This window comes from Sinohyriopsis cumingii, chromosome 1 (assembly GCF_028554795.1).
Source record: "Sinohyriopsis cumingii isolate HCF-2022 chromosome 1, ASM2855479v2, whole genome shotgun sequence".
NCBI classification, from domain to species: Eukaryota; Metazoa; Mollusca; class Bivalvia; order Unionida; family Unionidae; genus Sinohyriopsis; species Sinohyriopsis cumingii.
The window spans coordinates 22924225-22996313 of record NC_142961.1 but is presented as its reverse complement, the minus strand read 5'-3'; the positions used below and the strand labels follow the sequence as shown (position 1 = coordinate 22996313).

The 72089-nt window shown below is 37.5% G+C and overlaps 1 protein-coding gene across 2 annotated transcripts; it reads left to right on the top strand.

The window, feature by feature from the left end:
- Window positions 1-22818: 22818 nt before the first annotated feature.
- On the top strand, window positions 22819-58857 carry LOC149806549 (nuclear inhibitor of protein phosphatase 1-like). 2 transcript variants are annotated; one of them, XM_089954324.1, is made up of 8 exons: window positions 22825-22872; window positions 26167-26277; window positions 30266-30326; window positions 40573-40726; window positions 41297-41508; window positions 54228-54360; window positions 56483-56547; window positions 58292-58857. In XM_089954324.1, the coding sequence occupies exons 3-8, from the start codon at window positions 30318-30320 to the stop codon at window positions 58634-58636; spliced, it is 918 nt and encodes a 305-aa protein (XP_089810450.1). In that variant the 5' UTR covers window positions 22825-22872; window positions 26167-26277; window positions 30266-30317; the 3' UTR covers window positions 58637-58857. The 2 variants fall into 2 exon arrangements, with proteins under 2 accessions (XP_089810443.1, XP_089810450.1); XM_089954317.1 differs by lacking the exon at window positions 26167-26277 and having other exon boundaries at window positions 22819-22872.
- The last annotated feature ends 13232 nt before the right edge of the window (window positions 58858-72089 follow it).

Sequence of the window (72089 nt, the reverse complement as noted above, 5' to 3'; positions counted from 1 at the left end):
GCCTCCTGTGTAATCCTCGTACGTAATACCGTGACTGGTGTTGGTTCCTAACTGGCCGGTGGCTTCGTACAGGGACAAGTACGATCTCAAGTAATTCTTCTTCTCAAAGTCAGGTTCGAAAGGTCGGGTACACAAGGTCTTGCCATCGGGACTGACTTCGATCTTGGACACGCCAAAGTGTTGAAAGTAGAAAGGATTTTTACCCAAATCTCCGTTGAAGGCTGTATTTTCGACGATACCAACGATCAAACGTTTGGGTAGCTGTCCTTGAAACAGATGATCTTCGATCATGGATCGTTGTCCCTTGGGAATGGTGAACGTTTTCACTTCCACGCGTCGGATGGGATACTTAGCGGTCGTTCTGCTCAACGTCTGACTGATGTCGTTACCCACTTTAGGTAACACTTCCACACGGCGTACGTAGAGTCTGGCTTCCTCGATGACAGTTTTGCAAACAGTAGTACCTATCAAATGGAAAGCGGCACTGCTACGATTCAGTCTCAGGCGAACATTCACCCCGTTTAGCAAATATTTCTCTTGCAACCACATGTCCAGATGTAAACGATCCATCAGTTCTAAACTTTGTCCGTTTTTGATTTTGTCTCTTCGTTCTACAAATCCGTCATTGTTTGGTGTTTTGCTTGCATCAGTTTCGAATCTTTCAAACTGGCCTGCTTCGTCAGCTTCCCATATCACACAGGCATTGAGATGAGTGTTCTTGGCATCTATTCCGTACGTCAAGAGATTTTCCAGGTACGCTCGATAAGGGTAAGTATCCATGCTGCTGCTGACCAGTTTGTTGTTCAAGTACAAGTCCACTCCGCTAAACAAGGAATGCATGAAATTGTTGACGGGAGCTATTACCTCATCGCCATCTAGGGTCGAATTGTCCTCATCGACAACTTTGACTTTCAAGTACAAGTAACTGCTATTCAGATCGATGTAATCTTCGGGCTGTCCCTTGATTTCAAACTCGATGGGAGCTGAGGCTGTCAATGAGGAGACGGGGTGAAATTCCACCCACTGGGATTCTTGCATCGTCATCATGGTGGGGGGCATGGCAAACAGATCCAGTTCCGTCTTGGAACAGGCGCAAGACTCTCGGTGCATCATTTTTTCTATGTTTCAATAATCGAAAACGTCTAAGTCTCGAACGGTTCTTCTTTTCTTGGCCTTTTTCGCTTGAAGTCTGGTGAAAGGGTGTTTTCTGCGTCGTCTCTTTCTGCCTTGTCCTTGCTGAATGCCTGACTCGGTAGCGTGCAGGGCATTTATAGGTGTGTCTCGTCGGCCTAAAATGTCTTTACCCGTTTGCAGCAAGACATTTTTGCCTGCCCTCATGAAGGCTTCTTTAGGGTTTTGTTTGTCGATGATGACATTTTGGAGAAATTCTTTGCCTTGCGTCAGTGCCGCATCTTTCAAAGCGTGCAATCCGCGTGTCACCATCGGTTTCAACACTGGGGCCACCGAACGAAAGGCCGATTTTAACATGTCTCCTAAACCGTGTCCTCGCTGTCGAGCAACCCCTCGGTACACTGGATACATGACTTACTTACGAGTCGTGAGAGAACCGTTTTCGAAAATGGAGTTTCACCGTGACTTTTCCTTTGGTGAATGGAATATTTTGTCCCAAATCTCCTTTTATAGTAATGTTGACTGTGTCCAAATACGACTTGCTGACAGGCAAATAGTGAGGATGGACAAATTCGCGGTGGACGTGGTAAGTGTTTCCACCTTCCTCGTCAGCGTTTGCGGCAGAATCCACTTTGAAAGGAATGACACGCAGTAACGGTACGGAGGTGTGTCCCACCACGTTATACTCCACCACATCGGAGTACACGAACATCAAATTCAGTCCTTGGTTCAGTTCTACCGGGGTACGAAAATACTTGGCAAAAGAATCGTTGTCAGAAATGACTGGTAATTCACCTTTTTCTTTTTCTACTTTCTTCCTTAGCTCCATGTCACCGCCCATCATGTCAAACAATTCATGACAAAATAAGAAAGACATGATTTTGGGCCCCTCAGGAAATTTCATCAGGAAGCGACGAGCTGTTTTGTGGTACTCCAGGGTGACACTTTTTTTGACACTTTCCAAAGCTTTCAGAAACACACCATTAAACCTGGTGGCTATGGTGTTGACCAAATGTTGACCACTAAAATAATAGCCTGGGGGAATGAACAAGTGATAGGTGGTCCACTTTGAATTTGGTGTACGGGTTTTCTTGTCATATTTGCTATGGGTATCCATCCACTGTTGCATTTGCTCGTCATGAACTTCCACATCAAATTTATTTTCATTGGGAAGGACATTGAGGACTTGGGTCGGGTGAATCATTTCTACTAAAGCCACTTCCCAATGGGCTTCGTGATCTAAGGGGATGGCTTGAGGTAATTTGGCCGTGTAACAGCACAACGTGTTGTGGGGAAACACCTCCATGGAACTGTCACTGGGTAAGGTTAAGTAAAATTGGTTTTGGTGACTCATAATTCCAGAGTTCTGTGGCTGTCCGAGGGGATATTACTGGACGTCAGAGACGTGTCTCCGCCCAAAATGGGGTTCTGGTTGTGGTTGGACTGGTGACTGGCACTGGCACTGGACACAACGTTCCCGTTCGAGGAGAATTTCAGGGAGGGATTGGGAAGCAGGTAACCGATGCAACTGCTCAATAAAATGGTCCACAATTGTTTGTCTCCTTGTTGCAAACTCAAATTGGCAATGGCTGCCCCGATGACACAATACACCACGAAGATTTGGCAGAAAAAGACGATTTGCGTTTTAGGCACACGTTCTCCACACCACACCCACAAGGGTTGTTTTTGTAAATCTTGCACAGAAGAACTAGGGGAAGAAGGAGTGGTCGACGTAGCTGCGTCTGCTGTGTGAAAGGGCATGATGGTTACTTCTTCTTTTTATAGTCGATGACTTGCGAAGCGTCGATCCAAGAATCGAAACTGGGTGGATATCCTTTCCAACGTACTTTGACTTCTTTGACACGTCGTTTGCCCACTTTACGGGTTCTGCGTTCGAGAATGCTTTCGATGTCGTACACGTCGTCTTCTTTTTTGGTGACACGTTGTAACTCGGGCAAATAAAACGTTCCTTTGAGCACTTCTCCGTTCATGTCTTCCAATTTATAGACGGCAGGATGACGGCCATGCACTCGTCCAGTGACGCGAAACAATTCGGTCGTCCAGTTAGGTAAGTAACCTTTGTCGAAAGTGCGTTTGGTTTTGCCAATGCGCACCCAATCTCCTACGGTCAACTCTCCACTTTTCTTGGGGACAGCCCTCGTCGGGGACGTACCGAACAGACGCTCAAACACCAGCACTTCGTTGTCGGGAGTCACGTCTTGCGGGGCACGTCCGATGCTTCGATGGTAAGATTGGTTGTACGCTTGCACCAGGTGCGGTAAGATGTCGATGTACTTCAGAGTGTGGTGATGCGTAAAATATTTCCACATGCGTTCTTTCAAAGTACGTTGAAAACGTTCCACGATGCTGGCTTTGGTTTCGGGATTCTCGGTGGTAAAAAAATGAATGTCACGTTTCTTTAATTCTTTTTGGAAAGCTTGGTTCAGAAATTCGGTGCCTTTGTCCGTTTGCCATCGAAGAGGGCGACGACCGCTTTGTTTCAACACCCGTTGCAGGGCTCGCACTAACTCGCTGCTCGATTTGGAAGTCAAAGGCACGACCCAGGCAAATTTGGAAAAGACGTCGATGACACAAAACAAATATTTGTAGCCGCGATTGTAGCTGGCCAAATGAGAGACATCGGCTAAATCGGCTTGCCATTGATGATCGATGCCTTCCACTCGGGTGCGACTTCTGGCAAACTTGCGTCGAATGGGTTTGTGTAAAGTGTAGGTAGCTTGTTCTTGTAACCATCGTTGCACTTGAGGTAAACGGAGACTTTTCAGTCGAGTTTTGGCAGCACGATACAATTTTTGAACTCCTGCGTAACCTGCAGGATGCGAGGGATCGTAGTAAATGCTGGCTAAGACTTTTTCCATTTTTTTGTGTTAATAAGGCACCCACTCTTGGAAGAGGCTACTCTTTTTCTCTTGGGGTATTTTCTTGGATTGCAAGGCTTTGCGTGTGCGACCGGCAATAGGTGTCGAAGAGGAGGATGTCTGAGCAGGGGATATCGGTTCTTGTTTCACTTCTGTCTTCACTTTCTTTTTCTCTTGTGATGAAGAAGGGGTGGCCATCATCTTTTTAATCCATCCAATTCTGGAGGTAGGTGGTGTTGTTAACTTGCGTACTTTTTCGGGTGGAGTTTGAAACCCTTCTTCTTCTTCTTTTCCTTTTTCTTTCTTGACCACTGGTACCGGTACTGGTACTGGTACTGGTGCTGGACTTTTCATCAAGGTCTTAAAATCTTTCAAAGTGGGTAGAGCTGTTTCGTCTAAAGCTTTCTGGTGAAAGAGTTGCAGTCGTTGCAAGAGTTGACCGTACTTTTGCGATTTTTCTGTTTCGGACAAATCTTGGCGATCCATCAAGGACTGCAATTCGTGTTGTAACTGGGACATCTCGCTCAAATTGGGATTGGGAGGTAAATGCGGGGTGCGTTGTTCTTGCCACCGATGGTATTCCATCCATCGTTTGTAAGGCACTAAAGCTAGTTTTCGTCCTTCCATGGGGTTGTCAGGGGTCGATTCTGAGATCTTGGGACTTTCGAAGGCCTTTTTATCTTGCTCCCATCAGTCCTCCCAACATGGTTCCAAAGACTCCTTTCAGTATGGGGCCTAACAAGAGAGGCAAAATGCCTCCACGTTGAACCAACATCTTCTTTTTTTGACGAATGGGAATTTTCTTTTGAACCATTTGGCGAAGAACGTGACGATGTTTGCCTAAGCATTGTTTCTGGTGTTTGGACAAAGGGATCGTGCCTTTCAAAACGTTCAAACAACATTCGCAGACGGTATCGATGACCTCTTTGGAGGCCGTTTGAATGAGTTTTTTTCGTAGGGGTGGAGAAGCTTTGGACAGGACAGATAACAGGTCCCCATGTTTAGCTAAACGTGGTGGCAGTCCTTTCCTTTTCTTTCCTTGGGGTTTTCTGGAGGGTGACATTTTTTGCTTGTGGGTTCCGGGACATTCACCGAACAGACACTAACGTCGATGACTTAACGCACACCCTTTTATCTTTTTTTTGGGACTATCGCTTTGTCATAAAGGTGACAATGTTTTTCCCAAAATCGCCAAGGAATCCTCCCCTTTGTTGACGCCTCTTTTTCTTGGAACGACTGTGTCTTTTCTTAGGGTAATGTCGATGCTTGGCTAAGCGCTTTGTCGGATGACGCGTCTGCCTTTGTCTCTTTCTTTTGTGGCTTCTTGGAGGTGACATCTTTTACAAGTTCACTGATACCCCGACTTGGTCACAGGCTCTTTTTATACTGGAACGCGTCGCCACTGATTGTCTTTACGTTTTATCAGTTTGAGGACAGGCATGACACGTCGTGCAGGGGTACGCAACGGACTAAATCGAGCCAGTTCTTGCTTGGACAAATCCAGTAAACTTTGTAACATGCCCGATCTTTCTTGGACTTTGATTTTGGGAGAAGGTACTTTGTGAGCAGCAGCCACTGCCACTAAATTGGAGGGTCCTGCCACTGGGGAAGTTCTTTTGGGGGTCATCAACGGAGATGTTCTTGGTGTGATCAACGTCTCCAAGTACTCTTCAGTTCTGGGTGTCATCAACGGAGAAGTGGATGAACGTGAGGATGCCGGAGACGCAGTCACTGCCGTGGCAGGTCGTGGTTTGCGAGTGTAAGGTTGCGTCCTGGCCGAAGTGCCTCTCTTGCGACTAGTTTTCTTCTGTGGACTTTTCTTTTTCTGGGGACTTTTTCTCTGTTTCTTTTTCTGGGGGCTTCTTTTCTTTTTCCGGGGTGGTGTCTGGTAAGAGGAGGGTCCTGCCACTGGAGAAGTTATTCTTCTTGGGGACCTGGTCTTTTTCTTTTTCTTCTTGGGGCTTCGTTGAACTTTTGTCTTGGGGATAACTTTGGGGGCATTAGGATCCCATCCTAAGAGTGAGCGAATGATGACCCCTCCTAGAGTACCGCTCCCTCCAGGTTTCAAAATGATTTGTTTTTTGGTTTGAGTGTCGATGCGGGGATCGGCCAGTTGGACCAAAGCGACTTTGTTTCGATCGAAAAAGCGTTGGGTTTGATGAGGAATCTGAATGATTCCTTGGAGTAATTGACGTGCCGTCACCGTGAACCATCGTAAGACTTCTTTGAGACTAGCTTCTAAGACACGAGCTCGTGTTTGTGGATCTTTTTCTCGACTGATGCCATACAAGGCAAGAATCAATTTGACGGGAAGATGCGACTGAAGGGACGTCATGTTCGCACTGAGAGTGAGACAGACGAAAAAGGGTCTGAGGTTTTTATAGATTTTTTTTTCATGGGGAGTGAAATGAAGTCGAGGACGGAGACGTGTACAGGACAGGCCCTCCGTCTTGGCACCAGTGGTGAAACAAGTGGGTACGAAATCGCAAATCCTCAGGAGTCGTAGGTTTCAAATCGACGAGTAAATAGGCGTGTGGAGTTTGAGTGGCATCGTCGTACGCCTGAGTCAGCCAAGGCGTTCCTAACTGTTTGGCTAAGACTTGCACTTGCGATTTATCTCGAGGGCTTTTAAACAAGACCACGTAATGCGCATTGAGACTGATGGTGCGATGGGCTTTACTTTGTTGAAACAAATTTTGGGTGATGTAAACGACACTGGCATTACGGTGATGCCCTTTGCGCGTGAACCACAATTTAATTTCTTCTTCGTCTTCTCCTAACATGTCGTCGAAAATGACCAAATGGGTTAGACGGGAGTCAGAGACGATGACGTCGTCTTCTTTAGGAATGCCTTCCACAAACACGATGGAATCGCCTTGACTTTCTCGCAAAAGGCTGTACGCCGATTGCCACTCTTTGTAACACCACACGATCCGTTGAGGGGGTCGATCGATCAAATGATGTTTATGTTCGATCAAACGTTTGACGAATTCGGTTTTGCCAGAACCGCTAGGTCCAGCAATGAGCATGTTAAAGGGATGGCGTAGATACAAAGCCTCCCAACTGGCACGATCTAAGTGTTCGTCGATGACTTTGACAGTAGAGGAAGAGGGAGCAGAGACAGCAGAGGTAGCCATGGTGTGAGAAATGTCACTTGTGACACGAAAAACAAACAAGACAAGAGTTTATATACTTTTTTCAGAACACGTTTATTGAATGTTTCAAATATGAACACGAAAGACAAAAATACATACAACCCAAATAGTGATGTACAGGAATATGAAACACAGCAAAGTGATCAAAGTGGAATATAAACAAGTGTCTGTACAACATGTTTTGGTTAACCAAGATGTCCTAGGGACAGTGTGTAATGTTCTTACAGTCTCTACATGAGGTATTGTCACACAAGTGTCCTCCCGGAATGACCTTTCAGGAATGTCCATGACAGTCCTGTCCTGAAGCGAGTGGTTGTTCTCGGTGACGGGTTCTTCTGGCACCGTCACTAACACAGGTTGAAAAGTAACTTTTTTCCTTGAACAACTCTTGTGCATACTGGGCCACTTCTTGGGTCCAAACCTCAAAACCCCCCTTTTTCCAGTCACGAACATCTGTCCAATGAGGGTGTAAGTCACAAGCTACACACACATCGTCATACACGTCTTGGGTAGCTAAAAGTTGACGAATCTTTTTTTCCTGTTGAGGTCGAGAAGTATCCAGATGAAACCGCAAGGCTTTGAGCAAAAGGAGTTTTTCGTGACCATTTAAGGCCATGGAGGTGGTAAGTACTGATCGTAAAGAGTCCACAAAGAATCGGCTGGTAAACGAAATCCCAAAAAACAAGTCACTAAGACACACACCACTTGTCGTCCCAAATTGAATGGATACAGTTCTTGTAATAATCGATGGTAATGATCCACGGTTTGAATATGGTCATTGAGTTCCTTCCACGGAATCTGTTGGATGACATGTGACATAAGTCGTGGCATGGCAGCCTGTTTTTATAGTCTCTTTGTTTCGGAAACAATACACGTACTTTCTAGCCAGAGATCTTCGTTCTCCAGTAGGGAATCTAAATCTTGCATACTGTAACCGAAGCTTCAGAGTTCGTTTAGAAGTTTCCTCTTCCTCTAAGTAGATTCCACGTAAAATATGTTGATAATCCTTTAACTTGTCTTCCTCAATGTATTGTTGTAGGTGAATCTCGAAGTAACCAAAATAATGAACATTTCGATCATTCACTAACTCAAAGTGTTGAACAAGGTCTGACCACTGAAACAATTTCTGACGAATCAGTTCTCTTATACCATTCAGGTACCAGTGGTTAAAGATCTGGTGACGTAACGGATGCAATTGTTCTTTACGTTTGACTTGTATTTTCACCAGCTCTCGGTAAATGCGTTCTCTCAACTCCACAGGCAAAGCACGAATGTTCTCTAGCAAAGTATCCATGAATAGGTCATACTAAATCCTCTTTGGTCTGACACAAGAAATGTACTCTTTGCACAAACATGGTTTCACTTCAGTGTCAAATTTAAATCGTTGAGTCACTAATCTACACATGACAATTCGTTCAGAAGTTTCCTCTTTCACTAAGTTGACATTGTGTTCAAGATGTTGGTAATTCGTTAACTCTTCCTCTGGAATTCGATGCAGTACGTTTACAATGATGTAGGTAGAATCGTCCATACCAAACCAATCCTTTTTAAAACTAGAGGATCGTTGATCAATGTCTGTCCGATGGAACACTTTCAATTGAATCAATCCTTGTATAGCCTTCAGGTACCAGTGGTTCAAACACCGGTGACGTAACGGATGCAATTGTTCTTTACGTTTCACTTGTATTTTGACCAGCTCTCGGTAAATGCGTTCTCTCAACTCCACAGGCAAAGCACGAATGTTCTCTTGTAAAGTATCCATGAACAGATTATTATGGTAAGAAGTTACTTCAATGTCTCGGTCCCACTAAGGGTAAGTAATGACAATTCGGTGACCATCGAGCATGTTCTACGTAGGCCGAATCTTGCGGTTCCCAGTGGTGAAGTGTCACATCGCAACTGAAGCACCTGACTTTATCTCCTTCGCCCAAGTAGAAAAATCCGGCTCTGGCTAATTCTTCGGGGGTCGGTCCTCCCAGATACTTTGGCCATTTTCCTTTGAACGATTGAAGACGATTTTCAAAGTCGCAGTATTCCGACAAACGCACAGGAAACGAATATTCGTTTTTCACAGGTTCGTTTCGATGAGGGTTGAGTGACATGGGTAGGAGTTTGCTCAGGGCTGGATGACATCCGTAGGGGGGTAGACGTGAAGGTGAACATTCCCCTTTAAAACGAAACCCAGTAAAATGTCCAAGAGGACGAGCAGCATCGCTTTCGCATCCCCCAGGTTTGACACGCACAGCATCACTTTCCATGATAGGGGTAGGGGCACTAAAGTTCCCATGATGCTTTACGGCATCGCTCAGGTCACAAGGTACAGCATCGTATCCATCGCAAGGCTCACAATCGCACTCGTCTGCAAACTCCGTTACGCAATTACAATGGTAACCACATGGACAATCGCAGTTTCCTTCCGGACATTTTCCGTCGCAATGCCTGGGTCTTATCCATCCAATATTAGTCACACCAGAGGAAGATACAACTTTTTTACAATCCCCAAACTGGAACGATGCCTCTTTCAAAGTATTCATCTTGTTCGCTCGGTCTTGGTAGTCACAATGAACTATCGATCTTGCCTAGGGTTCCTTTTTTATATACAGACCAATACCGACGTGACCGTAAGGTAAGGTGAAATGATTGGGAAGTCGAACTCGCTTCTGGTACACGATTTGATAGACTTTTTCCAAAGGTCGACTGACGATGTGGTGAGTGGGTAAACGTACAATCTTGTTCGGTTGATAGGTGGTCACTTTAAAGTTTCCATCCTCTCCCGATTGCAAGGCTTCTTTCAATACCCCAAAGTTCACCACACGACTGGTACGATGATTCAGAGTCAGTCCTTTCACTTTGCACGTCGTGTGCACTTCTCCTTGTTTGTCACGGTATTCGTAGCCGTAATTTTTGGGACCGCCACTGACGAAACTTAGAATCTTGTCGTCGGGATGCTCGTCTGTCCAGGCTCCTAAACGGTCTCCTTCGATGTTAGGGTGATGTTGAATCGGGTGATGGATGTAAATGCAGCTGTCCGTGTCAAAGTACAGGACGCGTTCCCCTAACAGTTCTAAAGCTTCGTACAATTTTAAGCGAGCATGAGCTGTCACGTAAGCCGCAATGATGACATTTCCAAAAGGGTCGTCTTGTACAAAGTCCAGATCTTCTTCGTAATTGACCAAGATCAAATTCTCTCGAACGACGTCCACGTGTTTCATGTATTTGGTTTTGTCGTGAATCATCTGGAAGTAGCGGGAAGGTTCTGTCAAATATTCCGTCTTGGGTAAACACGGTCGTTGTGCCATTTTATCCCACAAGCAATTTAACATCACTTTGGCAAACGATCGCCTGCCTTCGTTTTTCTCGATGTGGTCTAAAGTGATGCCTTCTTGTTCCCGGTATTTCTCTTTGAATTTTATTTGGTCTTCGGGAGTGTGACACCAGGAAGGATAGCCGCTGGCTTCTTGCTTCAGTTTCAAAAAGGCATCCACGTAGTCGGCGAAAATGCCTTTCTGACTGGGATCACCCTTGCGGTACTGTTGTGTCTTGGGAAAGTGGCAAATTTCGTACACTTCTAACAGTTGGTATCCCATGTCCAAAGCTTTGAACAATTCTACGCTGACCCAGGTTCCCGTCAAGGCCCGTTCTTCCTGGCTGTGCTGACAAGGTTGATCTTGGTTGCACGTTTCGGCACAAGTACGACACAAGGGAAACATCAATTTGCCTTGACAATGGTGAGGTAAGACGGGATGGTATAGGTTCGTGGGAGGCAAAACTTTACACTTGATCAAGCCTTCGTATTGTCGAATGTTTTTCAGGTCGATGTGTTCCGTTAACAATTGCGGGTGCCCTACAGGAAAGCGACAATATTTGCACACGTAGGGATACAGCGAACACACGTCCAAGTATTTGATTTCTTCTCCTATCTCTTCCTCGGCTTGGTACAGCAAACAGGTGGCATTGGTCCTTCCTCCGTACAAACTATCCCTCGGGTTCAGCGGGTCCATGAACAGGTAACTTTCCACGAGGCGTTTAAACTCGGGATCGGTTTTCAAACGGTGATCGTACTCGTGTTCCCACATTTCCACCACTTGGTATCCTTGCTGTTCTAACTTTAGGCGTCGCTGACAAGTGTCCTGGTACAAGTCTTCCATGGTTCGTTGTAAAAACTGATTTTTAGTGCCACGGTCAGGGTAACAAACGGGACATCCGTGAAATAAGCAACCGTTAAACTCGTACACGATCTTGGGGTTTTCTAAGTCCCAGCCATCGACCGAATACGTTCCGATGGTCTTTTCACCCCCTCCGTTGCGAGCATGCTGAATCCACTTGTCTTCCTTGTCGCACAAGTAATGTAACCAGCGTAGGGCTTTGACCGAGTATTGACGCTTGACAAAGTGGGTCGTTTGAGGACTGATGACAGCCACGGTGTTTTCAGGCATGAATCGTTGTCGATACACTAAGGAACACGCTTTGGCAATGGTGCAAGCTTCTTTCAAAGGATCGACCCCTCCGTGTTCCATGAACAGTTCTCGAAATTTTCCACAGCAACGCCGTAAAATGTCCACGTCGGAACGACAATACTTTAACATTTCTTCCTGAAAGTCGAAAGGGTCCAAAGCGTGAGCCTGGTACCAAGCGTAGAAAGCTTCTCGTTGTTCGGTACGCATGTTGTCGGGGTCGTAATAGTGAGCCTCGGGCAAATGGGGTAGAACGGCATGTTGATTGGCTTCCGTATTGAAAAAGTGTGGAAAGTACCCTTTACCCATTTCTGTCATTCCAAACGTTTTAGGCATTCGACTCAAAGGCATGGCCAAATAGCTCATCGAATCTTTAAACTGTACTTGTCCCACTTGCATGAAAATGATTTTGGCTCCGTTCAAAGTCACTTTAGGACGCTCGGTGCCTTGTTCCGCATAGTACCTCAAAAGAAACTGTCCATCGTATCCGGAGAAATTGTGAGCCATCACTGTGGCATGTCGATGACAATCTCCGTAAAGTTCGATGTCCTCTTGGCTCCACGTCTTGTCGACGGGGTCTAAGACCCATTGGGCAAAATCGGCTAACGTGTTGGGTCCCCGAAATATTTTTTCACGCCCTCCAGGAATCTTGCTGCAGTGAGGGCAATGACTGAAGATAGGTTCTTGAATGCACTTCTCGCACGCTCGATGAGCCACGCAGAAATTAGGAATGTGAATGCCAGTCTCTTGCATGCATTCGAAATCGAAAAAGATGAAATTGCCTTTCTTCTTGTGACCGTCCTCTTTCTCTGGTGGGGGTTGGTATTTTTGGACGTAACATTCGTGTTCCAAGTCCACGATGTGGTGACAAATGTGACATTTTTTCTTTCCTGAACATACGTGTGCCTTGGTATTATTGGTACGTATGACTTGTTCACACGTAGGGCACAATCTCAGGAGTTGACAAGCACATTTCTTCTGTGAACCTTGCGTTTTCAGATGTTGTTGGTAACAGGTAGGGCTGACAAACGTACGCAGACAAGTGGAACAAGGCACTGGTTCTTCGCTCAGACAGGGTTGAGCGGCCAAACATCCTGAGCATTTCCATCCACAATGCTTGTGTTGCTCTCGATTATTATAACCATGGTCACATTTCTCACAGTAATAACCGTATCCCAGGAATCCAGTGATACTGGTAATGGTATCGAAATGGTCATCGTGATGATAAACATGAATGTATTTTCCGTCCTTAAAATCTTGCCCTCGAAACAACATAGGCCCTCGCACTTCTTGAGGGTGCACTTTCAAGGTGTATCGTGGAGCTAGGGCATCTTGCAATTTTTGCATCTCAGGAATGCCACAGGGTGTGTCTTTGGACAGGCCAGCTTGTTGCAACAGGAGTTCTGCTTCGTTTCGTTGTTTGGCTCGGTCGGATTGTTGAATAGTTTTCCAGGTTCTTTTCCATTCTACCGTGTCGTTCTTGTTGGCATAGGTTCGTCCCACCACGATGGCACGGGCTAAACACATCTGGTCATGAGGGTTGTGAATTTGGACAAGGCTACGCTTAATGCTGCGAAGGTCGTTCACCAATAACATCTTTTTGCGTCCGGTCCCTTGAGGAGGAGAGACGTGGGTCATGTCCAATGTGGCTTTTCCATCGGTGATGTCAAACTGGTCATTAGATTGTTGCACGTGTTGAATCTTGTCCATGACTTTGGAAGCGGTCAATTCTGCAGGGGTGCTAAACTCGATCCAAACAGGGGATTTCAAACCGTCGTGTTGTATGGAAAGTCTCAAGCGATCGTCTTCTTTGGGTTGACATTGTTGCTTGAGTGAAGTGAGCAAAGAATCCCACACTCCGGTGATAAACACTTCTGCTTTCTCTAACGGCACTTCAGCCTTGAAATCTTTAAACTTCACCGTGTATTTGTAAGCCGTGGTTCTAAATTTTCTAGAGGAGCGCTTTTCCGTCTCTCGAATGGAATAGTACTTTTCAGGGTTGACTAAGGGTGGTGAACTTGGTTTAGAGGGTTCGGATTCTGGTTCACTCATGTCCTCTTCAAAATCACTGGCATGAATTTGTGCCAAGATTTCAGCCCTGGTACGAGGCGATAGATCACGTTTCTGCCTCTTACTTCTTTCTTCTTCTTCTTTCTTCTCGAATGAATGGGATCGTTTCATCTTGAAAGCAAAAAGTCAAATGACTCAAGTTCAAACACCATAAACTACTTTATAGTCATGGCAGACCAGCGTATATAAAAGGGTGTGTGTCTTGTCCTTTCACTATTCATTTCACTCTCAAGCCGAGCACAACGATGGAAGAGACTAACCAGATGGAACGTTTCGTCAGAGCTTTGCGAGGGGTCATTAGAAAATTCTCTTCAGACCAGCCTACGGACTACTCTCCTTCCTTTCGAGATAAAAGTCAAGATACTTGCTATATCTGTCAGAAGAAAGGGCATTGGTCTTCAGAGTGTCCAGACCGTGAAAAAAGAACAAAAACAGGGACTAAAAAAGACAAAAGTCAAGATACCTGTTATTATTGTCAAGAAAAAGGACATTGGTCTCCAGATTGCCCAAAAAAGAAACAAGAGGAGTCAGAAGAAAAAAAGGATTCTTCAGAAGAAGAGAGGGATTCTTCAGAGGAAGAAAGAAGACAATTCTATTTACAAGAGGCAAAGAAAGAGGAGAAGAAAAGAAGAAGGGAAGAAAATGAGGAAAAGACGGTGAAGAAATTCAAAAAACAGAGAGACTAAACAAGGAGAAAGAAGAAGTCAATGAACTTTTAATTAAAGTGTTGTGTTGTGAATTGTGAATTGAATTGTAAAAAATGGAGAAAAGAATAAATGAATGATATAAGGTAAGTGTCTTTGAGTTATGATTTTAAAATAAGAAGCTACACTCACGCACTCATACACAGACACGTACTATAAGGGTAAAATGGGTGGGTTATTTTTTTTTTTGAGTTATTGGCAAATTGAAATTGTATTTCTTTTCGAGAAATGTGGGTGGCCCTGAAAAGGGCCTTTTTTTCTTCATGGTGAAGGGGTGAGTTTAAGCAATCAACTTTAACTGCCTTATGCCTTTGCCACGGCCAAGGCCTACTTCTGGACTGCGTAATGTTGATGATGATTGGGTTGAAATCACTAAGGGTGGTACGGTAGGCTTAGTCACAGGGTTGACGTGTTTAGCTCGGGAAGGTCGTATTCTCTTCGGTCGTGATAAAGAAGTCTGATACATTTGTTTCAGACTTCTTAACTCCGCTAAAATGTCCAACAGTACCGTGGCCGTTTGATTTTCACCCTCTTGTTTCTTTGCTGCTACTTCTTCTTGCTGTTGCTGCTGTTGTTTTTTTCTTACCTCTTCTTCTTGTTGCTGTTGCTGTAGGAGAAAAGCTTGTTCCGCTTCCTTTTGTCGTTGCATAAATTTCTCCAATTCTTCTTTCTGTCTCTGTCTAAAATTCTCCACTTGCGGTAATGAAGAAGCTAACGAAGGTTCCGGAACAAATTCTTGCGAGGAGAGAAAATCCACAAAATCCCAATTCACTTCTTCTGAAAGTAAGTCCGAGTTCCCTTGGGCAGTCTCCCCTGCTGGTGCAGCCCAATGGATCGTTTTCTGAGTTTCCGTCATGTTGAATCACTGTCGCATAGATTGACTGCACACAAGCGTTAGCGAATCTATATTGACTACGTGACGTCACAGACTGCTCTCTTCGGATTGGATGCGGGCTGACTGAATTCTGTAACGCGTGTTCGGATTGGTGAATGAACTCAATCCGTTTCAATCCCTCCTGTCCCTATAAATAAGCGCCGTTCACTGCATTGATTCACCTATTCTCGTCGCTTCAAGATGTGGACTACAGTTGAGTCATCCACCCTTGTGTCTTCCATGATGTTTCGGACAGACTTGCTTATGTATGTCCGATCGAAGTGGACCGTTGTCCACAGGACAAACACCAGCCTGTGGATACGTAGAATCTACGTCGAAAGACAAGGATGCCTGAAAAGAGTGCTGATGTACGGACCAACAGTAAGACGCAGCCTAAGGAGAAGAAGAAGACCAATGCGGTGCCATTTATGTTTATGAATACATTAACATAAACCCAAAGGCCCTTTTCAGGGCCAGCCATATTTCTCGAAAAGAGATAGTCTTTGAATTGCCTACCCCTTTTTTATTTTTTAAAAAAAAAATCCCATGTTCCATTTCCCTTGATGCTATACAGTCCCACCCTGTTTAAATTTCTTTGACGCTATACAGTCCCCTATTCCCATGTTCAAATCCCCTTGACGCTCAACAGTCCCACGATTTTTCTCCATGTTAATTTCCCTTGACGCTATATGTTCCCACGATTTTTCTCCATGTTAAATTTCCCTTGACGCTATATGTTCCCAAGGGGGTCTGTAATGCTAATTCCCATTGACGCTATAAGATCCCCCTTAACTACTGCCATTATTCTAGGGTCTAAAAAAGCTGTATAGAGTTTGTGTCTATGAGTAAATCTAGCCATGTTCACTAAGTTGATTAGATTGTGAAATCTCATCAACAATATTTTGTGTTTCTTGAATATATAAGAGGCTTTGCAGCTTGAAATGTATCGACATGTACGTTTTTCAGGTGTGAGTATCGGATATGTTACTAAATGATGTTTTACAGTTAACTTTGTTTTTGATTATTTTTCTGTTTCTGTCAAATCGTTGCAGATTGACCGTACAAGAGTTACGATATCTTCAAGTTGCAATGCATTTCTGTATATTTATCGACATAAAATGCGTAATGTATTCCTCTTCCACTTCACTGTTTAAATCCTATTTCTATCGGGATGATGCGCACTATGATTAACATCAATATTTTTTATCAAACATACTTATGTGAACACATTGAACAGAACAAAATTAAAATAAAAAACGCTTAACTGACAGAACGGTTAGCATAACGAGCGAGAACAAAATCCCATACAGAAGAGTCTATTTTACTCACTTGGAGGATCAATGGCAAGCATACTTTGTTTACACGCGTATTAAACATATAAAGATGGCTATGTATATAAATACATCTTGACAGTGATAGATTTTTTAAAAGTTTACTCAGAGGTAAAAACAAAAAAGGGGGATGACATATACAGCGATTGTACAGATGTCTTTAAACAACTAAAACAAGAAAAGATACAGTTTGATGACGAAAACGAGTTTTACTACAAAAGAATCAAATATTTTTTGGAGAACGAAACAAATCGAGGACTTTTCAACGCATTTGGAAAAACTATATCACTTCTCGTAATGTTCAACAGAACTCATTTGACTAGAATGTGCGAGTATTTCGCTAACAACAAAACCAGAAATTGGTTGACTTTTACCCAAATTGATTAAAGGATACATTAAGACTCGTCACACATAAAAAGAGCTGACTCATATTCAAGCAATGAGAACGGTCAAATAATGGATCAGTCTAATTGTTATTTGATGACCGATACACATTGAGCTCCTTATTTCATAACTGGTGAAGCATTACGAATTTGAGAGTACAGACGTTGCTTATCTGTTTAATTCTATTTTGAAAGTACAGAAGTTGCTTATCACTTTAATTCTCTTTCTCTTCTATTGGAGGTTACCCACTTCGATCTTATTTTCGGCCTGAAATGTTTGATTTTATCACGCATCGATTATAGTTTCTGCTTCTTATACATGCAAGTCAAATGGTTCATTAGTATATATTGTGTGCATCTATGTTTCCTCTAATGCTCTTATTGTATGTCTGATTGCAACTCATGGATCCGTCGGATAAATTGGCAGTATACAAACTCTGTCGTTTCAGTTGTGTCTCAAAGCCTATCTAATTTACTGTGAAATTCATATTATTATGGAACCAAGAGTAGTTTCTCTAACGATTTTCCAAATATCTTCTTGTCGCTGTTTGCATGTGTCTCCAAAATGTTTGTAGGCCACAATTCCGAGTAATATTATAATCAACAGGATTACAGTCTTTTGCAAGGTTTGCGACAATGGCTGGTTCTGAAACACGCGGTAATATCAATCTCTTCCTAACACGCTGAGCAAAACTTTGGAATGCACATGATTTACTTTCTCAGATAGATTTAAATAAATTTAAAATCATTTTGAAATTACCCTTTGTTTTTATCTTGAGCTAGTATTTATTTAACTTAAAAAAGTAACCGAAAAGATAACTTTACAAAAGACATACTATCTACAACGAGATGAACATGGTAAACATTTATATGCATATAACAAGACTCTGAGCTGAACATTTTAAGAATGATGAAGAAGATTTAGTACTAACTTCAATAATACGTAACGAAAGAAACGAAACAAACTCAAACAACACAACCTATTATCTGAACGGTGGTGGAGTAGCTGTTTTGGGGAATCTTGTTTATTGGGTCAAAACGTAAAATTACTTCAATTTAACAAATGAAAAACCAGCCAAAGCTGAAGGAAATTCCACCTAAAACCGTGGCATGCGAGAAATGTTTCAACAGGACTCCAAGTCTTCTAACCTTTCCAGCGACATGTATGACAAAAGGACTCTAAGTCTGTTAACCATTCCAGCGACATGGATGACAACAGGATCAGCGAAACAAAAAACACCAACAGAAAAATGTAATTAGATTCACCATGAACAATAGGCATTTAAGACATCGCTAACTTGATCATTCCATTTTCACTCTGCAAGTTCACAGTTGACTATCTGATAGGGCATGGACTTATACCTTCATCATTTTTATATCCGTAACTTTAAATGTTAATTAAACATATATTAGTAATATTTCCTATGTTATGTATATCTATGTGTTTTAATTTTGATTCATGGTTATAGATCGTAATGGTCATTTTGTAAACTTCAGGTTAGTGGATTATACATTTAATTTAGGCAAACATGTATATGTGGCATTTTCACCTTGGAAGGTGTAGAAGTAATCTTGTTGACGAATTTGATGGGGTTTGAGTTTAGGTCATTGGTTTCCCCCTAGGGAATTCTGGTCAAATTAATTTCTAATTGGTTTGCTCTTAAAGGACTTGACCTTAACGACAAGATGAGTGTTCTGGAAATAAAGTGTGACCCTCATCCTGGTTCTGAAATAGTGTCTACGTTTTTTTCTATCAGGTAGTGAGTAACAGAATTAATTTTTTTCTATGTTAAACGCCTATATTGGAGACAGTCAATTAGTTGTGTTCAACTATTTTTTGATAGGATTTATTTATTTATTTGAATTATTCATTGGAATTACAAAGTGCTGATATATTTTAAAACTATATAACTTTTGGAATTACCGTTAATCATTTAATACATTCTGGATTATATAGCCGTGATACATCAAGGTTATTAGCATATCAACACCATTCAAGGCTAATGGTACATCAGTACATACAAAATTGGATTTCATTCGGAACACCAAGGGAACTCAACTGGAACACTCTATATATATTAGCCCTAGTGATAAAACTTTTAGGACTATCTGGGATTTCATACCCAATACTGTCATGTATTTTTAATTTTTCACATTCTTTTCTTGCAAAATATATTATTTGTTGAATTTTACAAAACTTGTTGATTTTCGCTTTTTTCGGTACTTAGTTTAAGACCTTAGAGTGATAACGCCAGTCACAAAAATAACAACATGTCAAGCGACATAAACACCATCATCAACACGATGAATTACAAGGACTGTTCTTCCTGTTGCATAGATCCAGCAAAATATGGAAAAAAGGCACTTAATTTTAGACTTTGTTCTCCGTCAGCAATGGATATTGAAATCGTTTTCAAGCTGATCACTCCATTTTCTTTTGCCCAGTCCACAACAGATTACCTGATAATCCATGGACTTTTACCCGACACAGTTGTTTCATAATATAAAAATTATGCTTCAGATAAAGAGTGTATGAGATGAGTGCAACAAACACAGCGTCTTCGGCACGTTCCATCAGTTAGAAATGATTTTGTCAAGGAGATCGAACATCACAAATGCATGAAAAAAGCGATAAACATGTCTTTCAAATGATTAGAGGGAAGTATAGGCATTTTCAAATGATGAAGGTTTTTGAACAGCTGGACTGTATCTACCTGCTGCTAGTATAGTCTTTCTAATGACCTTTACAGGATTTAGTACAGTAGTAATGTGAACTGGGTAAAGTGCTTCCAATCAAACTATTCGTCAAAAGGTTTTGCCATACTATGTAGAGTCATTATAAACCACCATTGATCCTCGACTACATTTCATATTAGGCTGTAGGAATTTATAATGGTGTTCTCAGTTACTGCAGTCAATGTTTTACTGATGCATAATTCGCTGACCTTCTGCTGCTGTTGGCATAAGATGGAGCACATACAAAGTTCAGAGATGTTTGTGGATTACCTATATTTGAAAGGGGTCCAACTGCAGGGCCGAGGCTCTTTTTTTTTTTTTTTTTTTTTTTTGTTTCCCACGCTTTTACAAAAAGTAACTTCTATAATTATAGTATAATTAATATAATGTGACCCACGAACTTTACAATTTTGGTCGATATGACCCTATGTATTGAAGATGTTGGGCCACCATGATCTATTTGGCTGTATATATTAGTCTGTATGACGTCCCTGTGCTAGTCCACCATTTGTGCTAGAGTATATATAAAATGTATTAGTGTGATAATTTATTTTGTACGGATATGGAGCGTACTATATAAAATTTACAAATTTGCTCGCTGTGTTCTCAAGAGGATGTTATTGCTGTTCGTCCTAGTTCGAAGATGGCCATGCCATCAATGACCGGTCTGGTTTCTTTGAGTATGTGAGTGGCTGATCAGGCCAAGTTGTCCTGTCAACTCTCTGTGGCGCACTTGAGAGGAGATGCTGCCTGGGTTTCCTTGATCAATAGAAGACGTGTTGCATTTCTGACATTTACGTTGCTCACACTTATGCACCGCCAATACAATTCTCCTCAGTTCAAGGTCTGTAGCTCCATTATAGCTGACGCTGCGCGAGGTAGAGCAATTCTGTGCGATTCCAAGACTCAAGGTCAGTGCTGAAGTGTCTCAAGGATGACTTGAGAGAATCTTTGAAGCGTCTCCTCTGATCACAGTGAGATTGTTTTCCCTCCTCAGCTTGCAGTAAAAGATCTTCTTTGGTAATCACTTTATCTGACATCCTGGTGAGGTGGCCTGCCATCTCAACTGTTATTTCATCAGCAGAGTATGGACCCTGGGAATGCCTGCCCCATTGAGAAACTCAGCGTCTGAAACCCTGTCCTGGCATCTTATCCAATCAGTTTTCTCGTGTAGCCCACGTAAAAATGATTCAGCTTCTTGGCATGGTGCATGCACACTGTCCAGGATTCGAAAGCATACAGCAGGGTTGGTAACACAATGGCTTTGTACACGTTCAGTTTTATTTGTAGACTGGTGCCTCTGCACTCCAACACATTACGCGCAGTCTCTGGAAGAGCACGTTTTGCTTGAGCAATTCTGATGTTGGTTTCATAATCGCTGTGGACTGCACGTGACAGTGTGCTGCAGAGATAGGCTAACTTGTCAATTCTCATAAGGGTTTTGGCCATTTACTGTGAGGGTAGATTCTATGTAAGGCTTCCTGGTGTAGGTTTGTATTCAGTCTTCTTGATACTGATTGCGAGACCGAAATTGTCACAAGCTGAAGAGAAATAGTCCATAGTCCATACTGTATTCCGTGTCCGATTTAAATTTGTCATTCAGGGAACAATCACCAGCAAATAGAAGATCACGAACCGCCACTTCTTCTAACGTGGTCTTCCCTTGTGGATTCCTTGGATTGAAGAGCTCCTCAGATTGAACAGCTTGCCGTCAGTCAGGTCTCTGATGTCAATCCCATTGTCATGGTCACAGAAGGCATCTGTAAGCCTGGCAGAGAACACCATAATGAGGAAGGTTCGGACCAACACACAATCTTGCTGGATTCGATGTATAAGTTCCTTGAGCACACATTAACTGGAAGAGTTCGATTAGCTTCTGTGCCAGTTGCAAACCTCCGCGTTTGAAGATTTCTGCTGGTACAGCATCCATCCAGGTGCTTGCGATTTAATAGCAGGTAAATTGCTTCTTGTATTTCGGTCAGCTTTGGATGAACGATTGATATGTTGATTTCCACTTGAGGCAGTCGATTAATTAACTCCTCACTAATAATTGCTCTTGATTGTGGATGTTGTTGCCGTAATTATGCTCATCCTTTGGGGTACCTTTTCTTCGTCAGTAGGCAGTGTGGTGTTGTCCGCACGCATGATTGGAAATGTTATGGTGCATGTATTCAAAGCATGATATTCGTTCCTCTTGTCATTTCCGTCTGCGGGAACTGAATTTCGTCTGCCTTACTGCTCATCCATGAGTCTTACAACTCTCTGTGTTTGCATTGGACAGTCCTCTTGATGGTCTTGAAGGCTGCTTTCTTAGATGATAAAGTGCTGTCTTCTAAAAAGGCCTTACGTAGCAGACGTTTCTCATTAAGAAGTATGGCAGCTTCGCTAACGTCAAACCAGTGGCTTTGATTTATAAATGTACACACGTGTACGAATTGTGCCCTGCTGTTCCGTCCCACATACCTCTTGACACGTTTACGCTCCCCCACATCAAATGATATTTCTGAATTCGTCACGAACACGTGTCCTTGGGATTTCTCATACTCCTTAACGTGCTGGTACATATTTACAAGTGTCCCCGTGTTCTAATATGCATACTTCCATTCTGTCTTTTTTTAATTTCTTCTTCCAGAAATGATGTAATAATTCAAAATAAAGCAAGTTAATTCATGAGTTTCGAAAAAAGTACCACATACATTATAGGTACCTCGACTTCTTGGGCTTTCTCAAGGTTGTTGTGTTTGGGGGGTTTTTTTTGCATGTGTCGGATTGTCTTTAACAACTACGAACCCAAAAAATCTGCGGTTTTTTTAAATAAAAATCTAAGTCTGACACCAACCAAATTCTTCAAAGAAAGTTTATTTCTTGTTCAATCCTATGTCCACAAATGTTTTAATTAAAAGATTTTAAGAATTAAAAAACTATAATTTCGTGAACATATTTTGTACAGTTTCCTGAGTATTTGATATCTTGTATGATAGTGAAGAGCTGATGATAATCGGTCTTGAGATTCCTAGAGTAATCGTTCCTGCAAACGGGTTTCAGACTGGTTTCGTATTATTTATATATGGAATTGTGGCTTTTGATATATATTTGCAAATCAGTCTCAAAATGTCGTCGCAGCCACTAGTAAATAACTTCGAGGTTCCAACTTGGTAGGTTTTTTGGGCACGTGGATCAAATCACAAGGCGCAGAAATGAATGCATATTTGCAATAGCTAAAATATTAATTCTTACGAAGTTATTTTTTGAGTGCCAGTCTGGTTGACAACTGAGAAGATCCCGAAATCATATCCCCCACCACCACGATTCAACGAGCTTCGAATAATCATCTAGAAATATTTTTAGTACAGAACAATTTCTCTTACGTAATTTCCCGTAACTGATCGCCTCTAACCCTTCAGTTAGTTTCAATAGGGGTTATTTTGGTGGATTTGTATTCATCCCTTCGAAATCCGTTTGCAGGTTTAACGTTAGTCCTACAGTGTAAGATATAGCACGTTGTTTTTGTCTTACTATCCAAATAACGGCCTTGTATAGCGTGTTCCGATGTCGATGACATCGGAACGAGTAGTCATAATTTCAGGAATATGCACATACTTGGCAGCCTATATCGACACTCTTCCACTAATTTATGTGTATTAATATACTTACTGTGCTGTCTTTATCTTGGTGGAATCAAAATCTGACATTTGCAAATGGACGCATTTTCCTTTTCATTTGACATAACATTTGAATTTGTTGAAATGCGACGGTAGTCGAGGTATGTCGAAGTAGGTTCAAATCAGAATGTTTCTTAAACAAAACAAAATGTTACTTACTGTTCAAATAGGCACTATAGACATAACCATACTGAATCTGTATTGTGTCATTAAACATGTATTTGTTTCTTCTAATTATATATTTATAATAAATAGTTAGAGCCAGGACTAATATTGTAAATAATTAACATAAAGTGTATTTTTTCATCATGTTCTTGTTTCTAAGGAACATTTTGAGGCCATATTTACTTTTGTGGTGCCTATGTGAAGGAATATGCATGAAAACGTATAAGGAATAGAGAGAGAGAGAAGTCTAATTTAGTTGCCATTTGACTCTTTACTGCATGGCAGTACAAATAATTTATTTACCGCCAAAGCAAGTGGAGTAAAGTGTTCTGGATGTGCTATTGCAGCCTAGCTTACCCAGCTTGATTCATTTTTAGGATTCAAATCCAAACACACTCGTTGCTTATATCGAGTGGAGCATCAGCTTTTTAAAAATTGTATTCTCCACATGTGTGAAACCCTAAAGAGAGCAATACTTCCCTGAAACGCAGTATTCACAGAATGTACATTGTTAACAGTGGCATACTATTTTTTTAACTATTATTTTTATCGCTGTGCAAAATATTGTGCATGTGTTCATATTCATGAGTCACAACTCTACAAATATTCAGATTAGTTGCAGTAACCCATAAGTCATTGTGTATGTAACTGAAAGAGGCAGGGTATTAGCTATATATGCGACTCACATAATTTTTAATTTCTTTTTTTAATTTCCTAAAAATCAGATTTATTTCTATTTAAACTGTGTTTTCTTAAGATGTATTGCTTTTGAACAGGTCAGTTGATCTTTGTGTTGAGCAAAGCAAATACCAAGGAAGTTAGTTTATCTGGACTCCATTTATCTGGAGACCTTTTTATCTGGACATAATTCAATGGGAACAGAATTCCTGAACTTTAATTTGCTCAGTTAATCCAGAAATCTGCGATCCAAATTTTGAAATCAAAATTGGAAAGCAAAGCGTAAAATTAATATAAAACTTGATCTTAACAATCCTGAAAGAATCTGTTCAAAAATAATAAAATTAGAGAAATCGTACCTGAAAATAAAATAACTATAATAACACAACTTCCCTATGCAAATTTGGCAGTGTGTCAATGTACATGTATCAATCTCTGATTGTTAAAATTCTACTCAAACATTAAAGTTGTAATTTTATCACACTTATGTATGAAAAGCTTTAAAAAATTAGTGTAACCTCGTTAATCCTGACACCTTCATTACCAGTGAATATGTCTGGAATAATGAGTTTTCCATATAATTAAATTCAGCAGTTTTATTTTAAACTGTCATCATATCCTATACATGTATTTCCTACTTTATATTAAAAAATGTTTGAAGAAAATATTGGTTCACATTATTATAATGGCTGGTATTTGTTAGTACTTCACCCACCCCCCCCTCCGAATTTTAGTATTTTGGTAAAACAACAAATCTTTCTTATGATCACATGATCAAGTAATAACTTGAATGTTTGAGTCAATTTGAACTGTCATTCATTTCATTTGATTCCACACTGGTTCCAGTACTGTCTCCTGTAGTTCATTCTCTCAGCTGAAGCACAAATACACTATTTATTGTTTTAATATCACAAAGAAATGTACTTTTTATTATGGCTATGAGGAACAAAATGGCAATGTTTGATAAAACGATTAGATACTTTCATTTCGTTAAAATAAAATGGCCTTGTTGAAACCTACTTCGGTATTCCTCAGCCACCATTGCATTGCAACCAACTGAAATGTATGTCAAAGGAACTTAAAAATGCATTCATCTGCTGGTGTCAGATTTTGAGTAGATCACAATAAAGACAACAAAGTAAGTATATTAATAACTCTTAAATATGTGGATGAATGTTGATATTTATTGCCAGGTATGTGATAATCATGAAAATTTCACCTCTTATTCTCCAGTCAGTAGAGTTAATAACAAGCTACACAAGGCAGTTGTTTAGTCAGTAAGACCCATCACCCACCAGAACAAAAATATCGGGTGATGTGTCTTATGTTGTATAACTAGTTTAACATAGTCTTACAATGTAAAATGTCCATAGATGACATTTATGTTGCTTATGTGTAACGTCTTCCTTTCAACACAAACAAAACGTTGAATAGAATGTTTGCAGTCAACAGACCGGGCAACTAGTGGCCAAATGTTCAAGAATGTTTCACACACTTGATAGTCCTACAGTGTACGATACAGCACATGTTTTTGTTTTATTGCTATGTCTTACTACCCAAATAACAGCCTTGTATAGTGTGTTCTGATATCAGTTGACATTGGAATGAGTAGTCAAAGTTTCAGGAATAGCTCACACACTTGGCAGCCTATATCGACATTCTTCCACTAATTTATGTGTAATTCATATACTTACTGTGCTGTCTTTATCCTGGCGGAATGAAAATATGACACTAGCAAAATGGACACATTTTCATGTTCTTTGACATACATTTGAATTTGTTATAGTGCAGCAGTAGTCGAGGTATGCCGAAGTATATTTAAGTAGGTTTCTGTGGGGGATATGTTTCTGGAACGAAACAAAACATTACTTACAGTTCCAGTAGGCATAATATATTTTTATTCGTTAAGTTAAAGAATAATATTTCAACTTAACCCGATTTCAGCATTCGCTGCTTTCATCACTTTCCAGCCAACTGAAATGTAGGCCAATGAAACTTGAAAACAGGTCCTTTTCTTTTGTGAGAATTTCAGTTTATTAGAGAAAAGACATCAGGGTAAGTAAAATCTGACAAAAACATAACTTTCCTTTGTAGAAAAGTGACATTATTGGTTCCACTTGTGTGTGATATTTGACTTTCGTTACACTGTTAGTTGACATCAAAACATGCTACACAGCGCCATTAGGTAGGCAGTAAGACCAATCACCCAACCCAGAACAAAAATATCGGGTGATGTGTTGTAGGACTAACACACTTGACAAACCATACTGACACTTACACATAGTAATGTTGGTTTTACAATGTAAGATGTATTGCATGTTATGTTTTGGTGCTACGTCTTGCCACAAAAGTCGGATGTTTTATCAATAAAGTATGATGAAATCTATGACAACATGAAATCACCTTATCAGTACCATAAACTAACACAAGGCGTGCAAGCGTGATTCTAGTCCTACAATGTAAGACATATCACATGTTATTTATGTTTTAGTGCTGTGTCTTACAACCCAAATAACGGCCTTGTTTAGCATGTTCCAATGTCGGTTGACATCAGAACGTGTAGCCAAGTTTTGGGAATATCTCGCACACTTAGCAGCCCTTATTGACATTCTTCCACAAATTGATATATAATTAATATACTTATTGTGCTGTTTTTATCCTGGTGTAATCAGAATCTAACACTAGCAAATGAATGCATTTTCATGTTCCATTGACATACATTTGAATTTGTTGAAATGCGATGGTAGTTGAGATATGTCGAAGTATGTTCAAGTAGTTAATTTGGGGGATATGTTTCTTGAATGAAATGAAATGTTGCTTACAGTTCCATCAGGCATAATATATTTTTATTGGTTTTGTTAAAGAATAATATTTCACCTTAACCTGATTTCGGCATCCCTGGCTTTCATCACTTTCCAGCCAACAGAAATGTAGGCCAACGAAACTTGAAAACAGGCCCTTTTCTTTTGTGAGAATTTGAATTTATTAGAGAAAAGACTTAAGAGTAAGTTAAGTCTGAATAAAACATTGTGACTTTACTTTGTAGTAAAGTATTGTTATTGGTTGCCAGTTGTGTGAGATATTCTAGAAAATTTGACTTTTGTTAAGACCCACACACCCGAAACATAAATGTCAGCATCAAGGTCTTACATGTAGGACTAGCATGATCCCAACCATCCGATTTGACTTTTGTCACTGGCGTTTTATTGCTTTAGAATCGCAAGAAGACTGAAAAAGCTACATATATTCATTCAAAAGACAAAAACATACCGACACATAACTCGGACAAAAATTGCATGAACCTAATCCAGCGAATTATTTTCACCATTATGATCACAGAGTCTTTCTACTGGACTCTGTCTGGCAGAAGTAGCCATTTCTACCGCAGTTTGAATAATACCTTGAAAGTAATTTCACAAAATGTTTAACTTGGTTTTTATTTCAGATTGTATCATATGATAATATTATGTAAATTTCCAGAAGAGAAATATCTAGTTAAAGTTAGGAAATGATTATTGATGACATCATCACACTTCAAATATCAAAGCCAAGACAGATGCTGGACCCTTTGGTACTAAAAGATAGCACAGACTCTTTGCTGTGATCAGTATGAGGATTAGATCCTGTACTGTAGGGTAGAATCTGGTGGACTTCGATATATGAAAATAAATTGAACTTTTGACAGTTTATATAACACATTATGAGGCTTAAGTTATTCAGAAATTAGAGATAAATCACTTCTCCTTCCAAAGGCCAAGAACAAAATTTTTAATATGAAGGGAAACTTGGCTTGGGACAGTATTTAGAAAAATTTAATTGAAGTACATAAACAAAACTGACTAATTTTTGCTGAGAAAGGAATACAGTATAGGTATAGAGTAGATATTGCTCAACACAAGTAATAGAACATTACTGTCATTGTGTCATCAAACTGGGATTTTCAGTTGAGGAAGTAAAACTTCATGTCCACAAGGATAGTCATTGTTTTACCATCCCATTTATGTGAGAGTAGTGGCAAAATCCATTGTCATCTTTATTTTACCTATTAACATTCTTAATTTTTCAGTTGTTTAAAAAAAAAAAATCTTACTTACTTTCCAAATTTGTGGTGCTAAGTAAAAATTGTGACATTAGCATTACACAAAAAAAAAAACAAGCTTCCAAAATGGTGATCTAAGTAATGAGAATGTGACAGTATATGTACATGTCAGTAGATACACATGTCCAGTCCATTACACTTTTGGCATGCTTTTTATGAATGACAAATGTACAACAACAAAAATCAAGCTTTTTCATAACAGTAGGAAAGTTTAGACAGAATCATATTTTAGGAGATTTTAAAAAATTTAAAACCTCTTGGTTTGGTTAAGTGGTGGGGGAGATGTATTATAGCTAGTAGGAAAAGTTAAGTGGGCTACTGATCTGCTTTCCAATGTTTATTTAGCATTACCTCAAAAAATGTTTCCTTGTTATTGTTATATGTTGTAATGTTTTGCTTACAGCAACCCTTAATTTCACATACTAAGATATGTTATTTTTGGTGAAATTTGTTTCTTCATATTTGCTAGATCTAGGTAATGCTTGAAGAAACAAGCTGATTTTGTAGTATTAGGTTTTGTGTTTATTTCTATCAGATATCAAATTTTTCGGTATATTCATTTCAAGGCTAATGTGTGGTTTTTATGCAATTGCTAATTGATTAGGGTCTGTCTGTTATGTCCGTCTGAGAGAAGCTTATTAGCAAGATTGTGTAAAAAATTACAAAATGTAGACATTACAAATTTGGCAGTTGAAAATTGGCTTTCATGATTTAGCCCAAAAACATCAAGTTGACAGTGAACTTTTAGTTGCATATATATATATATATATATATATATATATATATATATATATATATATATATATATATATATATATATATTAAAATGACCTGATTATATTCTCTAGTCATTACATTAGTTTTGCACAATTTTTAAAAAACATATTGGACTTAGATGGGTCTTTATGTTTTTTTTTTTTTTTAAAAAAAATTAACATGGCTAGGGAAAAGCTCTGTGAGGTAGACGAACACAATTTGGTATACATGTGTATGTGGATAACCTAATTAGATTGTCATGCAGTTAGAGCAAGATTTCAAAATTGTCCTTTATTTTTTTAACTTTCTGGACTTATTTTGTGGTCTGTATTGGGAGAATACATGCTTTACAAAATACAAATCATGATGCAAGCAAGGCTGTCAGTTATTGGGCTTCTCAGAATGTATTGAGAATCTTAGATAATAATTTTGTCACATACCAAGAATTGCAGAAAAAAAGCAACTGCTGGTGTACTTCCAGGCTTTAAAACTTGAAACACAAATTCAAACTGTTCCATTAGCCACATTTATTTTTATAGTGAATTACACCCCACCTGTCTCCAAGTTCAGAGTTAAAGTGAAGAAATCTACCTGATGTTAAACTAATACAAGTTTGATTTGCTGATAAATTACGCATTCAGCATATTTATTTTTGTCAAGAAATTTAGTCCCTAACATCATTGATACAACCAGTACAAATATGTTACACCAACTGACATCAGTGACTTGAGACAAAAGTCTGCACATATCACTAGCCCATGAATTTCAAATTGCCAAATATGTTTCTACTTCCTTATGAATCAGATCAAATTGCAAACTGTATAGATGCATATCTACCATCACATAATGTGCCAGCAGATCTGTGTTGATGCAGTTTGTTGGGAGAAATCAGTAAAACAAACAACTTAGACCCTGATGTGATAAAGCATTATGCAATAGCTTATCAAGGTCTATGTTGTTTGCAGTTGCACTCACTTTATAAGCAAGTATATATACTAAATGAGCCACCAACTGAGAATTTTGATGACCATTAGCAGTTTTGGAGACCATAAGGGCCAACATAGAGGATTTCTAGTTACAGTACAAACATGTGTACACACTGTACTGAGACTTTGCAACTAAGTCAGTCTAAATACATCTTAAATGTTCCATTTAATTATGGATTAATGAGATCTTTTTCCATTACAGGGCTGGAAAACCACCACCAGGACTTCATCTTGATGTTTTGAAGGATGGAAAAATGGTTCAGGTGAGATCTGTGTATGGAGAAAAGCCATATTGGAGTTCATAACAAAAAAAAATCCTTACATACTTCAAATGAAGATATTTTTGTCAAGTAACATAAAGGTTACTCTCTGCTACATCTGAATTGAGCACTCCCTAAAAGATCAAAAACGTGCTGGCTATATGACATATAATAGACAAGGGAAACAACTTATACAGGTTTACTTCCCTTTGTTCTCACTGTTGCTTTTAGCCCACATATAACCAGTTCAAATTTTGCTTACAGCATTAATCAGAGATTGCTGGAATTTATTAAAATATTTAATTAAATTTTACATCCATCATTTCTTTTCATTCATATAGTCAAAATGTTACACATTGTGCTGGAAACGTTATCATCATTTCTGATGAATAGTTTTGCATTTTTCTTATCTTCCTTTCTTGCCCTTTTGATTGCAGTTGGTACGATGCAAATTTGCTGTTTAAATTTATTGCACTTTTAAAGCCTTCTTGGTAGCACAAGTTGCCCTTTAATTCAACAATTTGCATGTTTGTTGTATGTACTTGTGTCCTTTTTTCTTTGATAACAGAAATTGCAATAAAGTGCAACTTGTGCAGATATTTTAAAATTGCAGAGGACAGTCATGAGGTTTGTTTTCCAGCACAAAGTGCTTGTCTTCACACAGATATAATGTGTTTTCTTTGTGGTCAGAATATGTCTGGTCCAATATCGTACAAAATCAGTTCAAGTGTCAGCAGTTCAGTCCACTTGCTGCATAACTGGACCGACCATTTCTTCATTGTACTGCAAACTGGTATCTGTCATGCTCACTCACCCTGTTCCTAAAATTGAATCTTTCCAGGGTCTTGGCATTGCTCAACACATCTAAGTTTGAGCACCCATCTTCCAGCTCACTGAAGCAGCTATCATACAAAACTTGCTTGGTGACAGTGCTAGCTTTGGCATGTGGAGTGATTGAGGTAGCATGCATTGTTCATGGATGTGAACTACATGCTTAGATGTTCCAATGACACAGCCTGGTTTTGTTTCTAAGAACAGGTTGCTATCACTAGACAACCAACAAATAACCATTAACTGTCAGGGTTCGTACGGTCTTTGAAGGTCTTTGAGAGTTTCGGAAAAATGAGGTAGCATTTTCAAGGCCTTGAAAGTTTGGGAAAATCGAGCATATTACCATGAGGTCTTTAAAAGTCTTTGAAAATTGAAATAAACCCAAAAATTTGTAATTTCTTCCCAGAATCACAAATAAAATTATCCGAGGTTGTTAGATTCGGATGTAATCTAGTTATTCTGGTTTCGTTCTTTTGATGACCTGTTGAGTTTCATTGCCGCCACAATAACAAAAGAGGCTTTGTTTGGCCATCCAAAGTTGGCCTCGGCGGCGAGTTCAATAACCACGGTTCGTACGGTCTTTGAAGGTCTTTGAGAGTTTGGGAAAAATGAGGTAGCATTTTCAAGGCCTTGAAAGTTTGGGAAAATCGAGCATATTACCATGAGGTCTTTAAAAGTCTTTGAAAATTGAAATAAACCTAAAAATTTGCAATTTCTTTCCAGAATCACAAATAAAATTATCCGAGGTTGTTAGATTCGGATGTAATCTAGTTATCGTGGTTATGTTCTTTTGATGACCCGTTCAGTTTCATTGCCGCCACAATAACAAAAGAGGCTTTGTTTGGCCATCCAAAGTTGGCCTCAGCGGCGACTTCAATAACACATGCACTCTTCATCAAAGCAAGATATCTACACACTTCATCAAAGGAAGTCAGGAATAAAATTGCCTAAGGTCGTTAGCTTCGGATGTAGCTGGTTTTCCTGGCTTCTTTCTTTTGATGAATCGTTCAATTTGATTGGACGAGTCCATCAGCTTTGGCCAGTCAAAATGTTCATTACACTAATTCACTCTACGTAGAAAGTGCGCGGAAGTATTACGCTCGAGCATTCAAAATTTGTTCAGTCGATTTACATCTTAAGTGTTTAAAAATGCCAGGTCTTTGCTCTTTCAACGATATCTGGCTTGAACAAGAGAAATACAAGGAATGGCTGCAAAAGGATAAATTATTTAAACGAAAGGCATTTTGTACATTATGTAAAAAGACGATCAACTTGGCTTCAATGGGAGAAGGAGCCCTTACAAGTCATGCCAAAGGTAATTGCAAATTAGTAACTACATACTGTTCATTTAGTGGAACAAAGATGCAGAAGTATAAGCTATTGGTAGTTTTGGGCAAAATAATGGTAACTCATTACTTTTTGGGTATAAAATAAGATATTGTTTAGTTTGATGATTTGGGAGGTATGGCAAAAGAGGGCCCGTTTAAATTTACTTATACCGTCGGTTTATTTAACACATTTGAGGGACAAAAATCATTTTCAAAATTTTTTTCTACATAATAATGTTCCTTGGTTTAATATAGAAACATCCATTGTAATAAATTCAATTCATGGATAAACAGTTTCAAAATGCGCATGCGTACACTATAGTAGAGTTAAGCAAGAGTTGTTGTTCTTGAATTGTGAGTAAAAAAGAAAAAAAAATGGCGTTAACGTGTGTTGTGAAGCTTTAACTGTAGGAAGTCAAGTCATTTGATTAGGCAAATAAAAAAAAGAATGAAAAAATGTGTTTCGAGTTGACGGAATGTCCCCGTTTCTCATTGCCAACCGTCGACCTTTTTCCCCACTGGTATAAAAAAATTTTTAAAGACAATCACATTGCCGAAATTGATTTGTGTATCTATAGTCTGACTATACATCCCCATTTGTTTGTACCCCTATATTTTATTTCACTTTTTCAGAAGCCATTTTTTAAATGGTAATTTGTGTCTAAATAGCATTTCTTACTAGTATGTAAAACCGAATTAAAAATTACTTTCATACATCATGAAGTTATTTGTTTTCATTTAGATTCATTAAAATTCTTGCAATGATAATTAATTTTGTTTCGTTTCTAGGATATAAGCACCAACAAAATAAAAAATCTGCAGAACAAGTCACACCAGAAAAAAAGCAAATATAATAATGCATTTAAAGCAGGGCTGATGTCTGTTAAGAGAACAATTTATTTTGTACTAAATCTGACACGTATGTTACATACTTCCGAAAAAATAACAAATGTTAACCTATTTTCCAGATCATTATAATGCTCTTTTAGGAAATTAATTATAGTTTGACTTTAATCAGTAAACAATATTGTAGTATTTGGCATTTGTTGTTTTCTCATATAACCTGTATACACAATGTTAGCAAAAATAGGTCTTGGAAATCTCTGTTTGTGGTCTTTGAAAGTTTGGGAAAAGTCTTTGAATTTATCATTCATAGTTCAGTATGAACCCTGATAACACATGCACTCTTCATCAAAGGAAGTCACAAATAAAATTGCCTAAGGTCGTTAGCTTCGGATGTAGCTGGTTTTCCTGGCTTCTTTCTTTTGACGAATCGTTCAATTTGATTGGACGAGTCCATCAGCTTAGGCCAATCAAAATGTTCATTACACTAATTCACTCTACGTAGAAAGTGCACGAAAGTATTACGCTCAAGGATTCAAAATTTGTTCAGTCGATTTACATCTTCAGTGTTTAAAAATGCCAGGTCTTTGCTCTTTCAACGATATCTGGCTTGAACAAGAGAAATACAAGGAATGGCTGCAAAAGGATAAATTATGTAAACGAAAGGCACTTTGTACATTGTGTAAAAAGATGATCAACTTGGCTTCAATGGGAGAAGGAGCCCTTACAAGTCATACCAAAGGTAAGTTGCAAATTAGTAACTACATACTGTTCATTTAGTGGAACAAAGATGCAGAAGTATAAGCTATTGGTAGTTTTGGGCAAAATAATGGTAACTCATTACTTTTCGGGTATAAAATAAGATATTGTTTAGTTTGATGATTTGGGAGATATGGCAAAAGAGGGCCCGTTTAAATTTACTTATACCGTCGGTTTATTTAACACGTTTGAGGGACAAAAATCATTTTCGAATTTTTTTTCCTACATAATATTGTTCCTTGTTTTAATATAGAAACATCAATTGTAATAAATTTAATTCACGAATAAACAGTTTCAAAGTGCGCATGCGTACACTATAGTAGAGTTAAGCAAGAATTGTTGTTCTTGAATTGCGAGTATAAAAAAAAATGGCGTTAACGTGTGCTGTGAAGCTTTAACTGTAGAAAGTCAAGACATTTGATTAGGCAAATAAAAAAAAAGAATGAAAAAATGTGTTTCCAGTTGACGGAATGTCCCCGTTTCTCATTGCTGACCCTCGACCTTTTTCTCCAGTGGTATAAAAAACTTTTTAAAAAAAAAATCACATTGCCGAAATTGATTTGTGTATCTGTAGTCTGACTATACATCCCCGTTTGTTTGTACCCCTATATTTTATTTCACTTTTTCAGAAGCCATTTTTTAAATGGTAATTTGTGTCTAAATAGCGTTTCTTACTAGTATGTAAAACTGAATTAAAAATTACTTTCATACATCATGAAGTTATTTGTTTTCATTTAGATTCATTAAACAGGAAGAGAAGTAGAGTCCCGATGTGATTTAATATTGACTCAGTACGGAAAAGTAGTGGATGAAGTTATCCAATCGGACAATCATCCCTTGAAATGCTTCAATAAAACAGATGACAGCCTTGATGAAGTGTTTTACTCTGTCCTGTCTAAAAGAAAGGAATATGTTGAACTTTGGAATGTTCTCCAGAAAATGTTGTTGTTGTCACATGGGCAGGCAACAGTGGAGAGAGGATTTTCTGTCAACAAACAGATATCTGTTGAGAACCTCAGGTGAGAAAGCCTCAGAGCTCAAAGGCTAATCATTGACACAATGAGAAAAGCAGGTGGACTTTTGGAAATCGTCATTAGCAATGAAATGATGACATATGCCTCCTCTGCAAGACATAAGTACCATGCCTATCTGGATAAGAAGAAAGCAGAGGAGAAGGATGAGAAGAAAAACCAAAAAAGAAAGAAATGGGAGTTAGCCTTGGATGAAGTGGAAGAACTTAAAGCCAAAAAGCTGCGTCTTGAAGCTGACATTGCCAGCCTCCATGCTTCCTCTGTACAGAAAGCAGAAGAGGCAGAGTTAAAAGGACTCATTGTGCTTGTCACAGAGTCAAATGCTCTTAGGAGAAGAGAGAGGAAAAGATGACAGTGGTGGCATCTCTTTTTAAAATGATTGAAGAGAGAAAAAAAAGCAAATATAATAATGCCTTTAAAGCAGTGCTAATGTCTGTTAAGAGAACAATTTATTTTGTATTAAATCTGACACGTATGTTACATATTTCTGAAAAAATAACAAATGTTAACCTATCTTCCAGATCATTATAATGCTATTTTAGGAAATTAATTATAGTTTGACTTTAATCAGTAAACAATATTGTAGTATTTGACATTCGTTGTTTTCTCATATGACCTGTATACACAATGTTAGCAAAAACAGGTCTTGGAAATCTCTATTTGTGGTCTTTGAAAGTTTGGGAAAAGTCTTTGAATTTATCATTCATAGTTCAGTATGAACCCTGAGTGTCTCTCTTACCCTCTCTCCCTTTAGCTAACTCATCAAGATCAGGAACACTGCAGGATTTCCTCTTACCTATTCACCTAATGTTAATGTGGTCAGGTAATGTATTTGACAGAGAAAGCAAAGGTATTAGTAAATTATGCTCTCAAATAATACTTACCCTTTCACATTTAAAAAATTTCCTCCCACCCTCCTCCACAATACGAGCATCCTCTTAAAGGTGTCGATTTAGTTAAAACTGGTTACATTTGGAACAATGGTAGTCACCTAGCAGGACCGAAAGGGAGTTAACTTATAAGAGTTGCTTCCCTTAATGTTTTGTCTTGAGGGGTCTGGATTTGGAAGTAGTAGAGAATGCTCTTAATATTAATGTGATCCGGTAAGTATCATTAGACAAATATAATTTAGTAAAAATAAAATTTGCTTTTCATGATATTGCCTTAAAACATTCTGTGAAATCACAAAAAAATGCCTCCCAACCATTGAATACAATTGCAGATGTTTGCTTTTTACTTCATATACCAAACTTGCACCCCACCCATCCACTTGATATTAGTTTCCTCCAACTCCAGGTAGTGGCCCAGGGGTAATAATGCAAAATATATGATGCTTCTTTCTATAATGTTGGGTATATGAAGTTCAGGTATTGGAATTAAAAGCTTTGTACATCTGGCCTTTGAACCACTTCCAGACATCTCCGGTGGGAGTTTCTCTTGCTGATGGTCACCACAATATCAACATAACCACAAAGTTCCATGTATTTCCATTCAGCCATTTGGGAAGTGTGATAACATGTACAGCTGGGAGGATGTCTTTTTTAAAAGAAAGCATGGGAAAGAAAATTCACTTTGTACAAATGTTATTTGTTAAGAAAAATAAGTTTTGAATGAGCCTGGTTTGTCATGTTCATATGCACCTGAACAGAAGTTCTCACCTGGCTATATCCAGATGAAGCTATATCATAGGTGCTAAATTAAAATTGTCTAAGCCTTGCTTACTGAGTTGTATCACTACCTGTCCAGAAGTCAGTACAGGCTGGTATTTCCACTCAGCACAGTTTTCTTATTTGCTAATGTTTTATGCTTTTGTCTTTATAGTGCATTGTATGTGCACAGCAAAAACATATGCTATCATCAGTCTGTTTTTTAAAAACTTTTCATGATAAATTTGAACCTGGCAGTCCAAGCAACCGTTAAGGGATTGAATACATTATAGCACTGCATAATTATATCAGTGAGATCTAAACACCGTGTGCCACTTATAAGGTTCTTCATGGTAGCCAGACAGTGACCCATGTTGCAAGTATGGTTCCCTTATACTGATGCATTATGTGTTAATGCTGTGACACAAAAAAAATATTTGTTTTGAAAAACCACATTTAATTTAGTTCTGAAAAGTTGAAAAGTAAAATTGAGTGAAATAAAGAATGGTGACAATAGAGCTAAATAAAACAATTTGAATGGAATCCACTCAAATATGCAATTAAATCAATTTTGTCAAATGAGATTTATGTCTATGTTCTATTTTTTTATTCAGTTTAAATGTAATATGCTCACTTGTATTCAGATATGAAAATATGTCAACCTACAATCACCATGTCCTTGAGTGTTCTTTGAGAACCTAATTAAGTGCCAACAGTGTTTTGATCTCCGACTGGCGGAAGTATTTGTCGTATTGTTACACTCATTTAAACATAGACCTTCTTAGTATTATCACATTAATTACATCTTTTGACAATAAGAATTGTTTTGTTTTGAGTCCCAGGGGTTTTTGTGTATATGAGATGGATATTGAAACTTCTTGGAAATTGTTAATGATGTTTCAGAGGATGTGTTTCTTGAAAATCAAGGTAATATGTACAATTTTTATGTATTATAAAAAGCTCTTTATTGACAAATATTCCATTTGTGAGTATTTAGCCTTTACACATCACTGTAAACCCCCTGCCCTGTATTTTCCATGTGCCTTTGCTTATAGTGCAGTCTGTGTTTTTGGACAGTGTTGTGCACATGTTGCTGAGAGAGAGGTGTATATATTTCTTGTATTTCTAGATTTATAGGTGTAGACAGGATTACAGAGATCATATCAACCATGCCAAAAAACCATATTTAAATTTAACTCTCTCTCTCTCTCTCTCTCTCTCTCTCTCTCTATATATATATATATATATATATATATATATATATATATATATATAGTGAGAGAGAGAGAGAGATATATCTAGTTGAACAATCAATAAAGATGTTGCCAACTAAGCTTATTTAAAAGGTGATTGCATTGTTTCTTTGTTGGACAATAGGTTGATGTATTGCCTACTGCCATATATACTTGCATATAAGCCAGATAATTTAGGAAATAATAAAAGCCTGGAAGAAGGGGGTCAGCTTATCCATGATTCCATGTCCAAACTTGAAAATTTTAAAGTATTTTTGTTGACTACTCTAATGGCTGTAAATCTTTGGGACACAAAAAATAATTATTTCCTTCCATGTCCCAAGTCTTTTATGCATGTAAAAACATCCATTTTCTGTGTCCCAGTACTTACTAAACTGTTATATACTACTATGATTGTTATTGTTTTGCATGTGCCTATTTTCAGAGTTGTCAGACATAAAATTAAGAATTCATAATTGACAGGTCAGTTCGAGTTTACCTGAAAGACCAGGCTGTACTATAATGTACAGTACTTACACAGTGCAAATCATGCTTAACATCACTTACGTCCATGTTTATTCAAAAAATATTTTATGCAGATTTTGCTTTATTCATTGTTTCCACCAAATTGCATTCTTTCAGATCACATTTCAGCTCAGCGTACATAGCTGTTTCATTTATGTTGATCCACATGCTCTGAAGTCATTGTTTTTCAGTGATATAAATGATCCTTCAAATTGAGGTAATCATTATGAAAAGGTACACGTTTAATTGTCCAAGGCACAAAACCAGCATATATTCACATAACTGTTACATGTTCATGAAAGAATGTTAATAATAAAGGCTAAATTTCTGAATATAGATTGGCTAAGATCATCATCGATTCATTTTAGTTTTGTGTTCTGGTTGAACATGAAGGATAATTCTCCACACTCTGGAATGGTGGTTTCTTTGGTATCTCCTTTGTTTATAATTGGCAGGTTTGTCTTTTGTTTTCTAATCATTAAAACACAAACTGACTTTGGTCAAGAGGGAATTTTGTTGGGTGCTATACCAGTAATTTGATGTGTAATTGCCTTTCATTCCATAGTATTAGCACAAAATAGGATGTCGGGTCACATACATCAGAGCAAAATGCAATTAAATTTTTATGGTATTACAATAATATTTGAAGCATCATTTGTGAAACTTCATTATTGTATTTTGGAGATATTATTTAAGTTTAGCACAGTAGTGCCTATGATGTACTCCATTCAGCAAAATGTACTTCCTTCAGCACAAACCTTAGGTACATACAGTGGTGCCATTATGCTCACTAGCTAAATGTGATCATTGAATCAAACCCTATTGTTGTTCTTTGCAGTCATCCTAAGCTCACATTTTAATGAGTTAGGTATTTATAGTTTCAAGGCAAAATAAAAACATAATTACATGTGCACTGATACAAAATTCTAATGCAATAATGCATAAACAAAAAATAATTAACTAGTGTCAAAAGGGAGCAGTTATCATGGCAAAACAAATGGTCAATTATTGTCATTGTTTGCTGATAGTATACACAGATCTGAATTAGGCAGAAACAACAAGTAAACAGAAAATTTAATATATTTATTGACTTTTGAAACAAATTATATTAACTTATATTTCCATATAATAATCATACACATTGACCCTGAGATAGATATGTGCATACTTTTTGCCAATATAAGTTTGCCTACATAAATGCATTTAGAACTTAGCATTTTGTGATGTCATCTTGGACTTGTATGTCGGCCTATGTGTTGGTCATGCACTATTTAATATTTTTACATATTCAGTTCGGTGGGACACATTATACGAGAACAAGATTATACGCGAGTGTATGTGGTAAGTGTGTTTGGTCTTTATCTTTTCCTAATTGTTTAAACACACTATAGCCTCAAAACACCAGACAAAATAGGTGTGACAGTTTATCTTCCAGACTTGTCAAAATCCTCTAATTAAATGATTACCCCAGGGTCTGTACTACAGACATTATTTATGTCCCAGTCACTGCATGATTTGTATCACATTGTGTAGCACATGATAACTTTAGAACAAAGTGCATGAAGAATGAATTAAGAAACAACAACAACTAACTTGTATTATCATTCTCCATGACTCATTTGTAGGGTCACAACAACAACTAACTTTTATTATCATTCTCCAGGACTCATTTGTAGGGTCACAACAACAACTAACTTTTATTATCATTCTCTGTGACTCATTTGTAGGGTCCTATTGATAGGGTTTTCAACTAAAGATTTCATTTGTTGTCTTGTTGATCCTCCTCAGTGGATGGTCACATGGATGTGGGTTTTTTAACAAAACACTTCCTTTGATGTCTTGTTGGTACTAAATGAAAATGGTGCTGTTCTGACCTCCAACTGGGTCCCATGTAACCGTCTTGATAGGCGATTAAGGCTGATAAATATTTTTGCCATTTATAATCACAACAAAAATGTCAGTGATTTCCAGGAGAGAAAAAATGCAAGACAGCAATGTAATTCCTCTTCGCAACTGATATAAATATTTTTACATCTATTTCTAATTTCTTACAGAAATTGATGATTGATGAGAAGAAGTGTTACTTCTTTGGACGCAATAAGGAGTTGTGTGATTTCCGAATAGACCATGCTTCATGCTCACGAGTACATACTGCATTGGTCTGGCACAAGCACCTGTCCAGGCCTTTCCTAATAGATCTGGGAAGTAGTAAGTAACCAAAACTCCTGTCTAAGATATAGTCTTAATATAAATGCTGTATAATACGGATTGGTGATTAATTTTCACACTATTGTTTCTGGTTCCCAGTCTGTCTACACTTTCCAATTTGAATCTATATATGTTATATATTAAAAACGGTTGAGGTGTTGAACCATTGGGACAGCCTCTGTCCATTTAACCCACAAACCTAAAAGAACAGGTGTAATTACAAAACAGGTCACGTATTGCCTGGTACAAGGTAGATATGAAAATGTTAAATGGGGAATGTGACATACATCAGTTAAAGGTTACAGGGATCTATATTTGATGATTTAGTAATTTGTGATTGGCTCATTTTCTCTTGGCTACTGTTTATGTTTAGGTCATTTTCTTAGACACTGCTGCTCAAAATCCATGGTTCAGAAGCCCCCCCCCCCCCCCCGAATTTATGAAGGTTAGTACCCCGTGAATAACAATGAATTGGAGTATTTGTAGTTTGAAACTCAGCCATGCCATTGTTGACTGGTTTCTTTTGTGTGGAAGCATCATTTTGTAGAATTTTTTTTAACTTTGCTTCAGCTCATGGTACATATATTGGGCACATTCGGTTGGAATCAAAGAAACCACAGCATGTTCCCATTGACAGTGAAATTCATTTTGGAGCTTCTTCACGAATTTATGTTATCCGAGAACGACCCCAACCACTGGGACCAGGCGCAGATGAGAAGGAAAAACGGGATGATCTGGATGGAAGCTTACTTGGATTGCCAGAGACAGAGACAGAATTAGATGTAACTGAATTTTATGTTCTTAACAGTTTTACATTATTTCAGTTAAGTATCTTAAGCAATAATTCCTTCTCTCCTCTTTATAAAATGTTTGGACTTTACATTTATTTTCAGTTTTCAGTCAATGCTCATTTGTGCAACTGTTCATGTGTGTCAGCAAATGATACCTTTACAATAGAACATGTGAAGCCTAGGCCTGAATTAAGAAGATCAGTCCTTAATTATGAAGCCTAGGCCTGAATTAAAAAGCTCAATCTTTAATTATGAAGCCTAGGCCTGAATAAAGAAGATCAGTCCTTAATTATGAAGCCTTGGTCTGAATAAAGAAGATCAGTCCTTAATTATGAAGCCTTTACAATAGAACATGTGAAGCCTAGGCCTGAATTAAGAAGATCAGTCTTTAATTATGAAGCCTAGGCCTGAATTAAGAAGCTCAATCTTTAATTATGAAGCCTAGGCCTGAATAAAGAAGATCAGTCCTTAATTATGAAGCCTTGGTCTGAATAAAGAAGATCAGTCCTTAATTATGAAGCCTTTACAATAGAACATGTGAAGCCTAGGCCTGAATTAAGAAGATCAGTCCTTAATTATGAAGCCTAGGCCTGAATAAAGAAGATCAGTCCTTAATTATGAAGCCTAGGTCTGAATAAAGAAGATCAGTCCTTAATTATGAAGCCTAGGCCTGAATTAAGAAGGTCAGTCCTTCATTATGAAGCCTAGGTCTGAATAAAGAAGATCAGTCCTTAATTATGAAGTCTAGGCCTGAATTAAGAAGCTCAGTCCTTAATTATGAAGCCTAGGTCTGAATAAAGAAGATCAGTCCTTAATTATGAAGCCAAGACCTGAATAAAAAAGCTCAGTCCTTAATTATGAAGCCTAGGTCTGAATAAAGAAGCAAAGTCCTTAATTATGAAGCCTAGGTCTGAATAAAGAAGCTCAGTCCATTAATTGTGAAACCTAGGCCTGAATTAAGAAGCTCAGTCCTTAATTATGAAGCTTAGGCCTGAATAAAGAAGCTCAGTCCTTAATTATGAAGCCTAGGTCTGAATAAAGAAGCTCAGTCCTTAATTATGAAGCCTAGGCCTGAATTAAGAAGCTCAGTCCTTAATTATGAAGCCTAGGCCTGAATTAAGAAGCTCAGTCCTTAATTATGAAGCCTAGGTCTGAATAAAGAAGATCAGTCCTTAATTATGAAGCCTAGGCCTGAATTAAGAAGCTCAGTCCTTAATTATGAAGCCTAGGCCTGAATTAAGAAGCTCAGTCCTTAATTATGAAGCCTAGGTCTGAATAAAGAAGATCAGTCCTTAATTATGAAGCCTAGGCCTGAATTAAGAAGCTCAGTCCTTAATTATGAAGCCTAGGCCTGAATTAAGAAGCTCAGTCCTTAATTATGAAGCCTAAACCTCAATTAAGAAAAAAGGATGCTAGATATAGCAATAAACTTCACTTATCATCTTCCGCGACTTATTTGGAGACCTGACCAAATAAAACTTCACCATCTGACTTTACTGGAAATGTCCATACGGTGTTATGTATTTTTGAGGTAGTATATCAGTTTGTTATTACCGTATATACTCATTTATAAGACAAGTCCAACTGCAAACTCCACAAACCAAGAACTTCCATTGCATAATGCACTGGCAGATCTGGGTCTGTGCAGTTTGTTAGAGTAAATAATACAGACAAACAGCATAGAACCTGATGTGCATGTGAAGTATGCTATGGCAGATCAGGAGCTTTGTTTGTTTGTAGTTTGACTTGAATTCTAAGCGAGTATATAAGGTAATTAATATTTAATTTTTAAAAACAATACTTAATTTTTAAAACCAGTAGAGTAGAATAAAATAATATTGGGTGAAATTCTTTGGGTTTTGGAAAGAAAAAAATGATGTTTTGTAAACTAGTTTATAAGGAAATCAGTTGGTCAGGGAAATTATAATACTAACACTAAACCAGCAGGAAATCCAGAACTGAAAATAACACATTTTCCAGTATATTTAATAATTAGGTATATCATTTTTGTCTCACAACTTGTATATCTACGTTGAACGTTTTTTTTTTGGAGGGGGGAGGGCGTTGTATCAGGGCAAACACAAGTTGCTTACATGAATTTGTTGTTTCATGCCCAGTAAGTGCATGCACATTTATAAGGTGGGGATCTGAACAGTTTCCAAATTCTTTGTTTGGGTGTGGGTGGGTAAGGATAGACCCAGGAACCAATGTCAGTTGCATATGTGAATTCATTGTTTGGGTGTGGGTGGGTAAGGATAGACCCAGGAACCAGTGTCAGTTGCATATGTGAATTCATTGTTTGGGTGTGGGTGGGTAAGGATAGACCCAGGAACCAATGTCAGTTGCATATGTGAATTCTTTGTTTGGGTGTGGGTGAGTAAGGACAGACCCAGGAACCAATGTCAGTTGCATATGTGAATTCTTTGTTTGGGTGTGGGTGGGTAAGGATAGACCCAGGAACCAATGTCAGTTGCATATGTGAATTCATTGTTTGGTTGTGGGTGGGTAAGGACAGACCCAGGAACCAATGTCAGTTGCATATGTGAATTCTTTGTTTGGGTGTGGGTGAGTAAGGACAGACCCAGGAACCAATGTCAGTTGCATATGTGAATTCTTTGTTTGGGTGTGGGTGGGTAAGGACAGACCCAAGAACCAATGTCAGTTGGATATTTGAATTCTTTTATTACACATCTGAAACATTCTTTCCATGATTGTCATCTTTCCATATAGAAAACTTCATATAAATATTTGTGGAAGTAATTACCTGTATTTACTTGTTCACCTTTAACTCCTCCCAGGAGCCCAAAAGGAGGGGTCAGCTAGTAACCAAATATATTTTACAACACTTTGCATAACAGGGAAACAGTTTCAACCATCTTTCTAGAGATTTATCTTAAACTGCTGGAAGAGTTAGCAAGATGGACACATGGTTGTCATCAAATTATATTGCCAACACATTTCAGAATGTATAGGTTTCACATAACTGCCAACCCTAATTATTTTGGCATGAATTTCGTGACTATTTCAGTGATTCTTGGATTCATACCACATGCAAAAAAATCACGAATTCTCCAATTCTCAATTATTTTAAATCTTTAACAAAATAACCGATTTCCTGTTAAGTGCTAGTCGTGATATCAGTAGTTGCCAAAATGGTACGGTACTGCCATTCACAGTATTAGTAGAACTATAGTCGATTGATAATGTTGGCCCGGTAGCAATCATTTTAGCGTATTTTAATCTATAGGTATACAAGTAGTTTTAAAAAAACTTTTGAGAGAAACTGGGGCCTAACCGAAATTTTGTTCTGTGAATGCACCACCAACACTGATTTAAATTACCATTCAGCATCGTATCTTGAAAATGTCTTTACCACCAAGGAAAAAGAAATTTATTGCACAAAATGTGAAATTTAGTTTGGAATATACCAAAATTGGCCATGCATTCAGCCATCAAACACCGATATACATCATGCTTTTTTGCACACAGTGTGCCACAACTTTTAGCATTCGGCACGGGGGCAGAGACGATGTGAGGAAGCACACTGGTAGCAAAAAGCACACGGAGGTTGGGAAAATTAAGAACTTGCAACAGATTTCAGCTCTGGAATATTTTAAGCCATCAACGGAAGACCTGAAAGATACCAATGCTGAAGCATTGTGTGTGACTTTTCTTGTTGAAGATAACCTACCTTTATCAGCTGGAGACCATGCTAAACATTTGTTCTGACAAATATTCCCATACTTGAAGATTGCTTCATGAATTCATGTCAAAATTCACTCATTTTTATCCCTATTTTCACTAATTGCGCGTCTGGAGGGTTGGCAGCTATGGTTTCATAATGAGCATGTTCTTTGTAGTTTATGACTTTTTAAAACAACTGTCTCACCATGGAAACATATAGACTATCCAGTTTAGTGCATTTATATTTGGGAGACTAAAATTAGCAATGTTAATTACATTCCTTGAAAATCCCTAAAATTAGCAATGTTAATTACATTCCTTGAAAATCCCTAAAATTAGCAATGTTAATTACATTCCTTGAAAATCCCTAAAATTAGCAATGTTAATTACATTCCTTGAAAATCCCTAAAATTAGCAATGTTAATTATATTCCTTGAAAATCCCTTGTAGGATGAATACAATCTATGCAGGACAAGTGAAAGCTCCAAGTGATGATGAAAATGCCTACCATTTAGTGTGTGAACATCTCATGTGTTGCAGATTCTGATATAAGATTTTCCAACTAAATTGTTTCCTGGTCTTTTTTGATAGAAATGCTGTCACCAATATATGATACATGTCAGAAAACATTCATGGTTATCGTCTGGAATAAAATAGGAACATTTTGATTTGCATTAAGGTCAACTGTAGCATGAAACACTTAAAAGTAAAATGAGAGGTTGTAAAAATCACTATAAATTGTGTTTATTTGACGACATATCTGTAGTTGCTTGGGACAAAACTGATATGCTGCCATTATGTTGACCCATTGTTTAACACTGACCTAATAGAATCAAAGTTTCAAACCCATTTGAAAATTGTCTAAACCTCCCTTTTCTCTCTGCTCCCATTTTACAAGATCTATAACATCAAATTCATTACAGTATTTTCTGCTCGTTTTAGAAAACCCATAACATCAAATTCATTACAATATTTTCTGCTCGTTTTACAAAACCCATAACATCAAATTCATTACAATATTTTCTGCTCGTTTTACAAAACCCATAACATCAAATTCATTACAATATTTTCTCCTCATGTTTTACAAAACCCATAACACCAAATTCATTACAGTATTTTCTGCTCATTTTACGGAACCCATAACATAAAAATTCATTACAATATTTTCTCCTCATGTTTTACAAAACCCATAACATCAAATTCATTACAGTATTTTCTGCTCTTGTTTTACAAAACCCATAACACCAAATTCATTACAGTATTTTCTGCTCATGTTTTACAAAACCCATAACATCAAATTCATTACAGTATTTTCTGCTCATGTTTTACAAAACCCATAACATAAAATTCATTACAGTATTTTCTCCTCATGTTTTACAAAACCCATAACATCAAATTCATTACAGTATTTTCTACTCTTGTTTTTCAAAACCCATAACACCAAATTCATTACACTATTTTCTGCTCATGTTTTACAAAACCCATAACATCAAATTCATTACAGTATTTTCTGTTCCTGTTTTACAAAACCCATAACATCAAATTCATTACAGTATTTGCTCTTGTTTTACAAAACCCATAACATCAAATTCATTACAATATTTTCTGCTCATGTTTTACAAAACCCATAACTTCAAATTCATTACACTATTTTCTGCTCATGTTTTACAGAACCCATAACATCAAATTCATTACAGTATTTTCTGCTCATGTCTTACAAAACATTACAAGATTTTTTAAAGTCTTCATAAGCAGAATGTTTCTTTGTTGCAACAGTAAGTTCATTTTGAGTGTTTGAATGGCCTATGCCTTGACTCTGTTGCATCTTACTCAATTTCTTTTCACATTTCTCCATAGTACAACTCTCACACAAAGGGGTCCAAAAACATTTACCACACTATAAGCAAGGGCACGAGTTATCGAGGGAACTCCATAACAATATAAAATGATACCATCCTCGATGAATATAGGAAAAACCGCGAAAGGGGAGGAGTGAACGGGTCTGTTTAATGGCTGAATACTCGTTTAAAGTCACATTGGAAATAGTTGTCAATAAAGCGCTTTTTCTAACCAAGTTATTTGTTTTTATGTAAAAATGACCTTTATTTTCAAGATGCCCAACCACTGAGAGATTATTATAATATTCCAACTGGTTTGAACAACTGTCATGTGTATGCAAAAACATTGTGTATTAAATCACTGCTATATGTTGTTGTTGAGTAGTCTGGTTCCCTGATCCGTATGCTGTTTTCCTGTCTACAGTAGTGAAATGCAACGCAAGGAGCATACTAATCAGGGAACCAATTGATTCAAATTCACATTCAAACAAGATTCCTTTTTAAAAATTAAAAAAAAACCCACAAAAAAACAAACATTTAGTTTGTGAAACAGCCATCATTATCAAAAATAATATTTGTTTTTATTAATGCATTGATCTGATGCACTGATTTCATTGCAGATAATAGTGAAACTTCTCATCTGTGAGGAAATCTCCAAGTGCCAATTCAATAATTACACGTTAACTACAAACTCTGAAACTAGCTTATCATTAATAAAACATATCTGTGAAACAAAATTTTATATCATCAAGTATTCATTTTGTTTGAATTGTTTTGCTGTCTTTGATCACAGTTGTGAATGAGTAATCACATTTAAGGTAGTTAAATTGTATTACATTAACAAACACAAAAATTTAACAGTGTTCAGTAACCTGGCACTCGACCAGGCCACCAGCTCTTAAGCAGGTTGGATTTGCATGCCTTTTAGATTTTCATTTATTCCACCCCCTTTATTTGATACAAAAGACTAATTAACATGGTAATACAATGTCTTTTAATTCAGTGCAAGAATACAAAATATACCAATCTGATTGTAACAAATACTTATGCATATTAGGTATCAAAACATCGCCGACACTTAGGTTCTCACAGAAATGCTTGCGGTCATAGCTGTTATGGTAGATTGACACATTTCAAGTTTAAATACAACATTGCACATTGTATTTATGATCATTACACTTAAACCAAACTAAAAGTGATAACTAAAACACACATTTCACTTGATTTAAAAAAAAAATATTTAATTGGTATTTATTTATTATAGTGCTTCCTCAAGTAAGCGTTAGCGCAATTTTCATTGTTCGAAATTTCATTACATACTGTTATTTACAGTGTACCAAGAATGTAGTTTGGAAAGAAATTTTAACAAAATACATTTCCTCTTATTAAAAGTTGATAATTTCATAATGTTGATTAAAATTTCCAGGTCATATCAACCATTTTCAATGATGAAACGAGCAATATCTCAAGGTTTCATTTACCAATTTTGATCACAATTTCTTCATGTTCAACAAATAGGGGTCAAATTATTGGTACTTTCTAGTTTTAAAGAAATGGGATCCATGACTAACCCTGCATTATTAGTGGGTTTGCGATTTATCAGGGCGTGAGTTTTCGAGAGAATCGGGTATCAAGTAACACACTTTAAGTCACACTGTTTTTCTTTTGTTTTTTGTTGTTGTCAGATTCCATTTTATGTTTTTATGTCACATTCCACATTGCTGAGAAGACAGTTTTCTGTGTACACCACAGGCACTTTTAAAAATGTGTTTGGTTGGTTGCATTTTTATTAACATGCTTCAGATTGTTGAACTGGAAGAAATACAAAAAAACATTTAGCCATCAATAATGAACTTGTACTTTACAATTTTTCTTTTTGTTCAGTGTTTTTGTCACATTTAAAAAGAGTCATACTGGTCCCATGAATTCTGTTTGACTGTGGTATTTGTTGTGAACAGCATTGTGGAAATAACAGAAAGTCTGAAAGTTAAATAAAACCCTGCAAACTCTGATGGTCAAAATGTGCACTTCTAGACTTCAATTTTCAGGGTTGTTGAACATTCCAATTCTTTGTCCCCGTGTCTTGGTAGCAATATGTTGAAGAAATTGTGAGCTGAACAAGAAGTGTTTTGTAGAAAATTGATTGAGACTGCAGTATATTAGTTGGCTTAGCAATGCTTATGCCAGTGCACTGTCATGTTTGCTTTAGTCGGAATATGCATTGACATGCATGTTTGGTTTAGAATGATGGCTGTTATTGACAGGGATGAATGTGAAATATTAAGCAAAGTGTCCTCACGTAACATATTAACTAGAGACCATACTGGGCTCTCAAATTGGGAAAATGACATTTCTCCCTCAAGGCAGCAAAATAAGAAGTAATGGACAATCTAGGACACTTGACGACTTTCGATTATAATTTCAAAGCAGTGTACAATGAAACTTTGGAAAAATAGACCTTCTCCAATCTGGAATTTTCTATAAATAAATCATTTTAGTTTGGAATGGTTTAGTCATCTTCATATACTTTCCCAATCATATTAATGTTAGGGATGTAAGCCTGCTACCTCCTGAATCCAATCGTACTAAAAAGATAAAAATGTACTAAAAGATAAAAATATATCTATTCTGATTAACTCATATAGACAAAGGCCAATGACTCTTGCCTCTTACCTCATCTTGCCAATTTTAAGCTTCACTCCAGTATAAACCACTATATGAGACACCTGTCAATCCAAGCCAAATCTGTGTTAAATTTTTGACCATCCATATAGCGTTATGGATTTATTTCGATTAATAATCATTTCTAATCAGGTGAAAGATATTTTTTAATTTTGCAAATATTTCATGAAATGTTTCACTTTCTCTTACTCTACATTTTAGACAACATGATAAAACACACTATTGTTGATGCATGTTCTTATTCATGGTTTTGCACATACTGCCTATTAATTGTTCACTGAGTTAGTAACAGGTGTTGTTTTAGTGACCAATTATTATGTTGCATTGTTAATTTATACATTTTTGTTGTTTTGTTTTAGACTGTCATTTCAATAAAACCTGTTGATAAAGTTTTGTACAACAGTTTCAGCAAGGTCAGGGCTAATGGCACAAATTTATCTGAACTGGCCATGCTAAGATCCTGGACAGAATCTGGTTTCCGTCAGGGTGAGGGACTTTGGTCTATTAAAATCAAAATTGGCAAGGTTTGATAGGTCTTTATCATGACTGATATCTGTTTTGCCATGATGCCTGCATACATCATATACCATGGAATGGTAGCCACTGATGGTAATTGGTGCCCATTTTTAATCCTTATTGAGCCATAGAGAAAATAAAGATGGGTAGTTGAGGGATCAAGCACTCACAGTGACGATTTTAATGACTCAACAATAATGTCTGAAAACACACCACTTTCCCTCATAAACCTCATGGCCTTGCTGAAACTGTTGTACAAAACCAGTTTCCTGCTGGCATTAGCTTCAGCATGCAGGGTGAGTGACTTACAAGCCTGTTTACTCGACTGGAATTATCTTAGTTCAGATCATATGGTTCTGTGATCCTCAAGATATAACTAGGCTTTGAAGTCAAGAACTGGTCACCATCATTGGACACTCAGAGAGTCATCATATATTCCCTCTCTGTAGATAAGTAAAGAGCAGTGGCCATGCAAGATCCTGTCCACTCCCTCATGCACACAGAGACAAGGCATGGCAACTGCAAATGACTGCTTCTCCCTATGAAGGCAGGAAAGCAGGATATCACATCCTGTCTGCAAGGCTTAAGTGGGGCATACTCTGACATATAATGATCAGAGGTGCCTTAAGAAATTGGATTGATCTCTGTGAGTCTCATGTTTTAATCCGAGACATAGAAGCTGTTGGCTGACATGAAGAGTGAACCTTCTTAAGCTTTTATCTCATGGTTTAGACAAAACCTGTATCTGTTGGGTCCTGTTGCTGCAGCCTAGAGATGACCACCAGACCCATTTAAGCAAATATGCATTTACCAGTGAATTTTGTTGGTAGGAGGATTTCAGTAACCTGATAGAATGGTCATGGTTCAAATGCTATGCTATGTTGCTTTAAGTAGGAGAGCAGGATATTATTCACATAGGGAATCTAATCTCCCCTAGAAGAATACCTGTGATATAGGTAGGATGCTCAGTATTCCCTCCTAATTACCTTTTCTAATGTTAATGTGGTCTGGCAACATATTCAAAGGAGAGAGCAGATTTTTAAGTAAATTATGTTTCTCCAAGAATACGTACCTGATCATATTGCTTAAAAACCGTCCCAGCAACTCTGCAATGTGAGCATCCTTGTTGGTAAATTGCTCAGCTAAAAACCTGGTGGTGGCATGGGGAGTTGATGAGCAAGAGTTATTACCCTTTGTTTACATGAGTTAGAAAAGGTAATTTTTATATTTTTAGTAGGGCTGGATTCAGGAGGTGGCAGGCTTATATCCCCTAATTTTAATATGATTGGGTAAGTATTCTTCGAGAAACATAATTTACTTAAATACATGCTTTCTTATAAATTCTTTCTTTTTACAACAATAAATCATAACCTCTGAATTCTGGATACTGGAAACATTCTTGGAACCATTCTTGTAAGTTTAATGTTAAATCTACCTCTGAAAACTGGATGTGTTTACCATGCTTCCTGTAAAAATCACATGCTGTCATGTGTCAACCTATTATTCTGATAACTGACAAGTAATGTACAGTATGGCATGTTGATTTCAGTGTAACATTTAAGTATTTGTGCTTGATTGATCTGTCAAATGAAGCCATTTTGGTACAGTTGTAAAATTAATGAGTTTAAAACTTATTGTTTATGAGTTGAAACCTTCGCCAAAAAAACCCAGTTAACAATCAGTTACAGATGTACTATTAAATTCAGTTACTTTCTTGTTACAGAGATCATAATTGAGTTGTTCAGAGGTAATCATGATTACTCAAAATTATTTTAAAATTACATTTTTTGCATCAAGGTCCTGCATACATGTTGACTGTTGGTGAGGAGAACAAGGTCAGAGTTGAGTACTTGTGATCTCACAGATGTTGGTGCAAGTGAACCTATGGAAGATAATCTTGATGAATGTTGTTGTTTTTAGGTTTAAAGCATTTTTCAGCACAAGATAGGCTATACATGGTGGCCAGTATAAATGTTGGATGAAGAACCCAGGAAACCCTCGAAAGAACCACTGACCCACGAGAAGCTACTGGCATGCTTTCTCACATACCCACATTGGCCGAACTCGAGATTCAAACTCAAGCAGACAGAGATGAGATGGCGATGATCTGTAACAATGAGCACTTTAGACCATTCGGGGACCCCCCTGATGAATGTTGACAAAATCTTATTGTAATGGTAATGTTGAAAGAGCATGTGTTGAAAGTACTGAGATTGGGAAGGATTTAAATGTAATTGAAAATCTTACAGGAAGTCATATATCTCACCAGGATGTGTTGTCTTGAGCAACATTAGAACATTATCTCCAGCAGAAGTTAGAAACAATGACAGACAACATTTGATTACTATTTCAAAAGACAATCACTTGTGTGAATACTTTCTTAAATAGGCCATACATGTAATACTAATTCCTGTTTCTCCATTAGATTGTGTTGTTATATTTACATATTATACAATTTTTGGGGACTTTAATAACATATTATGACCCGGATTTGCTAATAACTGATGTTTAGGTATGATAAGCATCATTTCAATGGAGCTTTTTCCCAATTCCATGCCTGTTTAATCTACATAACAACATTGCAGCTTCCCAAACTCAGTCTCATCAGAGCACATTCTCAGCTATAGTCAGCAATACTGGGAGGCATGAATACAACTTTCCTGCTAATTCATGATGAAGTTTTTCACCAAAAAGTGACTTTTTGTTGTTCTGTAATGCTCATGCAGCTGTGGATAGCATAGACCCAGATCTGCTGGATTTTACTTAGGTCTGCTGTGTTAATTTTAATAATTATTGTAGATGATCGGCATAGATCGTTATCTACTCAGTTGTACTATTGTAATAATGGTTTCAAAGAGCACAGACCCTGATATTCTGTTGTTGTTGTTGTAGTAGGGTTTAACGCCATTTTTCAGCACACGATAGGCTATACATGGTGGCCAGTATCAGTGGTGGAGGAAGAACCCGGGAAAACCCCGGAAAGAACCAACAACCTGCAAGAAGCTACTGGCAAGCTTTCTCACATAGCCACATTAGCCGAATCTGAGATTCAAACCCACGCAGACAGAGGTGAGATGGCAGTGATCCGTAATGGAGAGCACTTTCGGCCACTCAGGGCCCCTGATTTTCTGTTGCAGTATGTTAAGGTGAGCACCTTAGACCGCTCAGACAGTTGGGGACCCCTTTAAAAGTCAGAATAGCTTTCAATGTCATCAGTCATTAGATTGTTGTTTTATAAGTGTAATATAAAATGGCACTTAATAGATTGTTGTCATTGTAAGTATAAATAAAATGGCACTTAAATATCCAGACTAAAGCATGTTAAATGACCAGAGTGAGATCATTAGAAAGGATGAAAATAATTATTATTATTATTAAATACCTTGATTACAAAAACAAAGTGATCAGAATAGAGAGGTCCAGTTGTCAATCACCCTCAGAGCATAAATAATAGTAATAGCTATTTCCAAAATATTGCTGTATTTCAGTTTGCAGTAAGGCTTGATTTTAAAATATATTATGAAAACCTGTTTAACCTAGAGAAATGAGCCATTTGTAAAAATATAAGATTTATTTTTCCCTGATCAAATGAAGCATTCCTTAGAATGCATACATGCCGTATTGCAACAAATCTCCATTAAATTGCTCTTTGTCCATCAGTACACTGTATGTACATGATGTCACAAGATGTAAGTCAGCTATACTCTGTAGGTTTTGTCTCTGCTATAGTTGTAAGGAGATAAATTTGAGTCGGGCATAAGTAGACATTTTATGTGTTGCATATATTTCAAAAAAGAGCATGACACAATAACTTTCACAGTTAAAATGATTCTCAACTTTTATTATTAATGTACGCTTAAGTTTTATTTATATTCAAATGAAAGTGTGCAAACTTTTTCACATATCCTTTCTTCAGTTTTTTGTATTTAAATTGATCCAAGTATTCTATTTTGTGAAAACATAATATGAATATTAGAATCTTCCTTCCAGAATCTGACAGAATTTAACACAGCTCACAACAGAAGAATAGCTGCAGTGTCAGATGAGTCAGGGAACCCCTTGAAAAGGAAACACAAAACTGTACGTGTTACCTTTGGTGAGGAAGAAGAGGTTATAAATCCAGGTAAGATGGCATTTTTCAGTAAGGGAGACTTGTATTCTCTTTATTATTATTGTTTGAGTAGTTTGGTGAAAATATTTCTGTAGACAGGTGACAGCCATTAGAAAGACCTATGGTAAGTTGTATTATTGATTTTAGAATTAAGTTTTGAATCCAGATTCCCTGGTTGTGTAAACTCACATTTGTTTCATGTCCAAGCTGTTCATGTAATTTGTGTTTTAATTTTCTCACAAGAAAAGTTCATGGCATAAAAATGTTTATCTGGCCTTTCTTGACATGGTATAATTATCATAGTAAAGATCATGATACTTGGCATAAGAAATAAGAAATATGTGCACCACATTTTTGTTCAACATATTATGTGTGCTGAGCCCAGGCACTACTAGAATAATGAGGGCTACCTTGTGTTAAAGTCAGGTTATCAGCTAGGCGAACACTTGCTACAAGGGTTTCATAGGAATTCAGCACTGAGAACCTTGTTTGGAGTCCCACTGCTAATGTATATGGCACTTATGACAAAAAGGAGTCCCAAGCACATTATAACATTATTTTGGATAGAGACCCTCCCAATGGTTGCCAAGAAAAACCTTGTAATATAATAGATTTTTATACATTTTATTTTGAACGTATTTGTAATTTTGGAGACAAAGGTGAACTGGAGATTGACTTCTAAAAGTGGATGGGTGGGTGAATTTAATTTGCGCATTTGAGTTTTGATCTTAAATTCCCATTGAATTGTGTATATGTGTGTGTGTGTGTGTGTGTGTATATATATATATATATATATATATATATATATATATATATATATATATAATTGCGGGGCCCCGAGTGGCTGAGTGGTCTAAAGCGCTCTCTGTTCCGGATCACTGCCATCTCACCTCTGTCTGTGTGGGTTCGAGTCCAAGGCTCGGCTAGCGTGGGTACGTGGGAAAGCCTGCCAGTAGCTTCTCGTGGGTCGGTGGTTCTTCCCTGGGTTTTCCAGGGTTCTTCCTCCACCAGTTATACTGGCCGCCATGTATAGCCTATCTTGTGCTGAAAATGGCGTTAAACCCTAGAACAACAACAACAACAATATAATTGCAATTTTTATGAATTGACCACATTTTCTGCAATTTGATTGGATGTAAATGGTCACGTGATACTGATATGGAAATTTTTTACACATTGACAAATTCTGCTGATTACTTTTGGTTCTCTGTTTCCAGGTCATTTTATGTGAAGTTTCATCTATATCAATACCTTGCATCATAATAACAACAACAAGCTCCCTCCCACACACCACTGATTTCCTATCAAAATTTACAAGCCCCAGATTAAAATTGCCCATTAGAAGTTAAAACAATGTTCTTGCACAGACCTTCCTTCCCTCTAATACTCTCTCCTTTTGCAGAAGAGGGCATTTGGCAGGCTTTACAAGCATATCTTCAGAATTTATTGCATTTTGCATCTTTAACATGTTTCAGCAACTGTAAGGTCAGGGTCATATCACGAGTTGGGGATCTCACTAAAATTGACATGCTTACTTTTGAAAGATCAAAATGCACAGAATGCAAGAACAGTGGATGCTATAACTACACTGGTTATATGCAAGCATATTGTTAAAATAGGAATAACCTGGTTTGAACTGCACAACCATTTTCTTTATATATAAAAAAAATGATAACAATCTCTTTAGAAAACTGCCATGACCCACTCTGACACTCTACCATGTATTACTACATAAAAACGACCACTCTTGGCTAATGATGTGGCTGTGTATTCTGTCGCAGAAAAGAGGATAATGAAAGAAAACTTCAAGCTACCTAAAAGCGAATGCTTTGTTAATGAAATCTGCTGCTGTTATAACAGAAAGAATGTAAATTAGAATTATAAGGATTAAATGATCATGGTTGGCTATTTATCAATGTGTAAATTGTTACCTAATCACTCACAAAATGAACATAAATTCCTTTGGACTTTATTTACTTAGTGAGTGATTAGGTAAAATTTACATATCTATAAATACCCAACCATGATCATTTAATCCTATAATATAAATATGGTTGGTTATCATTGTTTGCCCCTATGTGTTCACAGAGTTATGTTGCATCTTTTGTTAATTTTGTCTGTTTTCTTTTTCCAGAGGATATAGATCCCTCAATAGGAAGGTTCAGAAACCTTGTACAAACACATGTAATACCAAAGAAGGTAATCATGCCTTTTCATTACTTTATATGTACAAGTGGGGTTTATTTTGTTTGATCAAATGATAAAATATTACCAGATTTGTCCTTGTTTCTGTGTGTTCCAGTTAATGTTTCTAGGTTGTATTTTTGTTGTTGTTGTAAAGGTTGATGAAACAAAATTTTGTTCTCAGCCTTGTTTTGCAGAATGCAGAGAATTTGGTATTTCATTTCTACCTTTTTGTTTAATGTTGATTCTTCATACTAATTTCCCAGTGTTAAACTTGAAGGCTGTGCACAAAGACACTGACAAAACTTTGCACATTAGTGCCCCACAACAAGATATGCAAGCCCTTGCAGCTTGACTGTCTGATGACTTGTAACCACCATACCTCTGCAACCCTTGCACATAACTGGATGCTGTTTGGTGAATGCTTGATATATGGGCCTATTTTTTCTGTTCTGGTCAAATTTTCATTGAGTTTTTGCACTTCTGTGATCATTAAAATTCTCCACTACAACCATTCAACTTATTCTGATGAAATCTAGTGTGTTTCTTATCTCAGGTTTGTGGTTTTTTTTATCTTTTAGAACAGTCATGGCCACTGATTTCCAGTCTTGGTTTCTGTAGCATTGCATGCAAAGATTGCTGGATTTTTATATATAAAAAGTGACCTGCTGCTTTGTATTGATGAAACCTTGAATACGTTGGAATTCCAGCAGTCTGTATCATCATTTGGATGAGTTACGACTACTGAATAACGAGCTATATTGATAAACACAGGTTCCTCTGTTTAAGGTACTGCCTAATAAATTGTACTGTATATACTTGCTTATAAGTCAAAATGCAAACAACATAGAGCCTGATCTGCATTTGCATAATGCTCTGGCAGGTCAGAGTCTATGTTTTTTGTTCATGTCTTTACCTTGAACAAAGTGCATAGATGCAGATCTGACGGTGCATTTTGCGACAGCAGATATGGGCCTATGCAGTTTGCCGGTGGATTTGACTTATAAGTGAGTATATATGGTAGTTAGAAAGGCCATTAGCAGTGCATCTGTTGCTAATATCTCTTGTATATCGTTGCTATGTTATCTCATTTAGGTTTCTATTTTAAGGTCACTGATCAGCATTTTCAATTTTTCGTTTTCGTCCTTTGACTATAAATCTTTTTGAAATAGAGGTATTAAGCTCAGTACAATGTTGTATTATATGTGCTTGAAAATGTATTACATTTGGGGTCAAGGTAATGGCAATGGATCATATTTACAGACTTTTTTTATGCCGCTATAAGGCAGTTATGTTATGATGACCATCTGCCTATTTCAGATTTTGTTTGCGCACAATAATTTGAGTTGTCCATCATCGATAGTTACCAGATTTTTGTGGATGGCTTACATTTAGGGTAAAACAAGAAAGCTATCGATTTTTGTTTAAAAAGTTTAAAATCTGTGGTCACTAACTGAACATAGTATCTGAAATTTGCATCCTTCTGGGACATGTCTGAAAAAGACATCATATCATACCCTCTGCATCACACAGATACTGTAACACATAGGCATATAAACAGATAGAGACATTACTTTCAATGCATTTATTTATACTTGGCATTCATTGTTGCAGGGATTAATTTGAAATGTGTGGATCACATAGTAAATGTTTGGAATAATCTGTTTTCTTGATTTGTAAAATCTTGTCAAAGTATAAATTTTGTTTTTATCTAATTCTTATGTGTGAGAATGTGATCATAATTTCTTCATCTTTTCAGAAACTAAAGTTAGAACATGGAATTCAACCAAGCGGTTCAATGACAGAAAATATAACAAAACGATTACAAAGTTTCTCATACTCCACACACAGTTTATATGGAGATATGCCAGGTTCTGCACATCTTCAGGCATCTAGTGCCTTCAGTATTGCATCAAAATTAGGATTACCGGTGCCAAACTTGGCACCAAATGTTGAAGAGGGGGAGCTAGTGACAGTTCCAAAAAACATCCCCACCCCCAGTGTGGTCTTCACTGTGGAGGATTCTGCAAAGGAACCAGTCAAGAAAAAGTATGCCAAGGAGGCGTGGCCAGGGAAGAAACCTACACATTCATTCTTGGTTTAACAGTGGACACACCAATGTGGCATATTTGTGTTTCATGTCATTTCAAATGCATCCTTCATTGTTTTAAACTTCCATATACATTTAGAATGTATATCAAGGTATGGATAGATAGATGAACATTGATATTTTATATGAGTTGTACTTGATTAACATATGTTTTTCATAAAATTTACTTTTAATCATAAATGTCATTGTAAATTTGACATTAAAATATTTGACACCTCATCTTTGTTGTCCATCATTTGAATAAATCTGCCATTGTATAAATTATATTTCAGGATTCACTATGTCAAGATGATTTCCTTGTTAACTACTTGTGGTTTTGTTATGTCCTACTCCGTGTTCAGGTTCCTGTGCATAGAATGACAAAAAATAAAGTGGCCATTTTTGTGAATGAAATAAACCATTCATTTACATTAATTCAGAATTTGTATACATCTCGTTTTTTATAACCTTAATTTTCAATGTTCATGTTTGCGTGATGGCATGAATGCACATATGCATACATCGGTAATGTGTCTCTCCTCCAGTAAAAGTAGAGATACAAGTTTTAGTCTGCAAAATCATTAGCAATAGGAATATTTCCTAAATTTTCATGAACCAGTATCATCAGCTCGTATTATACATCTCCTTTGCCGTAATGTTGTACTGTCATACTCATTCAAACCTGTTTTATATACACAGACGCGCACACACACAGGGGATGAAAACTTTTCTCAAAGCCTTTGAGACAAGAACCTAAGTTCTGCTTCAAATGGTCATTGTCTTTCCATGGTTCCTCTCTTATGGTTTAAAAAATGTGTCAGTGACAGTTGTAAGTCAGGTTGTTGGACTACCCTTTATTTTGACAGATTTTTATATTCCAGCTGCAATAGCAGAATGCAGAAGGGAGCATAACGTTCTGCTGCACTTTATGTACATCATTATATCCTTCCCTAATTGATTTTAGAACAATAGCACAAAATCTATTTAGTTAAGAGCAATGAAGTTTGACATACTTTATCATGGTGATATGTTGATGCCTTAATTAAGCTATCAGACCATTTTTAAATTTTCTACACATTTTGTATAATTTGACTAACTTTTTTTAACAAAACCCTGTCTGCAAGATTGAGCAAAAACCACATTTCATGGACAACTTCAGTTTAGTAGGTATGGTTTTATTAATATGTAAATGACTTAATTAGATTTGTAGGGCATTACAGCATTACAATTTTAAAAAACATTTTTCATCTTTATGGACATGGGCTATCATGGTAGCAACCTTGACGGCACAGTGAGACAGAAAACCAAATGAATTGGCAAGTTTTCAGTTTTCAACACATTTTAAGACTTAAACTTTCAGGCCATTGAAGCAATCTTTTAAAATGCACTTTTTTTAAACTTTCATTTAAAACAATTAATCATAAAAACCTTGTTAGCAAGATTAAGAAGAATCCACTCGGTGTTGACTAAATGAAATAGCATATCACATTCAGACATTAGATTTTCAGGGTAGTGCAGAAAAATTTCAGTCATTTTTACAATTTAAAAAGAAAATTGAACATGATGACATCTGGTGTTCATGTCTGCATGTATATATAGATAAATTGATTTCTTTTATTACAGCACTTTGTCAGATTTTTTCTAATATTTTTAATGTTTTGGATATAAACTATTTTAGTCTGCAGTGAGGTCATACGTGTATTAAAGTTTTGTTTTGGTTTTTTAATCATTGTAAAACAAGTCAGTTATTTAGTTTAGAGGCAGCTGGAGTAAACTGCTGTGTCCAAGGACACATCACAATAACCAGCCTTGGCTTAATTGATAAATGGATTCGAATACCACACCCTTTTGGTTGCAAGTCCAGCACACTGACCTTTTGCACTGCCATGGCTCCTGCCTCCATTCATTGCCTTTCTTGCCATGCAGGGGAGTTCATCAAACTGTATTCTACATTCCCATGCCTGTAAGCAGGAAATGTATAACAAATACATATCTACTTGAAATATTTTCTTTTCTCATGATTTGTTTTCCTTTTTCCCTCTTCTGAAAGCAGATTCCATGAACAAGACATCTTGAATATGAAGGTGTCCTATGGCAATTTTTGTAGCCCTCTCAGACCTTGGGCATGACAAATTTTTGAACTCTAAAATATGGCATGCTAAGTCATTCATATGTCATGTCATATATTTGGGACAAGTGTGTCATTTAGTTCCTTGAGTTTTCATCAGTATATACAGGTACTAACTCCCCCCCCCCACCAAAAAAAAAATTGGTTTAGACACTGTTGTCTTATTTGTGAATTATTAGACAGAAGTAATACATTTCTGGTACTACTGCCATCATCATCAACAATATTATGGTTTCATGTAATAGATTTATCTTATCAGGTATTTCTTTATTCAACTTTGGTGCGATATTGCTACAGACCCAGAAACTGCTGATTTTATGCATTTCATTTTATTTAATTTACACTTGATACATATTTGGAATTCATTTAAGGTATGCATTCTTTTCATATTTGCATTGTATCTATTTCTGTTCAAAGTTTCTGAAATGCATTCTAATTTTGCATTTATTGCTTTCATTCATTGTTTTTCATTTTTAGCTCTATGGGTCATAGACCAAATATCATATCATATCAGCACTACATTTACTTAATGACTTCTTACAGTGTGAGCCGACATCCAATATGTGGCTATCTTGAAAATCTTGTTTATACTACTATTCTTGAATGGAAAGTCATTTTGACATGGGGTTTGCATCAGAAGGGTCCTTATTGTGTCGTTTTGACATGGGGTTTGCATCAGAAGGGTCCTTATTGTGTCGTTTTGACATGGGGTTTGCATCAGAAGGGTCCTTGTTGTGTTGTTTTGACATGGGGTTTGCATCAGAAGGGTCCTTGTTGTGTCATTTTGACATGGGGTTTGCATCAGAAGGGTCCTTATTGTGTCATTTTGACATGGGGTTTGCATCAGAAGGGTCCTTATTGTGTCATTTTGACATGGGGTTTGCATCAGAAGGGTCCTTATTGTGTCATTTTGACATGGGGTTTGCATTCAGAAGGGTCCTTATTGTGTCATTTTGACATGGGGTTTGCATCAGAAGGGTCCTTATTGTGTCATTTTGACATGGGTTTGCATCATAAGGGTCCTTATTGTGTCATTTTGACATGGGGTTTGCATCAGAAGGGTCCTTATTGTGTCATTTTGACATGGGGTTTGCATCATAAGGGTCCTTATTGTGTCATTTTGACATGGGGTTTGCATCAGAAGGGTCCTTATTGTGTCATTTTGACATGGGGTTTGCATCAGAAGGGTCCTTATTGTGTCATTTTGACATGGGGTTTGCATCAGAAGGGTCCTTATTGTGTCATTTTGACATGGGGTTTGCATCAGAAGGGTCCTTATTGTGTCATTTTGACATGGGGTTTGCATCAGAAGGGTCCTTATTGTGTCATTTTGACATGGGGTTTGCATCAGAAGGGTCCTTATTGTGTCATTTTGACATGGGGTTTGCATCAGAAGGGTCCTTATTGTGTCATTAATGATGACTAACTCATTATGATTACAATTGTAGCTGTCTTGAAAATCTCTCTAGATTTTTCAAGTGGATTGCTATATCTTTGTGTTTTCACCAATAGATTTCTTATGATGCCTAGTTGGTCCTAAATGAAAATGGTGGCAGTCAAGTTAAAATATAGCTGCATTGATGACTGCCCTAAGAATCTTGTTGCCACCACTCCCCCCTGAATTTTTTATCATAGTAGCGTGGGGTTTTCACCACAAGACATTTAATGATGTCTGCATCTAGTATGTCCACCTAAATAGCTAAGTTGAAAATCTTGCTGTTGCTGAAGAATATCAGAGATGGTTTCAACAATCAACAGTTGAAAGGAAGAAATGGTCTTATCTTGAAATCTGATTGCTTCAGTGGCCTAAGTGGGCAGAGCATCCACCTCGGATGCAGGAGGTTGTGGGTTTGAACCCTGGCAGAGTCATACCAAAGACTTATAAAAATGGTACTAGCAGCTGCCTCACTTTGTGCTCAGCATTAAGAGGTTAGTGGTAGGACTCATTTGCCTGGTGTCAGGATAATGTGACTGGGTGAGACATCATGCTACATGTCTGCGGCATGATGCCCCAGTGCTAGACAGCACTTTAGACTTCCACACTGCAGACATCGTAGCGATATGACTGGAATTTTTTTAAAGCCATGTTAAAAATTCAAATCACACACATATCTTGAAATTCTGGACATTTGTTTTGGGCCCAGTAGAGCATCAGTCATATCAAAGCACCATTGTTAAGCATGTTAAAGGAAAGAACTATTGTTTTTGTATACTGTCTTATTAAAAAAAGTGTTTTAATAAAATAGCAAATGCAAAAGAAGGCATGGAATTTGCAATAATAAAAATTTAAAGATGTAATCTGAAAAACCTGACTATTTGTCACCAAATTTTATTTCTTATTTCATTTTATTTAAATAAACTTGTATAAATACAACCAAATTCAGAAACAACCACCACTTTTGATGTATCACATCAATGGCACCTTGTCAATAACAATGTCACAGCTGGAAAGGGGTGAGAAATTGTCAGCATGAAGAATCTGATCCCATATTGTCACAAAAAAAAGTCATTCAGAAATGCAAATTTAGAGGCAGCTTGAAAATAATTGATTTCAAGTCTATTCTTGAAATGTACTGTTTTGTTCCATTTTTGTTGTTCATTGTTCTGGATTTTGCATTTGCACTGTCCATTTTGACTCTGTTTGAATTCAGTCATTCCATGTGTATGGCAGTGACCATTCTTATTTATCAAAGATAGTTTGTGTTACTAATAATATTAACAATCTTCATGGTTTTGTGTAATGAGTAATAAATTTATCTACATTCCACTGATGGCAGTACTTGAAATGGCAGTGATCACATCAATTCCTCGAATAATGTTTGAAATGTTATTATATATTCTCTTTTGACATAAAGATTTGTTTTTAAAACAAAAAATATTAAGATTGTTGAATGCAATTTACTTGCAGTAGTAAATTACAACTTATATTGAGTTCTTTCATATGATGTCATGTCAGTTGGTATCACATCATCCATTCAAGTTATCAGTAGTTTCACTACTTTGATTCCTAAAAATGCATTTACTATTTTATTTGTATTCATTCAATGTACTGTTTTCATTCCATTGGTAAAATTGCCCATTTTAAGGTCAATATATGCCACAAGTTTGTACCCTGATATGCAAGGATCTTTTAACTTGCCTATGTGAACAGCAAGCTGTGTCATTTTAACAGTTCACAGGCGAGACACTGCAGTTTGTGGATCACTTGTTTATTCATTGCATACTTCTGCAAAACAATACAGTTTTTCTTGCAGAAAATGTACCTATTTATCTGCAAAGTAAAGGTTTATTCCTTGCTCAAGGTACATCGCTGGTTTTATTGTCAGGTTCTGTACATTTACTACTAATAATATTACCAAAAATATTCCATAATTTCACTAGGGGAACAATTTTCCTTTCAGTTTGAAAAAGTTTGCATTTTTCAGGCTGAAGCACAATGCATAATCTAGCAACACTGAAAGAGTGAAATTTGGAATGAATTTTAGTACAATCTACTCTTTTCACAACAACATGTATTACAAGGACATTTTCTGGGTAAACAGAAAATCAATGGGAAGAAATTTGTTGAATGATAGATATGATCATTATGGTAGATTATTAGGGGCCCCGAATGGTTGAGTTGTCTAAAACTCTTTCCGTTACAGAACACTGCCATCTCACCTCTGTCTGCATGGGTTCGAGTCGGATTCGGCCAATGTGAGAGTGTGAGAGAGCTTGCCAGTAGCTTCTTGTAGGTTGGTGGTTCTTTCAGGGGTTTTCCCGGGTTCTTCCTCCACCATTAATACTGGCCACCATGTATAGCCCATCTTGTGCTGAAAAATGGCGTTAAACCCTATAACAACAACAACAACAAAACTAAAGGTTCATATTGACAGAAGTGTTACTATGATTAAAGAACTGTAAACCAACTTGGATCTTCTAATGAATTAACTGTTATATTAATTTTTTATATGATCCAGAGACCATCCTGGGCTCCCATAACAGAAAGAAGTCTCTTTTTCCACCAGGCAAAACAAATAAGTGAACGACCAATAAGAAGGTAGAATTAATGCAGTCTTAAAAAATACTTTGAGGGTTGTTATGAAATCTCCATGAAGTTGTAAAAAGAGGGTTTTATGCTTAAAAAGCTCCCCAATTTATTGATGGACTCCTTGTATGTTTTTAAAATTAGTACTTGAATTCATCTTACCAAACATAAGACTTTGAAACAATAAATCTATCACTAATTCAGAATTATGGCTATTTTCTTGGTAATCCCCCCAGGGGGTAGTACTGCCCACTTTGGGAACCAATGCTATAAACAGCCACACTGCAGACATCATTATAAACAACCACACTGCAGACATCATAGCAATATGACTAAAATTCTTGAAGCTACTTTAAAAATTCAAATCACACATAAAATTTAGTGAATTACATGATGCATGATATGCGTAGAACATAGCATCCTTTGACATGCTAATTAGTTGGGTTATTTATATCAATTTATGTAGAAATAACATAAAAGTAACATATGGAGACAGCTTAAAAAAGACTGCTTCAGAACTTTTGAAAGTCTTGATAACTACATGAGAAAGTTTGCTGGAGCTGTATGAACCATGCGAGCTTTGATCAAGTTTGGTTATAATACCAGAATGACATGTTGTTTTATAATAATAAATATACATGGTGGTTTTAGTAATAGTTTTTTGTAGTTCTTGTAGCAGTTGCTGCTACTGTTTTATTAAATTATTTGTATTTATTTGTTCCTAGGCCAGATAGCATACAGTTTTTTAATTCAAGTTTATGAGAAAAAATTCCATTTGTTACTGGATACAGTTTTATCGTAGTGTTCCATATAAATAACTTGGTGCATGATTTTAAGCCAGCTTTTAAACAGGCAAAGTGGCATTTGGTGCACCAAAAGATATTTGTACTTAAAGAATGTTTTTTTGCATTTAGATTTATCTTTGAATATTTAATGTTTAAATAATCAGCCTTTATATTTCATCATTTTGGAGAGGAATCGCTTTTTAATTGTTGTCCCTTTTGTCCCCAATCAAAAAAAGGTATTGCCAATCCATTATTTAATGTTGAATTAGTTTGGAAACTGATTTCTCAAATTTTATCAGAAAATTCTGTTTTCTTCCAATCTTTGAGGAGAACTTAGAAGGTTGATTCTGCATTATAAATGAGTTGTCAAAACATCTGGAACCATTCAGATTCATTCAAAATACATGGTGAGAAGGCCATTGTGTGAACATCAGCCACAAGCTGTGACAGTAAATAGGAGTATCATTAACATTAGGAATTGAACTCTATTTTCAGAATGTGTTAGCAAATTTACAATGTTTAAAATAACAATAAAAATCTGTCCTATGGAGATTTTCACATGTTACGTATTTGCTAATAGTATTCATGAAAGTGGAGATGTAGTTTTGATAGCAGACCGGGCCAAAGCCTGTGTGATCTAATCCAAACTTTCTTTATTCCTTAAGTTTGGTTCTGTTAACATATGCCTTTTTTCAACTTCTTGAGAAAAACTCTTGGTTTATTTTTATTAGATTTGCTGGAATATATGATTAGGACACGCTCCATAAGATCTGCCAGGATGGCTTCCCTTGCAATTGTATGGATTTCAGAGCAACCAAACTTTGAAAACTATTTTCACCTATTCTTTAGGTCAACTGAGCCTATTGATTAAAGATGTTGCTTACACAGGAACCAGGAGTAAAACTTATTTTTAACTTTTTCATCGTAACAGATGTGCCAGCTTAGATATATATGAATGGAATTGGCCAAACTTTGAATGTTCATTTTGTCATGCTTCGCCAAAACTGTGTACAAGGTAGCCTTATGTTACTACTTTTATAGGAACTGACATACTTCTGCCTTTTTCTTCAGAATGGATGAGCCTGTTTTTACTATACACTGTGGGTATATTCCTCAGGACATGCTCTATCAATTTTGTTTTGTTTCTTGTCTCGTGAGTTCTGTCTTAAAATGATCTGGCGCTGGTACTCGATTATAATGTTAGCTTCACATCCAAAAGTCTTTTTTGTTTTTACCCGCACCCTTCATCGAAAGGAATAATATCAATCTCCAGCTGCGTAACAGGGCCTGCTGGAGGTGGTTGCCAAACCTTTAGAAATGGTTTGTCTGTGTTAATGAAGCTGTGTCAGCGGAGTTGACTTTCGCAGAGATGTTGCCCTGGAGGCTTCAAAGGTCTTTCTGGATCACAGTAAGAACCTTCTTATTCCTCCTACCTTGCAAGCAGAGACGCTAGTCTGTGGACTCATTCTCTCTGTGGCATCCCAGGATCGAAGGGATCAACAATAAGTCTCTAGCATCCACTGTTAAGCCGGTGAAATCGGCCAGAAAGTGTGTTCATTCTGTTCACCCTCGAGGCCTTAAGCAGAGCTTTTCAAAAGTTTGTAGTTTTATAGGGTTTAATGCCATTTTTTTCCAGCACATTATATGTTATACTTGCCTCCCAGCATATTTGGTAGCAGAGAAATCACTGACCCATAGGAAGCTTTCAAATATACCCACCAACACACGGGGATGGAGGTGAGACACGTGAGTGATCATTAAAGGCAAGCACCGTAGATCACCCAGCCACCTGTGGCACTTTTGTAGAGGGATGCATCCTCAGTACAGAAAGCAGCTACAGTGAAGACCTACCTCTGACCAATTTGTAGTTGGACGAGGCAGGCGGGTCCTCCATCTTCCCTTTTCCTGCTGTGTGTCCTACTTTCGATTTTTTTGGTGGTCTGCCAGTCCTCTCTTCAAAGGTTATGCCGAGCATCGTGGAGGTTATATGGGTCCTTTCTATTCTACATTAGGGTTACCGACTTTGTTTCTTGGAGTACTCTCATCAAAGACCGCAGTCCTTTTTCACTCGTGAAATATTGACTCGTATAACGGAAGAGGTGCACACCCTTCTGCTAAAGAGCGCAGTAGAGTCTCGAAGAATCCCTCATGCAATATCTGTCCCACTGCTGGTCCACTGTCACCTGGCGAGGACTTATTTCAAGCCTTGAAAAATTGGAGCTTATCCCATATCAAGATTTATTTTATGTGGGCTTTAACTTCCTAACCAATTCAGGATCAGTTCATTCTCCACTGGACAAGATAGAGTCCTGGCTGTTTTGGCAACTTGGCAAGCCAAGACTTCGTTGTCGACTCACCTTTCGATATCCCTCCCTGGAACATTCAAATCCGCGGCGGACCTGGTTCCCTGGAGTGACTGTACAGGAGTCCACACGTGGATCCTCTGTAAGCTAGGATATCTTTATAGGACCAGATTTAAAATTTCTTCAAGGATGGTGGGCACAGGAAGAATCACCCTTCAAATAAACACTTTAGTAGCATACCCCAAGAAACAATGAGTCAAAGATGCGCCTTCTCTTTGCGCAGAGTTTTGGAACTTCCTTCGCAGGGCATTCTCAGAAAGGATGACACTCAAGGTTCGCCATATTCCGGGCAGGAAAAATGTTCAGGCAGTCTGTCCAGGAGAGTCAAGGTAGTGCTCACGAAGTGATCATTACAAATACCATAGCAGAGTATGCTGTAAAGACTGAGGGGACCCTTAGTGGACTTGTTCGCAACAAGCTCTCTTTTTATGTCAAGAAGTTGAAATGTCGAAGCAAGAAATGACAGTCATTTGGTCTACATGTGGGGAAAATCATATGACTCGTATATGCACAACCTAACCGTTGCCAGCAGAGGTGTGGTGGGTAAGATCTCAGCCCCTTTAACATTTTCGAAACCAAGATGAGTCATATAATAGTAAAGTTCTTACCATAGGTCTTGATGCTTTTGATGTATTCTTCCTTGACATTTAAAGTTTCATCTCAGATGTATACAAATGATGCCGATCAAAAAGAAATGCCATTTTTAAAATAAGAAAATTAAACTTTTAGTGACTTTTTCTCGAACACCACTGAACATATATGATAAAATTTGTCAGAAAGCAGCATGGCGTGAAGACCTTTCGCCTTTATTTAGATGATGCCTATCCATCTTCAAATATGGCCACCATTACTAAGAATAGAAAAACCCGTCCGTTGTCCACCAACCCTTGCTTTTTCAAATTTCTCTCAAAACCCACCAGTCCCAATTGCAGCTAACTGTGACATATGGCATAATGGTATTTTAAGTTTTAACAAATGATGCTGATCCACCGTCAAATTCAGCCGCTGTTACTAAAAATATAAAAAAATAACAAAATGACTTTTTGAGAACTACCTTAAAGAATTTGACCATACTTGATATAAAACAGCCTGGCATGAACATCTTTCAGATTTATAGGAAAGATACCGATCCGCAATCAGACGTGGTCATTGTTAGTAAAAAATAGAAACACCTTTAAACGAATTAATATTTAAAAAAACTGCACAACAAATCTGACCCATTTTGAAAGTTCTCGAGTTTGTACAACCAATGCTGATCACCATCGAACATGCCCACCTTTGCTAAAAGTAGAAGAACGTCCAAAACAGCTTCTACAAAATTGCTGAATGGAATTTAATCATATTTGGTTGAAGGTATCCTGACATGACGACCTTTCACATTTTCACAGATGAGACGATCCGGCGTCAAATATGACCACAGTTAGTAAAAAGAGAAAACCGTTTAACCAACTCTTTCTGAACATCAGTCCTACTATGAGACTTGAGCTCTAATGTCTGAAACGAATCTCCTGGAAATGAAGATAAGACCATATCTTCTTTTTGACTGCTTAGTGTTCAACCCGTTTTAGATATTCTGACGCAGAAAGGTTTTCAAATTAGCTACTGTGGTCTCCATGTCGTAAGTACGATCGGCACCATTGTTATTTACGACAAACAAAACACAGTCAAAAGTATCTTTATTGTGGCATCCATATTTGAGGTTTCATCAGGACTATTTTCATTCAGGACCAACTCTATATCATAATTAATCTTTCGGCTAAAACCTCGTGTCGATATGACTTTCCATAGCAACCGTAGCAATAACAGTAGTGAAGGGGGGCGCTTTACGGACAATGGGAATTAGCATTAAAAACACCCTTGGGTCACTTTACGGACAAGGGAAATTTAACATGGAGAAAAATCGTGGGTCACTTTACGGACAAGGGAATTTAACATGGCAATAAATCGTGGGTCACTTTACGGACAAGGGGAATTGAACATGGCAATAAATCGTGGGTCACTTTACGGACAAGGGGAATTGAACATGGGATTTTTTTAAAAAAAAATTAAAAAATTTTTTTAAAAAAAGGGGTAGGCAATTCAAAGACTATCTCTTTTCGAGAAATATGGCTGGCCCTGAAAAGGGCCTTTGGGTTTTCTTCTAATTTCTTCTTTTCCTCCACCAAGTTCTTATTTTATCTCCTACACTCTTCTTCTCTTTCTTTTTTTTCTTCTCCTCTTCTTTCTTCTCTTCCTCCTCTTTCTTCTTCTTTTCATTTTCTTCTTCTTTTTCAATTTTTTCATTCCATTCTCTCATCCTTATCCTTTCCTCTTCATCCTCCTTTTCCTCCTTCATTTCTTTCAACAGATCACTAATGATTACCTTCATTTTTCGTAAATTGTTTATCTCCATCTTCACTCTATGGGGACTATATGAGTAGTGATCCTCGTTTAGGTTAACCAACATTTGCTCAAACATTCCTAAATTGTCCATGACGTTTTGCAATTTTTCCATTTTGTTAAGGTGGTTTGACGCCATCTTCTTTGTATTCTTTGCAGAATGGTTTGAACAACGAACACTGTGGGTTCTTATACGAAAAGCGCGAACGTGAAGGAAAACATCCCCCTAAAACATAAAATGGATCTTACCTAGATGATGACCCAACATCGCGCGGACGTGAAGGAAAACATCCCCCTACTTTCTCATTTCATATAATATAACCCTAACTATACTCTCCACATTTGCTAAAAAACCCATAATCTACTATTCACACTAACATACCTTAGCTCTTACAAACACATACACTTCCACTATCAATAAAGAGTTAGTGTTTATTTTCACACTACTCTACCTACACACATTGGCAAATTAATAGTTATTTCTTTTCTAGAGTATTGGGTAGCCCTGAAAAGGGCTGTTTTTTTAAACTCCAGATGCACCTATCTAATGGTTGCACCTTCCTGGCCTGGCGCCGCACACGCATCTTCTTCCCCAGTCTTCTTTCACCTTTCTTCTGGGGAGCGCAGAGGGAGGATGATTCGCTTCAGCACCCCAATCCTCTGTTTCAGGAATATTAAACGACATCATCTCTTCTCTTTTCTTTTCCTCCTCTTCCCTCTGTCTTCTCTCCTCTTCTTCCTTCTTTACTCTTGCTTCTTCTACTATAGCCTCCGCTGATAGTTCGTTTACTATCCGCCTGGCATATTCCAGGTGCATCTGGAGTTCTAACAGTTTCACTATTCTGCTAGTCATTCTTCTGGCTGTGTTGATCAATCAACAAGGGTAGCTGGACTGCCGAACGAGTTTCAATTTATACTGAAAGCGCGAACGTGAAGGAAAACATCCCCCTAAAAACATAAAATTCATCTTACCTAGATCATTAACCAGAACAACGCGCGGACCTAAAAGAAACACTCACTCACTTTTTTATGCTACCCATCACTTCAATAGACTATCCACATACTCAAAACAATCCAATCTAACCCCAAATATACACCTCAAACAGCCCAAAAAACTAACATCATTTTAATCTACTATTCACACCAACCTACTTTATCACTTACAAACACACAAACACATACCCTCATATTTTAAAGAAAGAGTTAGTGTTTATTTTCACACTACTCTACCTACACATTGGCAAATTAATAGTTATTTCTTTTCTAGAGTATTGGGTAGCCCTGAAAAGGGCTGTTTTTTTTTTGTTGTTTTTTGCTATGGCATTCTTTTTTAGTTTCTAAGAATGCGATGTCCTCTGAGGATAGACTTTCTGGCGATAGGTCTGCTTCTTCGGAAAGAGAAGAAGAATTCTTTGGTGTCGATACGACAATCGACAAAGCCTCTGTCAGCTTCAGGTTGCTGCTGTTGCTGCTGTTGCTGTTGTTGTTGCTGCTGTTGCTGCTGTCTCTGAAGTCTGTACTTCTCTGTCCATTCTTCTTTCTCCTTGTTCATTTCTTCTCTGAAGAGCTCTTCTATCAGGTCTTCAGTGATTTTTAACATTCTCACATTCTCTATTTCTTCTGGCTTCGGTATCAGACTGTGTCTGACCCTATGCAAATTCACGTAGGCTTCATTGAGCTTAGCTAGTTTGGAGCACATCTTCTTAGGAGGATGAGTCGACAATGGATGGCTAGACTGGGAACAACCCGGTTCTTAAAGTGAAAGCGCGGACGTGAAGGAAAACAT

Bases quoted from the DNA above. Each gene is read 5' to 3' on its own strand.
- LOC149806549 (XM_089954317.1), top strand. From the start codon at position 22,829: ATGTCGTCGCAGCCACTAGTAAATAACTTCGAGGTTCCAACTTG. The intron at 22,873-30,265 runs GTAGGTTTTTTG...TTTCCATTACAG, and splicing joins AACTTCGAGGTTCCAACTTG to GGCTGGAAAACCACCACCAG. The intron at 56,548-58,291 runs GTAATCATGCCT...TCATCTTTTCAG, and splicing joins CACATGTAATACCAAAGAAG to AAACTAAAGTTAGAACATGG.